At 55.1% G+C, this 56,492-nt stretch overlaps 5 protein-coding genes across 6 annotated transcripts; all 5 read left to right on the plus strand.

Moving 5' to 3' along the window:
* Positions 1–2,846: 2,846 nt before the first annotated feature.
* On the plus strand, positions 2,847–4,776 carry LOC136297834 (hemoglobin subunit pi). Its single transcript, XM_066198100.1, has 3 exons — positions 2,847–2,941; positions 3,888–4,092; positions 4,648–4,776. Exons 1-3 carry the CDS (start codon positions 2,847–2,849, stop codon positions 4,774–4,776), a joined length of 429 nt encoding a protein of 142 aa, XP_066054197.1.
* Positions 4,777–7,194: 2,418 nt separating this feature from the next.
* LOC136298022 (hemoglobin subunit alpha-D) lies at positions 7,195–8,051 on the plus strand. Its single transcript, XM_066198457.1, has 3 exons — positions 7,195–7,329; positions 7,443–7,647; positions 7,875–8,051. The coding sequence occupies exons 1-3, from the start codon at positions 7,238–7,240 to the stop codon at positions 8,001–8,003; spliced, it is 426 nt and encodes a 141-aa protein (XP_066054554.1). The 5' UTR covers positions 7,195–7,237; the 3' UTR covers positions 8,004–8,051.
* Positions 8,052–10,301: 2,250 nt separating this feature from the next.
* On the plus strand, positions 10,302–11,124 carry LOC136298021 (hemoglobin subunit alpha-A). Its single transcript, XM_066198456.1, has 3 exons — positions 10,302–10,443; positions 10,589–10,793; positions 10,896–11,124. The coding sequence occupies exons 1-3, from the start codon at positions 10,349–10,351 to the stop codon at positions 11,022–11,024; spliced, it is 429 nt and encodes a 142-aa protein (XP_066054553.1). The 5' UTR covers positions 10,302–10,348; the 3' UTR covers positions 11,025–11,124.
* A 7,695-nt stretch (positions 11,125–18,819) lies between these two features.
* Positions 18,820–36,001, plus strand: PGAP6 (post-GPI attachment to proteins 6). Of its 2 annotated transcripts, XM_066198288.1 has the most exons (13): positions 18,820–18,916; positions 23,047–23,224; positions 24,714–24,921; positions 25,000–25,133; positions 25,493–25,758; positions 26,927–27,246; positions 27,980–28,073; positions 28,650–28,773; positions 29,439–29,575; positions 31,448–31,626; positions 32,440–32,586; positions 32,961–33,077; positions 33,533–36,001. In XM_066198288.1, the coding sequence occupies exons 1-13, from the start codon at positions 18,820–18,822 to the stop codon at positions 33,827–33,829; spliced, it is 2,298 nt and encodes a 765-aa protein (XP_066054385.1). In that variant the 3' UTR covers positions 33,830–36,001. The 2 variants fall into 2 exon arrangements, with proteins under 2 accessions (XP_066054385.1, XP_066054386.1); XM_066198289.1 differs by lacking the exon at positions 18,820–18,916 and having other exon boundaries at positions 23,145–23,228.
* Positions 36,002–36,662: 661 nt separating this feature from the next.
* On the plus strand, positions 36,663–39,525 carry MRPL28 (mitochondrial ribosomal protein L28). Its single transcript, XM_066198345.1, has 5 exons — positions 36,663–37,016; positions 37,121–37,273; positions 37,915–38,049; positions 38,658–38,744; positions 39,143–39,525. The coding sequence occupies exons 1-5, from the start codon at positions 36,729–36,731 to the stop codon at positions 39,224–39,226; spliced, it is 747 nt and encodes a 248-aa protein (XP_066054442.1). The 5' UTR covers positions 36,663–36,728; the 3' UTR covers positions 39,227–39,525.
* The last annotated feature ends 16,967 nt before the right edge of the window (positions 39,526–56,492 follow it).

Genomic DNA, 56,492 nt, shown 5'->3' on the forward strand with positions numbered 1-56,492 from the left:
CCCTGATCCTGAGCGAGCAATGAGCTCCTTCTAGCAAACCACTGTCACTTTTTGGCTGCTCTGGCTTGTGTGGTAGTGCAGGAGTAACTCTCAGAAAAGGAATTCAAATTCCATTATGATTTCAGTGATGATGAATCCTCCTGTGCAGACATCACTCTGTGTGCATACAAATCTTAATCCTGCAGTCACAGAGGAGCAATGCCCAGGTTACACAGAATAGGAAGGAATCCTGATGGTCTGTGCCTTATCCCTGTGTTTATCTGGGTCACAGCTTGGTTGAATAACCCCTGATTAAAAGCACTCTCACTGTGGAGATCTTGGAGCACTGCCATGAAACACATCACCCAAGAGGCAGCACTTTGGGGAGGAGACAAAAACATTATGTAAATGCGTATTTCACTACAGCATCTATATTTTCAAAGTAAATTTTCTACGGCAAAAGTGCAAGTTTTGGAAATGTGTGTAGCAAGGATGATGAATACAGCCTCTCTTGGTACTGCCATCCATTTAAGTTGCATAAACTGAATGCCACGTTGTCCATGCCCTGGCTCTGCCTATGCTGTCAGTGGCACTTTGAACAGGAGACTGCACTGCTCTGCATCTGTGTAGCCAGAGTGAGCTCTGGGTTTTCAGGGGATCTGTATGGCACTATCAAAGGGAAGGTATACAAAGAGCCCTCTGATAATACTCCCTATGGAAAAGCAATTGTCCTTCTTGGGTCTCAGATGAGTCCGCTTTTATATCCTCTCTTAAAGTGAGTGAATTACCCAGCCCATGGTCAGGAGGACTGAGGAGGAGCTGTGGCACTGAACACAATCTGAAATTTAATCTTAGAGGAGTTGTTGGCCTCCACAGAGGGGATGATAATTCAAGGTCCCCAAACCCAGCCAAGCCTGCAGACTCAGAGGCCTCAAGTGCTTTGAGTCTGCCTTTTGGGAAAGCCTAAGGTTTATTCTAATTTGTGTGACAGATGGTATGCAGAGAAGCTTAAATAAGAGCCCAGTGCAGAGCCCAAGGGGTGGGTCAGTGCCCTTCTGCAAGGGCCACTTGCCCCAGCAAAGTGGGGACACCTGAGGATACAGAAGTTGCTGTCCGACCCCATCCCTGTTTCCAACCCTACCGCTGGTTCATTCCCACCTGAGCCCAGGATGCAGTGGCAGAGGCACAGCCCCAGGAAAGTGGTGTCTCTTTGTAGTGTATGGATCAACTCCTCCAGGCTCTGGAGTCTACCCAGAGAGGAGAGACCTATCCCCATGTGACAGCACAGAAGAGATCCCTGCCATATGCACACACACACGGGTGCCACCTCAAACCCAGCACCTTTCCAGCAGCACAGCACAGCTCCCTGTGGCTCCTGAGGGGCTCCAAGGCCAGTGCATACTCCTGTGTGACATCTGCTCCAGTACAGGTGTCCATAGGCTGCACATGCCCCGGTCCATGCACAACCCAAGGATCATTTCATCCCTGGAAAGACTTTCCCTTTAGCAGGGTGACCATGGCTGGGGAACACCCTCTGTGGCAGTGCGTAGTGCTGCAGTCAAATGCAGACACATCTCTGGCCAAGGCACAACAATCTCCTCCACACCAGTGTGCAGGGCTGCTTGGGCAGAGAACATTATCTGACCCCTCTGAGTGTACCAGCCAGTCCTCTGTGCACAGCTGCCAGCTCTCAGTGGTGATGTCTGAGGCCACTGTAGTTTATCATCATGGCAAAGAGATTTACCTCTGCTTTATGTGCTGGCAGGATATTTACTCCCAGAGGCTCTGCAACAACCATCTCCAGTCAGGTATTTCTTTGACACTTTGCCCACATATCTGTGATGACAGACCTGTGCTGGTCTTCTTTTTGCTTGTTCAGTCCTTCACCCATCCAGGGCTCGTGCCCTGATGGTACCAGCCATCTGTTGTGGGACCAGGAGCTCCTGTGCATGTCCAGCACATAGCACAACACAGCCAGCACTAACTGGAGTGCTGAGGGCTATTTTACAGTGCAGGGGACAATTAACAGTAAGATCACACAGAAATCAAAGGTGTGCAGTCTGAGGATTACAAAAAAGAAATCTGACTGGGCTTTCTCCCACACACACTTCTTTCTAGCACCATACTCAATATCACAAGCTCTCTGTTCCTGTATCCAAAGTCATCCTTACTACCAATACTGCTACAGGCAGCAACTGTAAAGTGAGTCCCTAATTCTTTGCAAGAGTCTGGCATAGTGAAGTCCTGAAGCAAATGGCAAAATCTGCACTTACTCTTAAAAAATCAGTATTTCATTTCTCCTCTGAACTACACTACCAATCTCCTAGCCTGTCCCTACCACTACCTACAAAGCATTTTATCTGAAATGTTGCACCTGGTGCAGCCACATATACTGGAATCGCTGGGTCAGAAAGGCCCAGAGTCTTGTGTTCACATCTGTGAACCAAGGGAGGAAATCAGATTCCTCTCCAGGCTCCTTACTATGCTGGAGTCCACATGGTCCTCAGTTTAAAGATGTGTCCTAAAGCTTCATCAATGGAATTTTGCAGCATTTTCTCTCTGTTCATGTATCAATACGTGTCCAGACAATTTCTCTGGACCACACAGCTGTTAGGTTAAGAAGCAAGAAGATGATAAGGCTGGCAGGCTAGGAGGGCAGTGTGCTGACCCTTTCCAAAGTAGCCCTTGCTTCTCCGGAGATAAGCGTCCTCCACTCCATGAGCGGGCCTCTGGAGTGACCAATGAGTGTGGACAGGCACCAGGGTCCTCTCCCCCCTTCCCCTTTATAACCAGGGCTGCCAGGATGGTGAGACCAAACCCGCTCCAAGCGGTCACTGCAAGGGGACAGAGCCAGCACCTCCTGCACAATGACGCTGACCCAAGCCGAGAAAGCCGCCGTGGTCACCATCTGGGCCAAGGTGGCCGCCCAAGCTGAGCCCATTGGGGCAGAATCACTGGAGAGGTAAGGCCCCAGCAGGCCTCCAAAGAGGGCTTTGCTGTCGGGATGCATCTCATGTAGAACTTGGATGAGTTTTGAGAGCAGGCTGGGACCAGGGAGACTTGATGAAGGCTTGTGCTCTTTGATATGTAATCTTCAGGAGTTGTATCTGTGCTACTAAATGCTTCACAATCTAGCAGTAAACTGATTTTTAAAAACAATTTAATAGGGTTTTTTTCTCCGTATAGCCATACAGAAGAATTCATAGCCAGAAGCACTGGTGAGGAATTCAAAGTCATTCATACTCAGTGTCCTAAACACCATTATCCCTGTGAGGGGATAAACTTAAAGTGGTTTATTGTACAAGTGACGCACTTTCTCTTACAATTTTTATGCATTAAGAGAATAGCTGTCCACTAAATTCACTGGATGCTCAGGTTTCATTGTTCCAGTTGGTAAGTTACAAACTGTTAGGAAACAAAACAGCTGGACCCCCTGCATGAAGCATGGCATGGTAATTCAAAGTCCATACCAATTAAGCAAGCTGGCATAAAAGGGTGTGGAAATTATCAGAAATTCTTATGTTGTTCGAAGTGATTTAAAGGCTATCTACAGCCCAGTATAAAGTATTGTGTATAAATCCTCCTTTGAGGATTCTGAGTACCATTCATAACAACTCTGGTTTGTTCATTTTAGTTTGAAGGTCCTGGAAACTTGGTTATAATATAATACAGGAAACTGGGTGACAAATTGGGGGTTTCATTTATTAAAAACAAAACAAAAAAAAACCAAATGCAAAACTACATGAAGTTTTAAATATTTTTTAACACTTAATTCTTCTCTATTACATACAGATAAACCTGCTGTCTAATCTGCACGTGCTGCAGAAGGTTTACACTCCACTTGTTCTGAGGTTTTACCCCCTCATTCCGTTTCTGTTGCTGACCCTCTTCCTCATGTTCTCCTCCAGGCTTTTCTTCAGCTACCCCCCGACAAAAACCTACTTCCCTCACTTTGATCTGAGCCCAGGCTCAGCGCAGCTCCGTGGCCACGGCTTCAAGGTCATGAATGCCATCGGGGAAGCTGTGAAGAACATTGATAACATCCGAGGGGCTTTGGCCAAGCTCAGCGAGCTGCATGCTTACATCCTCAGGGTGGACCCCGTGAACTTCAAGGTGAGTGAGCACAGCGACTTTCAGGGGTGGAAGCTGCCATCACAAAATTAGAGACCACAGGTCATGTGTACTAATGGCCGCTTGATCCTTGACTGTGCTGTACAGTTTCTCATATGATTTTTAACCTCAGACTGGGTCTTTTCATGGAGGTTCTGGTCCAATGCAGGCAAAGAACTACTCAGGGGGCTCCTGTGGTGGTTTGTGTTAGACAAACTCGAATCTCTGCTGGTTTTGCTGTAATTCATGAATCTGCCTCACACATCAAGCTACATCACCTGCCTTGAACAAAGTTTTAATAAATTATAAACAGTACCACTTTGTTGCACTTGAGGGAGGGAGGAAGGGGCACACGGAAGAAGAAGAGGGATGAAGCAGTGCTTTTTGCCCTATACAAAAGACAGCCTGTGCTTCTGCACTCCCATTTCAGGCAGCAGCACTGCCTGGTTGGGACACATAGTTGTCATCTCTGAGCACACTGGGCCCAAGGTCCACTGCAGACCCTACACTGGTATCTGGCACTCACTGTGATGGATTTCATGCTGCTTTCCCTTACAGCTGCTCTCCCACTGTATCCTGTGCTCCGTGGCTGCCCGCTATCCCAGTGACTTCACCCCAGAAGTTCATGCTGCGTGGGACAAGTTCCTGTCCAGTATTTCCTCTGTTCTGACAGAGAAGTACAGATAAATGACCTCAACAGAGGGTGAAGGAGGCCCATCCACAGCCCAGCCCTGCTGCCAGGCCCTGGGGTATTACCCCTTCCTGGGCAGCTCTTTAAATCCCCACTGCAGGGGCTCAGTCATCTGCAAAACCCAATAAATAATTCAAATGTGAACTATGGTCTCTGTGCTTTCATCGCGATGTGTTCTGCCCACACCTGACTGTTCAGGCAGGGCTGTTCTGAAATGTCAACACAATATGGAGGGGGAAACACTAAACTTTATAAACTCATGTACAAATTCATACACTAATGAACTCGAACTAATTCATGTGCCAGTTCAGTGGGGATAACATAACATTCAGTGGTAGCAACATAGCATTGAACAGAAGCCCAGAACAGGCTGGAGCCCTGTGGCTGCAGCTGCTCACCAAGGTGTATCCACCACAGTCTGTTTCCAGGCTGACCAGGAATGAGTCTTTTACCCTGCTAGGACATTGAATGGACCCAGGCTTTTTGCTTGACCTATCCAAAATCCATCCCAGCCTGTTGGAAACCAAACCTGCATTGCAATGCAGGGCATTGTCCTCTCGTGCCTCTCTCTATGGGGTACGGATGTGGTGTCTGATGTGTTTCTCCTGTGAGCTAACCCCACTGTGCAGCCACTGCACCCCAACTTCCCACTCACCTCCCTCCCACAATGGCATGAAGTGGAGGGCAAAGGAAGATGTAAAAAAGGAAAATTGGGGGTCAAGATCAAACAAACAAAAGTAATTGTTTAGTAAGTGAAGACTAAGTGAAAGCACAGGGAAGAAAACAAAAGAGGGGATGCAAAGACAATCACTCACCGCATCCCATGGGTAGGCTGATGTTCAGCCAGTTCATGAACAAAAACCATGGATAACCCCCTCCCCCAAAATTCCCTCAAACCCCTTCTTTTCCCTTTGATTGCTGAACATGGTGTCATATGGTATGAAATAACTTTGATTAGTTGGGCCTATCTGCCTGGCTGTGTCCTCTCCCAGCCCTCTCCCTCTCAAAATCAATTCCCTGGGTGGTGGCAGAGTGAAAAGCAAAGACAGTCTTGATGCTGTGCAAATGCTGCTCAACAAAATCTGGAGCATCAGCCTGTAATCGGGGCCAGTTTGGCCAAAAACGTGAAGCACAGCACCATGTCAGCACCTGTGTCAGAGACTTCTGGCACGAAACAGTGGGTGCAAAGCCTTCAGCCTGCTCTGATGGCCAGCCTGAGCCAGCACTGCAAGTGGCAGTCCTCATTTCATCCACGAAATTTAGGGACTCTGTTTGGACAAGGGGGAGAAAGGTGATGTGGAAGCTCTCAGGCCACCAATTAGCTCTAACCATGTCACCACAGGAGCTTTTAAAGTATTCTGCATCCAAAGACGTCAGGTAACCTGGAGGTTTTAATCCATGAGTTACGTGCTAGGTCAGCATCTGGTGTGTCCCTTACCCCGTGTTTGCACCAACTCCTTCCTGCAGAGGCTGAGAGAAGGATGTGAGAGTCAGAGGAAGTTGTGCCAGGAGAAGCTTAGTTTGGATATTAGGAAATATTTCTCCACTGAAAGCATTGTCAGGCACTGGCACAGGCTGTCCAGGGCAGTGGTGGAGTCCCTGACCCTGCAGGGATTTAACAGATACGTAGATGTGGCTCCTGGGCACCTGGTTTAGTGTTGGCCTTGGCAGTACTGAGGGAATCGTTGGGCTCAATGATCCTAGACACCTTTTCCAACATTAATAATTCTATTATTCTGAAATTCTGAAATTGTATGACCAGCCACCACATGCTCTACAGGATTTCCCGGCATTTATGGGGAGAGGAGGCAGGAGCACACATTGGTGTGGGAAGAAGGGAAGGAGTCCAGGACTGACAAGCATCACAGGATGCACTATGGGAGGACCATGAACCCAAAGAGGAGGGTTGTTCCCTGCCTGGGTTTCTCTGAGAGGGCTTGTCCATGGCTCCTACTCAGAGGCCATGGGCTCTTGGGGCAGAGAAGGGTTGGATGTGCCAAAGTCTGGAGGGGACATGGGACACTTGTGGGACCTATCTCAACACCCTCAGAGCCAAGGAGGACCCTGGCCCATCTGTGGGAAATGATGGATCACAACAGGAGGTTTGAGGACATGCCAGCCAGGGTGGACAAGGCTGTGGCACCTGTGAGACATGCCCAGGGCTGCTGCTGTCCGTGGGGCAGCCTGGTAAGGTGCTGCCCCCTGCCCCATTCTGGTGTTGGGCTGGTGTGGTGGGGCAGGACAGGCAGCCGGGCCCCCCAGGGGCCTCCTTAGGGCAGGGCTCCCCCCGAGGCCTCCGGGGCCCCCCAGGGCAGTGCTGCAGCTGCTCCCAGGGCCGGCCATCCCCTGGCCCCTCAGTGTGATAAGATAAGGCTGGGTGGAGGTGCCAGCAGCTATAAGAAGCGTCCCTGCAGCTGCTGCTGTCACCAACCCCTGCCCACTCTTCCAGCCGCCACCATGCTGACCGCCGAGGACAAGAAGCTGGTCCAGCAGATCTGGGGAAAGCTGAGCGGCGCCGAGGAGGATGTTGGAGCCGAGGCCCTGTGGAGGTACAGCCTGGGGACCGCATGGGAGAGGGGGACATGGGGGTGGGAGTTCCACGGAGGGGCCAGCGTGGTGGGTCTGGCTGCGGTCAGCACCACTGACCGTCCCACTTCCCCAGGATGTTCCACGCCTATACCTCGACCAAGACCTACTTCCCCCACTTCGACCTGTCACAAGGCTCTGACCAGATCCGTGGCCATGGCAAGAAAGTGGTGGCTGCCCTGAGCACTGCCATCAAGAACATAGACAACCTCAGCCAGGCTCTGTCTGAGCTCAGCAACCTGCACGCCTACAACCTGCGTGTGGACCCCGTCAACTTCAAGGTAGGCGAGGCATGGGGAATGGGGATGGAGTTTGGGGACAGGGATCAGAATGGGGGTACAGGGGACAGGGGAATGGAGACTGAGGGACAGGGAATGGGGGGCAGAGGTCAGGATGGGAGCTGGGGGATGGAGGACAGGGAATGAGGGAAGGAGATCAGGGTGGGGAGCAGGGGGTGGTGGGACATGGGGGCTGTAGTGGCAGTGCTAATGCCCGTTTTTCCTTGCAGTTCCTGGCGCAGTGCTTGCAGGTGGTGCTGGCTACCCGCCTGGGTAAGGAGTACAGCCCCGAGGTGCACTCCGCCGTCGACAAGTTCATGTCAGCCGTGGCCAGCGTGCTGGCTGAGAAGTACAGATGAGCTGTCAGCCGTGCCTGTGTGCCATCAATAAAAAAGACTTTTGCTGCAGCAATGCGTCTGTTCGTGCTGGGGCTGGGGTGGGCCGGAGTGTGGCAGTGTTCCTGCTGGAGGGAGGGGGTTCAGGTGTGACAGATGTGGCAGGGGAAGGGCAGCGCGAGCCCTGCACTCCCTGCATGTTCCCCAGGGCCCTGTTTGCTTCCAAGCCTCCCCAGCACAGGATGAGGCTGATAGCAGGACCCAGCGAATGAAGCTGTGCCTGCATCCCTCCAGGGAGCAGGGCAAAGGCTGTGCCAAGACAAATGTGATCCTTGCATTCCCTTGAAGGATTCCTGGGGAGTGATGGGGCTGTAGGGTAAACCCTGCCTATCTCCATCTATCGAGATGGCTTTTTAGGACTTTATTAGGAGTGCTGTGGGAGCCAAGTGCTTGCATGAACTCCAGAAGCAGTCTGAGAATTCATGGAGTGAAAAAAGTCCACCGCAGACCATTAAGCACAGAGACTGTTCTGGGATTCAAGCTCCTGAGCCACAAATCCCAGTCAGCTGGCAGGAAAGAACCTCCACACCTGCCCAAGCTGTCTGCTCTTCCTCTGGGACCTGGGCAGGGTAGGGATGGGATGGGCAAATCTGCAGTCCAGTATAGAGACACTGGTTTCAGGACTCTGGAGCTTGAATTTTTAAAAAATCACAGGTGATCACAGGGAGCGAGCTATGAGATACCAAACTAGCCCTGGGTTTGCTCTGTGCTGTGACACGAGAGGGAGGAGATGAGATCCTGCAGGAGAGAGGTGTCTGAGTGCCCAGGTGTGGGCAGGAGGCAGGTGGGGACATACAGGGACCCTGCCTGCTCACAAACAGGCCTGGCAGTCCCTGACCACGGCAGCCTCTGCTCCTGCAGGTGAACCCACAGTGCCTATGCTCCATCCTCAAACACATCCCAGTCCACATCCCAGCGTGCTCACGTGCATTTATGCCCATTTGTTTTTGTGCCACCAGTTTGAAGGGCTCTGCTGCCTTGGCAGCTCCCCCCGTGCACATACATGTGGCAGACACTGCCCTGCTACTGCGTTGCAGAAAATCAGCCCCCCCGGCCCTCCCTCCCCACTCTGAAACGGTGCCAGACTGAGCTAATCTCCCCCAAACACAAATGATAAGAACCTCAGCCACGGAGGAAACTGTCACTGCTGCTCTGCGCCACCTGCTGAACCTACCGTGAGCTCTGCAAGCCCCCTCACCCTCCTCGTCTTCCTCACCACCCTCATCTTCCTTGCCCTTGCTACATTCCTCACCTTCATCTCATCATTTGGAGCATACAGAGCTCACCATAGACCAGCTGTGGTCCCTCATGTTTTCCCAAAGTGCTTGCAGCAGTGGCCAGTGCTGATCCTGCGGCTCTGCCCAGAAGTCAGGGTCCCCCAGTGCCCCACAGCACCAGGGCCAGCACAGACAGTGCAGGAGAGGGGCCTGGGGCAGGGGAGCTCCGGGCTCTGTCAGCAAACAGACGTGACTGTGGTTCAAGGAGCAGGGGCTGAAGAGGACACACACTGTGGGGTGGTGTGGGGTACCCTGGTGTGGGGTGTCCGGGCGAGCAAGTGCAGTAGGGCAGCTGCAGGACTGTGTTGGATGGCAGAGGGCTGTACAGGGACAGCACATGTGTGTGCAAGGACGTGGAGGTGTCAGCTGGCAGTGAGTGCAGGGGCAGTGTGTGTCCTGGGGCAGCTCGGGGTGGGGCAGGTGTGTGTGCAGGATTTTTGGGTGGTCAGTCTGTACATGCAGGTACACACGGGGCTGTGTGGGGCTATGGGGCACAGACCCCCCCACGCTGCTGTCCCAACACCTGGCCAGAACCCATCCAGGCTGTGCTGGGAGCACCCAGCCAGTGTCCCACCCCATGCCAGGGGACACACACGGGCTCCTATGCCAGGTCAGACCCTATCGACAACCCGTGCCAGCCCAGGCACTACACCTAAACTTAAACCTCATCCTAACCCCAAGCCTAACTCTGCCGTCATGTCAGCATGTGTCCGTGGGGCAGAGCCCAGCCACCCGCTCTGGAAGAAGCCCTGGCCGTGACCCCGAGCCCACCCCGCGGCGCCGAGGCAGAGCCCCCGCCGGTGCCGGTGCCGGTGCCGGTGCCGGTGCCGGTGCCGGTGCCGGTGCCGGTGCCGGTGCCGGTGCCGGTGCCCGGGAGGAGCGGGCGGGGGAGGACGGGCGGCGGCCCCGCCTGGCCGGGCTCCAACACCCCCGGGCCGGGACCGCGGCGGGCGGAGCCCCAGCACCGCATATAAGGGCGGCGGCGGACGGCGGGGACACCCGTGCTGGGGCTGACGACTCGCAGGTGACATCATGGTGCTGTCCGCCGGCGACAAGGCCAACGTCAAGGCCGCTTTCGGCAAAATCGGCGGCCAGGCCGAGGAGTATGGCGCCGAGGCCCTGGAGAGGTACTGTGGCTGTCCCCGGTGTGACCCTCTCTCCTCTCCAGCCCCGACTCCCTCACACCTGCCTCCTCTTCTCCCCACCCGCGGCTGTCTGTCCTTTGGCACCCTGTCCCTGACTCACCTGTCTCTGAACCCCTCTGTTCTCCAGGATGTTCGCCACCTACCCCCAGACCAAGACCTACTTCCCCCACTTCGACCTAGGAAAGGGCTCTGCTCAGGTCAAGGGCCACGGCAAGAAGGTGGCGGCTGCACTGGTCGAAGCTGCCAACCACGTTGATGACATTGCTGGCGCCCTCTCCAAGCTCAGCGACCTCCACGCCCAAAAACTCCGCGTGGACCCTGTCAACTTCAAAGTGAGTGTCTGCAAAGGAGTGACCAGCCCAACTTCCCTCCTGCACCTCTTGGCTTCCCCCTTGCCTCATTCCCTTGGCTCACCACATCGTTTTGCCTTTCAGCTGCTGGGTCAGTGCTTCCTGGTGGTGGTGGCCTGCCACAACCCCTCTCTGCTGACCCCAGAGGTCCACGCTTCCCTGGACAAGTTCCTGTGCGCCGTGGGCACTGTGCTGACTGCCAAGTACCGTTAAGACGTGTACCGGACACCAGAGCTGGAGCCAACACACCGCCAGCCCTCCGACAGCGAGCAGTCAAATGTTCTGAAATAAAATCTCTTGCATTTGTGCTCCAGCTCTGGTGTCCTGCTCTGTGTGCTGCCTGCGGGAAGGGAGTGGGAGGGATGTGCTCTGGGGGTCTGAACTGCAGGTCTCCCCACCAGGTGGGTACTTGGAGGAAATGGGCTCTGGATTTGCTGTCGCTGAGAGGAGTCAGCATCTGGGAGATGGTGTCCAGCAGGCAGACACTGCTTGGCTGCCGTGGGGCTCTGGGAGCAAACAGCATTTCTAGGCACCAGTGGAGAGGAGAGACTCATGGAAGACCTGGGGCTCCCTGCAGCCCGAGGCTGTCCCACCAGAATTCCACGCTGGGATCCCCTCCTGCACCATGGGCCCCATGCACCCTTGTTCAGGACAGTGTCAGAGGGCATCTCCTCCTGGAAAGGTTTGCAGGGGGTCCTGGCACCTGTGACCATCTGCCTGGTAGCAGAGTGAGAACAGCCTGAGGATCTCCCTGTGCCAGGACATCTTTCTCTGCACACCCAGCACACAGGGCTGTGCAGTGGTGTAAGACTTCTTCTGTCTTCACCTAATGGCCCATTGCTGGGGTGTCACTGCGGAGGGGTCCTGGGGTGCTGCAAGGGGAGCAGATGGGGCTCAGCTCCAGATCCAGCAGTGTGGGGCAGTGTCAGGGCACGAGAAGGAGCCCAGGAGTTGTGCTGGTGTCTGCACCCTCCAGCCCTTATCACAACCTGCAGCAGGGTGGCCCTGCTGGGGGGCTGATAAAGGAAAGTGTGGGCTCTCCTCCAGCTCTGGGTGTGGTGGGAGACTGGGCAACAGATAGGCCCAGGAGGCTGAAACCTGCCAGGTGCTGAGTAAGGGCTTGGGAGGTTCTTAGTGAAGGGGGGGAAGGTTCAAGGAAGCTGCAGAGTGGCTCACAAAGTCAGCCAAGGTTGCCACAGGCTCCTTTGATCCTTGGCACTGGCAAGGAGGGACTCTTCCCTAGTCCCATGGCCTCCAGGCACTGTCAGTGAATGCACCGAGACAGGAGAAACTCCAATAACTACAAAGAGATATGGAGGCCCTTCAGGGTCTGTTCTACAAAGCACCACAGGCATCATGATCCCACCTACCCACTGTTCCTGGGCACAGTGAGGAAGGGAGGAGAAAGCCAGTCAGGGCATCACTGGCCAGTGTGATCTACCTTTGTACGGAGCAGGTGTTGGAGCAGGTTCCACTTCTCAAGCCAGGAACATCACCCAGGCAGAGCTGTAGGCACAGCTTCCTGGGGATCTTGTGGAAAAGCAGGATATGGTGGGGACTCAGGGCGCACAGGTGTGCAAGGAGGTGTGAAGTGGTGTGGAAAACATTGGGAAGAGCCAGCATCAAATCCAGCATGGACTTGGACTCCTCCAAACCCAGCCACTAAGGGCCCTCATGGTCCCAAGCACGGTGGTCACATGGGACAAGTTGTAAGAGCAATGTGAGGACACTGTGTATGTGAGGGGTGAAAGTTGTCCCCAACTCGCTGTAGCTTCTGAGTGCTCCCAAGCCGTGCTGTGACCTCAGGCATGACATCCCGGGTGGCAGCGGGCGGTGTCCTGCCTCTGCAGCTCTTTGCCAGCGTTCTGCCCGGCCGGAGCTCGTGTTGTCCCAGCCGTTTGTCCCAGCTGCCACAAGATGGGGACCTCAAGCCGCGGTGCTTTATCGGGGCCGGGCAGAGGGTGCGAGGGTTGGGAGGAGCAGGGCGGCTGCGCGGGGGCTTCCAGCCAGCCCCAGATCCCGAGGGCTTTGGGGACACCGGTGCCAACTCGGAGGGGGTGCAGACCCGGTGCTGAGAGTTCCGGCCCCGAGCCCCCCGTGCCTCCTGGCTCACAGCACAGGGGCTCCCTTCACTGGGCATCCCTTGGCGGCCACGGCTTCGTGTGTCCCAGGACGCAGCCTGCCCCGCGGGACAGACACGCTGGCCACAGCTCGGCACTCCCTGAGCTGACATCCCTGCCCAGCTGCCTTGGGACCCACCAGCACCACAGCAGCCACGCTTTGGAGCAGAGCAGGTCAAATATTTGCTCTGGTGCTGGCCCAGGCTGGTTTTGCAGCTGGCATTGCTGCGGCTCCGGTGCTGAGGAGAGAGTCGGAGGCAACTTCTGCATTGCCACAGCAACAGCAGCCTGAAACAGCCCCAGGTGATGCTGAGGAGGTGGGTTTGGACACAGAGCCCCCTGATCCAGGCCATGGCAGCACCCAGGAGGCCGAATCACACCATGCAGCTTCAGCAGAAGAAAGAAGATTAATATCTCCAGGTCATGCCTGTTTTGATGTCTCCACTCTGCAGGACTTTCTCAGCTCTCCTTTATTCTTGATGGACAAAGCACCCGGGGTTCAAAGATACCCCCAGAACAGCACAGTGTTCTGTTCTGTGGTGTCACCGAGGCAAGTGGCATCTCAGAGCTCATTTTTATTGAAGGAAGCGTTAAACGACATCAGGAAATGAGCTTGATGGTAATGACTTACATGATCACAGGACTTTCACCAGTCTCTTGAGGAGCTGCAAACAGCATTGAACAGACAGCTTGGATTCTAACTTGCTATGTTTGCTCCATAGTCATGTCACTGGAGAGTGTGTTCTGGAAAGGAACACAGAAACATGTACTTCTAGAGGAGGTCAAGCATCCTAGGGGAGTTTAACAGGAATTCTCCATGAATCTTCCAAGTAGCAAGGGGGGGTTAGCAAACAAGCAATGAGAAGATAGAGAATTAATTCCTCACTGGAAGCTGATCTTAGGAGACCAGTTGACAGATCCTCTTGCTGGAATGAGGAGGGAAAACATCGTGTATTTTACAAACTGTTCTTGTTTTTACATCCCATATTGGAATTCAATTTGGCAATAGTGTAACCCATGAGTCGTGTAGCCAATGGGTCTTCTGCTTCTTTGGCGTGTTTGGTAAGCCACTCTTTCCTAAATGTCAGATTTTTCCTGCTGAAATGATCTCCCTGGTTTGTCTGGATCCTTTTGAATTTTAAGCCAGTGCTTGCAGCCCCTCCATCTCAGGAGCCTCTGAGAACTTAATAAGGAAATTCTCCACTACAGCACAAGTTACTGATGACAGAACAGTAAATAATAATGGTAAACAAAGAACTGGAATCTGTCACGGAAGGAAAACAGGTTCATCTGAAAGGATTCATTCTTGGCAATGGCCATGATTATTACTCCTCTCTTTCTTTGATTGAAAGCTCCACTGTTTGTTGGTTTGTTTTGTTTTTTTTTTTTTTTTTTACTTGAAGCCAACTGGTTTGTAGTTCCTTCGTTTCCTCCTTTTACCCTGCTAATGATAACAGTCATGATGGTCTCCTTTCTGTGACCCTGTCCCCCTCCCTCTTTTCCAGAGATTTTGGATGTTTGGAGGTGGCTTCCATCAGTTTTTGAAGTGAAGAGGATTTTTTTTCAGGCAAGCAGTCTGAAAATAAGGAATGATTGAAATATACTTTAATTCAAACTTTTTGGAATCCTCCCACCTCCTCCGCTGGCTGTTTTGCCAGTGGAAAAAGGAAAAGTGGTAGAAGACAGAAAATGAGCATTGATTAGATTTTCACTACAAAGATGAACATTGAATAGAAATGCAAAATCTTTCTTCCTGCTGGTTTCCCTGTCTTCCTACCACACAGCAAGCACCTGGGAGATCTGATTTTGCTTGGAGCTGAGATGATAGGCAATGCTCTGCTGGTGACATCAGTGCTTCCTCTCTTCCCATGTTGTTTTTCTGTATTTTTCAGCAGCAGGAGATGCCATCTGGGGAGGGCACAGCTTTGGTTGTGTTCCTCCAGCTCCTACACAAGCAATAGTAGCAATTCCAGAGGCTACATTCCTGCCTGTTGCTTTCAGCATCTGTCTGTTGACCTGCTGCTGCTCATGAATTTGCTCTACCTTTTATAAACCTGCTGATCCTATTTGTTTCCACGACCTCCTGTGGCAGTGAGTTCCAGAAGTTCATTCTCCCACCTGCTCCAAATAAAGTCCCTTTTTATCCATTTTAAATCAATCTACCAGACTGATCGACGGACTCTAACTCTCATCATGCACCAGGTCCACGATCTCTTTATGATTTTGTAGGGCTGGCATGTTTTGCTCCCCCTTCTCCAGAGAAAAATCCCAGCCTCCCCTCGTATTGCAGCTACCCTATGCCCTTGATCTCAGTTGCCCTGCTCAGGGCTCTAAGTCCACAATGTTCTTACATCCTAAGATGTCCTGTTGTGATAGGACAAGGAGAGATGGTTTCCAGCTAAGAGGTTTGATTTAGATTAGGTATAAGGAAGTAGTTTATCACAATGATGGTGGTAAAACATTGACACTCAGAGAGGTTGGGATGCCCCATCCCTGGAAACTTTCAAGACCAAGTTGGATGGGGCTCTGAGCAACCTGACCTTGTGGGAGCCATCCCTGCCCATGGCAGAGGGGATGAACTAGACAACCTTTAAAAGTCCCTTCCAACCCAAATTATTCCATGATTATAGGATTCTATGATCAGAGGCCAGACCTGCTTAGATGTGGGTGCACCAAGCTGTTACACAACAGGCAGGAGATGCTCTCTTTGTTATTTTGCAAGCCCAAGCCCTTCCTGATGACATCACTGTATTTTGTTAGCTTTTTTATTTTTATTTTTTTCCTGCACATCAAGGCTACAATTTTGGCAAACCATCAGTGAGGACTCCAGCATCTTTTTCCTGAGCTGTAATAACCAGTTGAAGTTCAGCCTCATCTGTTTTAGATCATATTTTCCTATCCAGGTCACCCTCTTTATCTACATTGAAAAGATTGACCTTCTGTTTTTCCATTTGTGAATAACACTGGGAGCTGCACAGAGCAAAGTTCCACAGAGTACATCAAATATCCTTTCAGCAGTCTCCTGCAGTGATGGATCATCATCTGACTTTTCTGTCAAAAGCTGAAACGGTGCAACTCTAACAGCAGAGTTTTGGTCCCTAATCCTGGAGTACAGTTCTTCATTATACTCTTCCTTCCCCTGTCACAGTGACTTCAAGTCAGGCTGGTGGATGGACACAATTCAATGAAGATCTAGCTGAAGATAGTTAAAACAGAGAGTTTTCCATTCAGTGCCACTTTTTTACTCCTTGCACTAGGATCCAACAGAGATAGGGGAGCAGACTGTGCCAGCTCTGCACTCTCCAGAGACTTTTGCACATGGCCAGGAGGATCCCAGCTATGGATTTATGGAAAGCAATACAGCAAAATGTACATTGCAGCTGCTCATCCAGAAAGCTTTTAGACATCCCTCAATAGCCGAGCAGCTCAGTGCCTTTATTAATAGTAGAAATGTATTTATCAAAATTCATGGGTCAGCACTATTAAAGCTCCATAAATCCAATTTGCACAGGCCACCATTATTTATTTTTCCAGGTTATTGCCTCAAAGAGAGATACTTCCAGTATGTAAACCTGACTTCTCCACAGGCCTGTTTGAAACGCTGTAGGAAAGAGACTCTGCAGAACAGAGTCTTCCTCTTTTGTCTGACTTCCTGACAAAGGGCTGTGTTCAGCACTCATGGACCAAAGAGCAAGAAGCAGAAGTGGTCAGCCCTAACCATCACAGGGACACCGACACCACATTCAGACTGTCACTGACTCAGGCAGAAGCCCTGGCCCCAGCACTGCCATGGTCCCTCAGGGTTCAGCACAGACAGAAACCCCATGTGGTTTTCTGAATCCTGTGAGTTCTTGATGCCACGCAGGATGAGGCAGATGCCGCTGCAGCTGTATCTTCTGCCCAGCTGCAGGTGTTTTTTGATCCACCTGCAGCACTGCCTGGGCAAGTGGAGGAAGCTTCAGCTTCTCCAGCTCCAGCTTCAGCCCCAACTCCAGCCCTGCAGCCAAAAGGAGACCCTCCCTGGCCCAAACTCACCCATTCTGAGGCTGCAAGGCTGCTTAGCCAAAGGGAAAAGGAGCAACCCAGACAGTCACTAAGCCAATGACAACATTTTCATGTCCCCATGTGTTTGGAGCAGCTGTCAGTCTGGGGGTGGCATTGCCTACATCATCCATCCACAATTACAGTGAACACTGGAATGCTTTTCTTGGGAACAAGCAACTCCAAGGGACCCAAGCTGTGAAAAAAAATAGTATTGTAACACATTCTGGATCCGACTCTGTGTTGTCTTAGATAAGCTTAATTTATGCTCCGGGCTTTGCCACTGAATGTCCTTTTTTCTCTCTCTTTTAAGAGGAAAATGACTAGAAGCAGCATTTCAGGAAAGTAATTCGTAAGGGCTGATTGGAGATGGGCTGATATCTTTAAAAATGGAGTTGAAGGCTAAACTAATGTAAAATGGGGACAGAAGGGTCTATTGGTTTTCCTCTGAGAAGGAGAGCTCTGAAAATCCAAGGATAGTATCACACGAGGACAAATAGAAATGAACAAGCAGTGAACAAATTGAAGTTGGAAATTAGCAGAATAGTCCTTCCCCATCCCTTGAGCTTTATGTGCTCAAGCTTCTGGGCTGACTTAAGGGAAGCCTTCTCCTAAATCAGATGAGGGGCTCAAATTGCCAGCTTTGAGCACACAGCCTGCTCTGACTGGGATTTTGGTGATGTCAGTGTTCCTAGAAAATGACAGCCACTTCCCCAGGGGATTTTCTTCTCATGGCCTGGGAATTTATTACAAAGAGTAACATCTTGTGAGAGCAAGCAGCAAAGATTTTGAGCTCCAGAAGTAGAAACTCCACCACCAGGGAGCTTGTGGTTGACTGGAAACAGGTCTGAAGTCCTCAACTAAGCTGACTGGTAAGGGAGTGGTGGGATTTTTGCCTGAGCAAGGACTCTGAAACTGTCCTCAAGCTGCATCATTTCAGCTGCAGAACACATCAGAGGGTATCCCAAGGAAAAAGAAAATCCTTGACTCTTTTGAAATCAGCTGGAAAATCAGAGAATGAGTTGACCATGCCTATGAAAGCCACATCTCCCGTGAGTCCTATGAACGTGGCAGATACGTGAGAGCAGAGAAAGCAATCGGACTTTCCGCGAGCGAGCATTAAATCACTCATCAGCTGAAGGGCTGAGCCTCCCCTGGGATTTCCCGTCTGAGCGGGGACACGGTGGTGTCCAGTTATGGCCGAGGCATGTGAATGGCTGTGATTCCAGCTTAAACTGATCTCAAATCACCACCTTCCTCGGCCTTCACGGCGCTGAGAAGCACACCCAGGAGCACCACCGGCACCACCGCAGGGCTCTCTGCCCCGTGCCCGGGATGTCAGGCAGCAACTGACAGAATGAGCGGACACAGTCTTAAGCTGCGCCAAGGGAAATACAGGCTGGATATCAGGAAAAAGTTTTTTGCAGAGAGGGTAATAAAGCATTGGAATGGTCTGCCTGGGGAGGTGGTGGATTCACCATCTGTGGATGTGTTTAAGAAAAGACTGGATGTGGCGCTTGGCGCCATGGTTTAGTTGAGGTTAGGGTTGGGTTGGACTTGACGGTCTCAGAGGTCTCTTCCAGCCTGCTCATTCTGATTCGGATGCTCCGACTCGCCAGGCGCATCCCGTGGGCTCGCGGGATGGAGCGGGGCGGTGCGCTCGGGTGGGACCAGCAGCCGCGTCCGTCCCTCCCGGTCCGTCGCTCCCGGTTCGTCGCTCCCGGTGCGGCGGGGGGCGGGCCGGGGGCCGGGCCGGGCCGGGCCGGGGCGGGGCGGGCGGCGGAAGCGGCGGCGGCGGCGGCGGCGCTGCGGGGCGGGCGGCGGGGCCGGGGCAGCGGCGGGCGGCCATGGCCGGGGCAGCCGGGCCGCCCCAGCCGCGGCTGCTGCTGCTGCTGCTGCAGCTCCTGGCGCTGCCCGCCGGCCGCGCCAACCGCACCGGCCCCGGTGAGTGCCGGCGGCGCCGGAGAGGGGCGATCCGCGGGGCCGGGGCACGGCGGGGGGCGGCCGGCGGGGTCTCGGGGGGCAGAGGCGGCGGGGGGAAAGCGGAGGGTGATGTTGACGGGAGCCCCGGGAGCCGGCCCGGGTGTCGCGGCTGCCGGCGGGGTGGATCTGCAGTGACTTTGGGATGGCTTCGTGCTTTCCCGGGGGAGTCGGGGGCTCTGGAGCATCCACGAGGAGCAGCGCTTGTGCCGGCCCTGCGGAGCCGTGCGAGGTCAGGCCACTCGCAGAGGGTTCTGCTGTGTTGGCAGCGGTTGTTTTCCTTGGGTTTGCCTTGTTTTCAGGTTACTTTACTTGCAGTGCATGCAGACGGGTGGATGGATGGGATGGGAGCGGGGCTTTGGGGAGAGCGGTGGGTCTGGGGTCCCGCGGGGACTGTGCCCCCCCTCTGGAGCTGCTGTGGCGGTGGAGAGCTCTGGGGAGGTGAGGTGGTTCACCTGCTCCTCCCGTCCCGGAGGTGGGCTCGTTCTGCCCGTGGATATCTTGTTGATGGTGGTTATCGCTTCCTCGCAGTCCGCAGAGCGTGAGGTTCTCGGGGAGCCACGGGTGAGATGGCCCCGTGCCCCAGGCCCACCCTGCTCTGGCATCCTGCTCGCTGGGTTCCCAGCCCTGGAGAGCTCCCCTGCGCCTCAGGTGTGGTGCTGGGTTTGTCCCGGCGCCGTCCCGCCGGCTGCGGGAATGCCTCTGTAGGGAATGCCTCCGTAGGGAATGCCTCTGTAGGGTCACATCTGGGCGCTGGCAAAGGTCAGCTGCTCCCCAGGGGAGCGAGGGGTCCTTGTTCTGCAACATTTGTAGGTTTATTTTAGACCCGGGATAAAGGAACGGGATTTCTGTTACATTGTAAGTGGGAAAACATCCTGCAACATAGCCCAGTCTTTCCTTGAGTCAGGCTCATCAACTCTGTAGCTTTAGACAGTGTCTGCTTTGAAATGAGGGCTTCATCCCTTTGATGGGGTGCCCTGTGAAACCCGCAGTCAAAACTACCATGAGATCATCTTTGGACAAACAAACCCAAGCTGCAGCAGGTGACTCTTTACTCTGAAATTGAAATAATGTGTCTCTGTGCATCAGGGATTCTGCCGCGTTCTGTTCCTTGTCTTAAAACACTTGTTTTTTGCACAATACGTTTGAAATCTGCTTGTGCAAAATCTGTATGGAAGAGGATGGAAAACACCATCCACTGGATGTGTCTCTTTCTCAGTTTAAAGCTTGTTTCACATCATGAAACAGTCAAATGGGACTTTCCAGGTGTTGCTATGCTGGTGGGGAACAGACTGAATAGATGGGGATGGCCATCAGAGCAGAGCACATGCCAGAGAACTCTCTCTTGACGCAAATGGGCTGCCAGAGCACACGCTCCGGCTGCAGTGACCTGTCTTTCAGGCTTTTCCGAGCTGATGTTCCGCTTATCTGTGGTATTTCCTTGTCAGCCTGGGCGGAGGGAGCCATATACCAGATTGCTGGCGCAGCTCTGGGTGCCCAGCACAACTGTGAGCAGGGGCTCAGCCCTTGTCACCAGAAGGAGCCCTTTGTCTTCTTTGTCAGTGGACTTTCTCCTCAGCCCCAGATGGTGCTTACCTGGTGACAGGCAGTGCGTGGGCAGGGCAGGTCTGCCTGCTCTGACCTGGAAATGCTCTTGAGCTCGCTCCACATAATTGACCAGTCCTTAATAAAGAGCACTGCTGATTGCTGGAGTTTTTAATTTAGCAGTTGGCCTGCCCTCTCTTCCCCCAAACCCACACAAATGGAGCCTTGGCTTCGTGAGGACGTGCAGGATTGGTGGTAGCCCAGCTGACAGCTGGTGGGGTTGGGGCAGGTTGTAGGTTGTCTGATGGGACCTGTTGTGTGGACAAGGACTGGGGCTCTCCCAGCTCTGTTCACACTTTGTGTCCATGCCTACCCTCATCCTGTGCCCAAATGTCCCCATGGACTGCCAGAAACGAGCGTGCCAAGTGCGTGGGGAGTGTGCTGGGGCTACAGACACCACTGATGAAAGCCTGCTCCTTTCCATAGCCCCGGTGTGGGAAATGTCCCTGGCCTTTCAGGGATTACAGTCAGCTCTTATCCACAGTACCCACGCACTGCGCTGGCGTTTCAGCCAGGGAGCATCGGTTTGAAAAGCCCCTTTTGTGGTCTCTGCTCCTTGCTGGCCTGGAGAGCAGGGTGACCCCGGCCTGGGGACTGCACTGGGACAGCTCTGCCCAGGGGCTGTGGCCTCTTGGCTGTCCTGCTCAGGGCTCACTTTTCCCCCGGCCTTTCCTGGCTCAGTGCACGGAGGTGCTGCGAGCTCTGCTCCCTTGGCTGCCCCCGTGGGTGCGGGGCCGGGGCAGCCCCTCCGGCAAGGTCAGGCAGCCACACTCTTCCTCCAGGAGCAAATCCTCCAGCTGCCCTGTGTGGCTGGTATTTCTCGCTTTCCTGTTTCCTCCTTTCCTTTCCCCTCTGGGCTTGCAGGACGCCCGAAGGCTTTGGCTTGGAAAGTTGCCAAGGAGTTAAACCCACGATTACCGTTCCTGTCCCCTCGCAGTGCCGGTGCCGGCCGGGCCGGCCAGCGTCCTCCTTTGGGCATGAATCGTAGCTCCTGCTAGGATTAGATTCCTCCCAGCAGGAAGTTTGTTCCTAGGATCTGGTCCTGCCTGAGGATTGTTTTCCTCTCTCTGTGCCGTCTGTGTTACACACAGTTGGGTCCTCTGTGTTTCCAGCACGACCCTGTGCAGCCTTGAGGGAAGGCAAGTTAACTGAGCCTCACTGCCATTCTCTGATAGAAATGAGGAATCAGCCTCTGAAAGGTGCCACACTTTCTCCCCGCTCTGGGGATTCTAGAGTGGGAAAGGAGCATCAGGAAGCACTCCACAGACATGTGAAGACAAAAGCTTCTACCTTCTTGCTGAGTGTTGCAAACCTTGGTTTTGGATGGCCTTGTCTCTGCTGTCTCTGTGCAGTTTATCCCTTTCTCTACTGGTGAGCTGCTTCTTTTTCAGCCCTGAGCTGCAGTCTGGCTGGTTTGGGTAATGTATAATTTTGCTGAGGGTGATCTGTAGGTGTATAGCTGGGCAGAGGGATCTAGTTCGTCCTGATGGCACTTTGACTGAGTAGCTGTTGTCCTCTTACACACCCTTTCAGCCTACCCTGGGGCTGTTCTCACTATCCCAGCAGCCTTTCTTCCAGCTAGGAAAATCATTAGGCTTTAGTAGGTATGTCTGAAAGAGTTACACTGGCAGCACATGAATTTTCATAGTGTTGTGTGTCACAGGATGTGACATTGGCAGCACATGAATTTTCATAGTGTTGTGTGTCACAGGAAGGCAGTGCCTGTGTCCTGAGCTGGGTAAATGCATAACCACAGAATGGTTTGGGTTGGAAGGGGCCTTTAAAGATCATCTCATGGGCAGGGACACCTTCCACCAGACCAGGCTGATCCAAGCTCTATCCAACCTGGCCTTGGACTCTTCCAGGGATGGGGCAGCCACAGCTTCTCTGGGCAGCCTGTGCCTCACCACCCCCACAGGGGAGAATTTCCTCCTAACACCCAATCTAAATCTGCCCTCCTTCAGTTTAAAATCATCCCCCCTTGTCCCTTGACTCTCTGCCCATGTAAAACATCGGCCCATGTGCTCAGCAGAAGACAAGGGCACAGCTCTTGCCTCTTTCACCATAAACTGCTGCTGGGGCACAGGGCACCCCTGTGCTGCCTGCACCCATCTGCTGTGCCCCAGGGCTTCCTGCTGCCTCTTCCATCACCCTTCCTTCTGCCATCAACCTTTCCTCCTGACCTTTTTGTCCGCCTTAGTGTCTCTGGTGATCTCTTATCTTCAGGGCACGTTTCTCAGAGTGTAGTTTAGGCATCTGTTTGTTCATCCCTGGTTCAGGGTAATGGTTTTATAGCGGGCATGTGGGTGGTTCCGGCTGGAGGTGCACGAATCACCGCGTGTCTAATGGGACTGGAATGAGAAATCAGGGACACAAAGTGCACTTTTCTAAGAAGCGTTAAGCCTCCTGTGTGCTTCTGTGGGTGGATAAAGCCCTGCAGCTTGCCCCCAGCAGCTCCTCCACCAACTGCTGTGCTCTCTCCCTTCCAGACTCCCTGTATGTCTCCGAGTACTTCTCTCAGAGTGCACAGAAGCTGTCCTTCTACAGCTGGTATGGGAATGCCAAGCTCTTCCACTTCCACGTGCCAGAGGACACCGTGCTGCTGCGCTGGCTCCTGCAGGCATCCCGGGGGAAAGGCCCCGAGTGCACCAGCATGGAGATCACTGTGTATGTATGTGCCAGGGCTTGTCCTTGTGGCCTTCTTGTCTCCTTGTCCTGGTCACTCAGGGTGGCTGGGGTTGGTTGGTTGTGGAGGCTGGGCAGTTCCTCAGCTGCAGGAGCTGTAGTTTCTTCTTCTTCTTGTAGTGTCAGGATTGGATCTGTGTTCAAACCTATAGGAGTGTTTTGTGTTAATGTTAGCAGTGGATCTGGGGCTGCCTGTCAGGTGTGGTGTCCAAGAGACCCCTTAGGACACTGGAGAGAGCTTCACAGTGAGGCAGATGTGCTGCTCAGAGGTGTTCCTGGCCTGGCAGAACCTGCACATGGTGCCAAAGGATGTGGCAGGACTACAAGGGACTCGAGCAGACCCGAACTGGTTGGAGATGGGCAAACTGCCCAGTGCAGAAGAACTGAGGAGATTTGGGGGCACTTTGTGAGGAGCGTGGAGCAGAGACAGGAGAGGAATGTGGTGTCATGTGGATACAGGAGCATGAGAAGGCTGCAAACTCAATGCCAGTGAAAGAAATGCTGGTTAAAACAGTACTTGACTTGCTGAAGGATTTTAGGTCCAAAACTTGCCAGATTTTGAGCTTTATCTTTGGGGGACACCCAGCTTCCTCAGCAACTTGTGCCTATGGAGCCACATGGGTCTCTGCCACCCCTTCCACAGAGATCTCAGAGTGACTGAAGCTGGTTGGCTTGTGCTTCCCTGGTCTGTGCTGAGGAGTCTGGCACTCCTAGTTGTTCCTGAGCAGCCTGGCACAGATTATCTTCCTGCTTTCTGCTTGCCAGAAAGGTTTCCAGTAGTTTGGGGTCATGAAGAACAAGGCAGCAGCTAAACAATAATCCAAGAAGTGATGGCTAAACCAGATAAGCCCCAAGGAGTAATAACATATCACCTGTCATGTCTACTTGCTGGACCTGTTGCAGTGCAGTCCAAAAGCAATCGAATTAAATGCCAAATTGACTGAATAAATATCTCCCACATTCCTCAGCTCTGTGTGTTTCTGCTACTTCAAATGCTTATCTGGAAAGCAGAAGAGCTGCTGTACTGAAGTCTGTAACATGGGCCTTCCTTGGAAAGTGTCTTTTCAGTCGGTCTATTTGCCTTCCTTAAAAGAGGAAATGGGAAGATGCAGATCTTAGCTAGAAAATTTAAGTTCTTTGTGGAAGATTTTCCCTATATGGGGAATTTGCTCATGGTTATAAAGCAGTAGTCTGTGGGTGGGGCTTAGCCTTATCAAGTGTTGGAAATTTGTTTCCAGGCTTGACGGAGCTCTGTAAATCTTAATAAGCTGCCAAGTTAAACCAATCTCTAAATAAATCCCAGATGAGCCAATAGCAGCCAATCCTCACCAAATGAAAATGATGACTCCACTTGAAAATGTGGGGTTTTCCAGCCTGTTCCTTTTCCAGTCCCAGGCCAGTTTGTATCCCAGTTTATCCTGCCAGTGTCTGTACATCCCTGAGTTTGCTCTCGCTGTGGTTTCCCTGTCAGGCACTTTCGGCACGGAGCCCCTCCCGTCATCAACCCGCTGGGCACTCGCTTTCCTGCCAACGCCACCGTCCGTCCCTCCTACAACATCAGCATCAGCCTGAGCAGGGCTGTGCAGAACACCACCTTTGTCAACGTCACCACCCCCGCTGCTGGGGACTGGTTCATCGCCGCCCACCTGCCCCAGGCCGCGGGCAGGATCGAGGTGAAGGTGAGGGTCCTGCCCAGTGCCCTGCCCCGGGTGTCTCATCACGACCACACCTGACCCCTGTGCTCTCCCCTCCTGCAGGGTTTCTCCACTCCATGCCCCTATATGTTCCAGGCAGATATGTTTGTGCTCAGACTCACTGATATGCCTGTCCTGGAGCCTGGTGTCCCCATGCCACACACCGTTGTCTCGCCTGCTAAGCCACTGCATGTCAAGTGAGTGGGAACAGCGGGTGGGCAACTGAGGGCATGGTGGGGTGGGATTTCCCACGAGCTGCCATGGGGAAGTCAGTGTTGTTCCCACGTGGGGCTGGAGCTGGGGGGTCTCTGAGCCTGTTGCTGAGCTCCCTGCAGCAGTGGTAGGGTCTGCACGGGGAGCACACGAGCACCCTTCTCTGACTCTTCCCAGGTGGTCATAGATTCAACTGCAGGAATTTTAGTTCTTCCAGATGTTTGCCTTGGGAAGGATTTTCACAGCACCAACCAGGGCAGTCTAGGTTTTGTCACAAAGCCCTGGGGGCCTGGCTTGTGTTGGGAGTAGAAGCTCTGCCAACTGCTGCTCCCTGTCCCCGCAGGGTCTTCGTTCCCAAACACGCTGCAGGGATGCGGTTCCAGCTGAGCAGCTGCGTCACCAGCGAGCAGAGAGCCTGCGCCGTGCGGGTGCTGCTGGGCTCCATCACCCTGCCCCAGTCCTTCCAGAGGAGCCTCACCTGCACGGGGAGCATCAACTGCAGCCTGGCCCTGGATTCTCCCCCCTGGGAGAAGTGGCTGCAGATCATGGTGGAGAGCCTCGGCACTGCCAACGCCAGCGTGTCGGTGGAGATGCTGGCTTCTTTCACAGGTGGGATTCCATGTCCTTTAGCTGTGAGGGAAAGACCAGAGGGAGCTCTGTGTGTGCTGTGTCCCCGCTGGGTCTTTGGGTGCCTGGCTGTGATGGTCTATGCGCCCCATCAGGCTGCTTGCCTCTTCTTGGACTCCTTAGTTTTTGCTTTGGGGATAAAATTGAAAACTCTGGTGTTCACCCCAGAGAGGCTTTTCCTAGAGCTGCCTGTTTGGAAACACCTGAAAAGTTCAGTGTTATTTTTCTAAAGGTTGTTTGGGAAGCAGTGGCTTAAAATTTGGTGGGGAAATAGTTTTCTGCGGTACACCAGACTGAGGCTGTGTTGACTACTAATTGGCCAAGAGCAGGCTAGAGACAGGAAATCACCTCAGAGAGGTTTACTTGGGGAAATGTCTGGGGTTGTAGTAAGGGGATGTCACCACTTCCAGTGGCACTGTGTGGCTCAGGTGGTCACAAGGTCTTTGTGGCTGTGAAAAGCACGTTTGCACCTATTACATAATCATAATCCCTGTTTGACTGCTGGAAGCTCACCAACTAGGTACATTTTTGAAGTTTTCTTCTGCCACCTCCTCTTCAAAGCAGAGCCTCATCCTGTGTGCTGGACGACCTGCCACTGGCAGCAGAGGTGTTAGAAGGTAGTACTGGAGTCTCTGGGAGCAATGGACAGTCTCCAGCAGTGGGACTCCAAGTGTCCCATCCAGCTCCATCTGCCACAGGGCGATGGCCTGTGCCCGTAGCTCCACTGGGTTGGCTTCTCCCTCCTGCTCAGCTTTGTTTGCTCACATATGGGGAGCTGGGAGAGACTTTGGTGCAGCCTGTGGCTGTGGGACAGCTGAGTGCTGAGCTCTGCTGCTGGCGAGTGAGCGCTCCCTGGGCACCTTGATGGTGCTGTGTTATCCCTTCTTCTCTTCCCCCTTCCCTGCAGCTCTAGGGTGCTTCCACCCACTGTACCACTGTCTGGCTCCCAGCAGTGTCCCAGCTTGTGGGTGCTCCTCCTGCAAAGATGGCTTCTCAGGGACAGTTCATGCAGGGCATGAACCACCTGAAACCCCCCAGTTTGTGCTGTCCCTTGGACACTGTGTTGTCCTTTGTCACTGGACCTGCTGGGGTCCTGCCTGGGTGAGGTGCCAGACCTGGCTGTGCCGATTCCTCTCCTTTTTTGCTCTAGTTTGCAGACCGGGAAGCGCCAGTTCCTTCCTTAACTTCATCAGCCTAAACCAGAGCCAGGCTGGTGCCAGACCAGGAGCAGCAGGCAGCTCTGCTCCAGCTGCAGGAGAGGCTCCACGCAACGCGTCCGGCCCACGGAGCTCCTGCCTGCAGAGCCAGCCTGTGGTGAGGGAGGACCTGGATGTGGTGTCCGTGCGCTACCGGCTCCTGAACGGCCCCAGTGTGCCCGTGAGCTCCCTGTCCCCCACCCTGCTCCTGCTCAACCTCAACACGGGCATGGACAGCGGGGGATCCCTGGTGCTCAATCTGCTGCTCAACAAGGTGCGCAGGCTGATGGGGCGGGTTTGTGTCCCCTGGGCAGGGATTGTGTCGCCTGGGCAGGGATTATCCCTGCTCCTGCATACCCTGGAGGTTGTAGGTGCCGTGGGACTGTTTCTCTTTTTTTGTTGTTACAAAATACTCTGAGCCTTTTTTAGCTGCTTCCAGCATGTCCCACCTGCCAGCTCCAATTCAAATGCCACAAGCCTGCGGCATGTGGCAGCAGTGACGCAGAGGAGACAAAATGGAAAGCAGCTGCAATGCCATCTTCTCCATGGGAGCCTGGCACCTTGCCACCAGGAGAGGAGGCTGAGCAGGAGAACTCAGGGATGTTCCTGTCCAAGTCACTGATTCCCAGGCTCCTTCAGTGACACCCCACCACAACCAAAATCAGCCCCCTGAAACCCCATGAAACTTCTTGAGGGCTGGACCAGGGCTCAGCCCAGATGTTCTGCAGACTCTGGCTTGTGTCTCCCCTGTGCTGGTGCTGAAATGATGTGTGGATATCCCAGCTTTGGGGCAGTTCCCCTGACAGGATCCCCCAAGAGAGTGTCTCGCCTCTCAGCCATGACACAACACAGTGGTAGCACAAAGTCCAGTGAAACAGAAACCTGAATTGATGGGTGACTTGACCTGAAAGATTTAGGATTTATTGTCCCATGGGCACTAGGAGAGGAATGGTGCAGGGGCATGGCATGGAGACACTCTAACGTGGGACACTGCTCTGTTTGCACAGACATCTGTGAGCCTGGCCAATGCCACCGTGGCAGCCTGCGTGAGTGCTGCTTCACCAGTGCTGTCCCTCAACGCCACACAGAACTGCAGCACAGGTAGGAGGGATGATGGCACTGCCACCAGCTCAGCTGTGTCATCCCTGGGCTCTGCTTTTAGACCTGGCAAGTTGTTAACTGACTCAGGACTTCATGGTGTGTCCCAAAGAAACTGGTTTTTGCACAAACCCTCATGAGGTCTTTGTGCTGGCACATTCCCAGGGTGCTGGGGTGCAGCTGGTGGTCTTGGCACCACGAGCCTCCACCAAAGGAAGGTCTGGTTACCATCTGGGGCTCTTCCAGCCTTGTTGGCAGGAGGTTTGGGGATGGTGAAAGAACTGCTGGTATGCAAAGCAGCTAAGCTGTGCACTGGAGGACCAGCCAAGAAAACCGGCTATTCTAGGTGCCCTGTGCTGCCCAGTTACATACCAGGAACTGAGATGAAAGAAAATATTGAGATCTCAAGAAAAAGGGTCTTGAGAGCAGGGGTCCTGTCCATGCCCCTGGTGCCTCCTGAGCATGGGAGCAAGGAGCCACAGGAGGCAGCTGTTTCCTGTGTGGTCAGTCTCAGCCTGGGATTGCTGTGGGCCCTTCTCCTCAAGCTCTGGCATGTCACAGCACCCTCTTTTCTTTCAGCTTTTTCCCAGGGCTACCCTCTGAGTGTGAGCACGTCCTCTGCGGAAGCGATGCTGATTGTCCTGTACCCACAGACAGATGACTGGTTCCTGTCCCTGCAGCTCCTCTGCCCCAAGGGACAGGGGTGAGTCTGGATATCCTCCCACTACATCCCACCGCCCTTGGCTTGTGTGACCAAACCTGACTCCCTGTCCTCTTGTTTGGGCTGTGGGCTCCTCTCACCTGGTGACAGTTGAACTGTGGCTGCAGAGGGACAAGGAGGTGGCTGGCCCTGCTCACTTGCTCCCTTGTGAGCACCCAAGCAGCTTGTTTGATGCTGAGCTGGCACAGCTCATGTAGATAGCAGATAGCAGAGCCTGCCTAGGTGAGCTTCCCCTTCCCCAGGTGGATTCAGCAGTGATAAATTGGGAAATAATTGCTCTTACCCTTCTGGGAGGTCTCTAAGGTGCAGGCAGCTGTGCCTGAATGCCTGCAGTTTGCGTTCTTGCTGACTTCTTGTGTAAGGAGCCAAGTGCATGATGCAAAACAGCACTGGTGACACTGATCCTGAGGACAGTCACGGGCACTGGGGTCTGCCATGGGGGTCTGCGGAGAGCTGACACCCACCTGGACATCAGTTTGGCAGCCCCAGTGGTGAGGGAGCAGGCTCTGCTCCTGGCTCTTGGGAGGGATGGAGCAGATCCCAAAACACCGGGGAGCTTGCGGGCAGGAGCGTGGCCTGGCCATTGGGAGCAGGGCCCAGGGCTGCCCCCAGGGCTGTGGCACCACGGGGACGTGCTGTCCTTGCAGGGAATGCTGCAGTGCCGAAGCCAAAGTGACGGTGTTCGCGTACCTCACCCCCTGCTTCAACGACTGCGGCCCCTACGGGCAGTGCAGCCTCCTGCGCAGACACGGATACCTCTATGCTGGCTGCAGCTGCAAGGCTGGTGAGTGCCTCCTCCTGGGGAGCTTTGCCATCCTCCCCGAGGGGACCACACAATTTAACATGCTGGTGTTTGAGTGGGGGAGCCTGGGGTCTGCTATGGCTGGCGGTGTCACAGTGCCTGGGGAAGCAAAGTTCTGGGAAGCAGCCCAGAGGTGTTGGGGGATTGGGATGAGGGCGGCTTGGAGTTCCCCCAGGGCTTGGAGAAGTGCTTCTGAGCATCCCCAGAGAGATCAGGGTGCCTGAAGATGCCTGTGTCAGAGCCTGTGCCTGTCAGGGGAGGTTTGTTGTGTAGGTTCCTGGTACGAGATGCGATGGGGCCAGGCTGCGGTCCCTGTGTGTCTCCTGCCAAGAGCCTCAGACTCAGAGGTGCCCCTGGAGGAGGAATATCTGTGTCAGCTCCTAATTATCTTAATGGCCTGGGAAGTCTGTGGTGTAGGGAAGATGAGCTCTGCTGTGCTTGGGTGGGTCTGTGCACCTGTTCTCAGCAGAAGGACAAGGCAAAACGTGGCTCCTGGTGCTCTGGGCCTGAGCCAGGACCTGCCTGCTGCAGTGCTGATGATGGGTGAGGAGCGAGATGGAGAGCATCATCCCAATTTCCCTGAGGGCTGCCAGGTTCTGGGAAGCACAGAGCACCTTAAGGGAACTGGGGAATCAGGCTGAGGACAGCTTTCCGCTGAATCACTGCAAGCAAAATGCCCCATCTGCATATTCGTGACCCAGAAATAAACCAGAGAAAGCAGGTTCCCTGGGCTCTGCCTGGCAGGGAGCCAGCACAGGGCAGAGCTGCTGCTGTGGGTTCCAGTGACTCTGGAATGGGATCGATGCTGCTGTTAACTCTGCTTCTTGACCATGGAGTTCCTGCACATACCCCAGCTGCTCTGTGGCTGACCTCCTTTTTTTCAAAAGGAGGGAATGGGCATCCTAATCTTTAATTAAAATAATTTAAATAATTTTAAAAAATAAGAGGCAGATTTGTGTTTGTAGAGATTGCCTCAGTTCAGTCCTTGGTATCCAGTCAGAGGGTGAGAATTGTGGTTTGTGTCAGGCACTGTCCTTTAGGATATTTTCACTCCCAGTCTCCTGTGCAGCCCTGGATGTCACCATGGGCTGAGGCAGTGGGTTTGTTCAGCCTGTGGAAGAGGAGCTGGAGTGGGACCAATCACACTTTCTGCTGCCCACAGAGGGGACCCTGGAGCCAGCTATGCAGGGTGAGCACAAGGAAAGGGCAAGAGGCCACACACACTGGCTGCAGAAAGGAAATTTTCACCTAAATTGAAGAAGACACACTTTTCCCCCCTTCAGAGCTGTTTGTTTTGGCACAGGTTCCAGGTCTCCATCCTTGGAGATCTTCAAAAGTCAGCTGGGGAAGATCCAGAGCACCCTGACCCGGTTTTGGGTCTGCCTTGCTATGACAGCTGGTAGGAGAGGAGCCCAGTGGCTTCCTCAGTGCTGGGGATCATCCTCCACCTGATTCCCGGGATCTGCAGGGATCTTGCACCCAACTTACACCATCACATGAAGCATCTGAACCTTGAGTGCTTGGTGTTCCATCAGCAAGTAGCATGTGTGCTGAGTTACTGCAGGGATGTAAAGTACCAGTCTGGATGTAGGATGGTCTCTGCTACATGAGGACAACCTGGGGAATGTCCTCAGGGCAGCCACAGGGCTCTGCTGGGGTTCCCCATCTTCCCACAGCAGCGTGACGAGTAATGAGACCACCCTGAGAGCAGGAGCGTGAGAGGCTGATGGAGAAGAGGCTCAGGGACAGTCTGGGTGTGGGATTGCTCCTTCTCAGGCATGCCAGGCTCCTGCTGGTTGCTGGGGAAGGACAAGGCAGGGCCTTTGAGATCCACAGAAGCCTGTCTGTCCGCAGGTTGGGGCGGCTGGAGCTGCACAGATGACACCAAGGCCCAGAGCGTGGGCACACAGAACTTGGCCACGCTCCTGCTCACCCTGAGCAACCTCATGTTCCTGCCTGCCATTGCAGTCGCTGTCTATCGCTTCTACCTGGTGGAGGCCTCTGTCTACACCTACACCATGTTCTTCTCCACGGTAGGGACTGCCTTGTGTCCCCTGACACCTCCCCCTGAGCTCGGGGAATGCTGCGCCAGAATCAAGTCCTTGATGGAGCAGCCCATCCTGGAGCTCCACAAGGAGCTTCTGGGTTCACTGGACAAGCACCTCCATGGGCACATTGTAGTATCCAGGAATGTTAAAGAGTTGGAATGGACCTTATAAATCACCTAGTTCCATGGACAGGGACACCTCCCACTAGACCTGGTTGCTCACGGCCTTATCCAAACCTGGCTTTGATATGCTTCCAGGGCTGGGGCATCAACAACCGCCCTGGGGAACCTGTTTCAGTGTCTCGCCATGCTCACAGAAAAATTTCTCCTAATACCTAACCTGAATTTCCCCTCTTTCAATTTGGACCCATTAGTCCTTGTCCCATCACTCCAGTTCCTGAGAAGAATCCCTCTCCAGTTTCCCTGTAGCCCCCTTCAGATGCTGGAAGGTGCTATGAGCTCTCCATGCAACCTTCTCCAGGGTGAACAGCCCCAACTTTCTCAGCCCATCTTCATAGAGCAGGTGCTTCAGTCCCCGTATCAACTCCATGTCCCTCCTCTGGACTCGCTCCAGCACTCTGTCCTGCCCTTTCAGAGCTGCTGGGACAGTGCAGGGTGCCTGCTTTCCATAAATGTCTCACCTGCTTTCCATAATGCCACAGTGGTTTGGTGGAGCTTCCTGGAGCCACTGCAGGAGGGACCCTGCCTGTGGGCTGAGCCTTCTCCTGCCTCCCCTTCCCAGAGAGCCATGTGGTGCTGCTGGCCTCACGCTGACCTTTGCTTTTGTCCCCGGCCGCAGTTCTACCACGCGTGCGACCAGCCGGGCGTGGCCGTGATGTGCATCATGGACTACGACACCCTGCAGTACTGCGACTTCCTGGGCTCCGTGGTGTCCATCTGGGTCACCATCCTCTGCATGGCCCGCCTCAAGAAGATCCTGAAATATGTGAGTGTCACCTGACCCCACGTGGCCCAGCCAGACCAAGCCACGAGTGGCCACGCTGAGCCCTCTCACCGCTGTGTTGTAATGACACGGCTGGGTGACAAAGCCTGTTTGTCACCCAATGCCACCCTGGGTTGTTTTGTCCCAGCAGTTTGGCTCGTGAGCCTGCGTGCTTGTAGGGGCTGGGCCTAAAGATTTCCCCTGAGATTTGGGGTAAAGGTTCATGGGTTCAGTGGCTTCTCTTCCTTGAAGGTGTTCTTCCTGACTCTTGTGTGGATGCGGAGCTGGGAGGCCAGAAGAAGAGGTTGTCCTTGCCTCTGGCATGTACTCTCTCAACAGATGAGCTCCTGACAGTAGTGGTGGTGTCTCTTTTCCAGGTCCTTTTCGTCTTGGGGACCCTCTTAATTGCCATGTCCCTGCAGCTGGACCGCAGAGGGGTGTGGAACATGATGGGTCCCTGCCTCTTCGCCCTCGTCATCATGGTTACAGCGTGGGTAAGTGAGGGCAGCCAGGCAGGACCTGCTGCCCTTTGCTCCCCATGAGGAATAGTGCTGGTAGAGCAGGCCCAAGGCTCCAGCCCATCCACAGGCATGGCTTGAAACCCTGAAACACCCAGGTGGAGGGAGCAGGGTAAGGGATTCACCTTCCAGCCCTGCAGTAGCTGAGAAATCCCCTGGTTCTGGGTCTCAGACCTGGAGCTCTGGTGCTGTCCCAAAACATGGGCTGTGGCTTGGCCCAGGGCAGGAGCTGTAGCACCTGTGCTGGGCTCTGGTGCCTCAGCTCTTGGGGGGCTTTTGCACAGCAGAGATGGGCCCAAGCAGCGGGGGAGCTGAATTCCTCAGGGACAGCAATTCCTCCCGGGAGGTCAGCAGATGCTCTGGGGTCTAGTTCCCCCCCCTGCCCCAGCCTCTGCTTGGCTGCTTAACCCCCGTGTGCTCTGATCCCCCAGGTTCACCACGGAGCAAAGCGCAGGCACTGCTACCCCTCCTCGTGGAAGCGCTGGGTTTTCTACCTCCTCCCAGGGATCACCTTGGCTTTCATTGCCATCTCAGTGTACGCTTTCATGGAAACCAATGAGAACTATTACTACACCCACAGCATCTGGCACGTGCTGGTGGCTTGCAGCGTCGCTTTCTTGCTCCCTCCTCGGGACAAGCATAAGAAGCCCTGGGCCTGGTCCCAGAAGCTCACGTGTCGCTATCAGATCTGCCAGAACGACCGTGAGGAGCTCTATGCTGTGACCTGACCTGTCCTGGTCGCAGGGGTGGAGGGATGGGGAAGCTGCTCTTGGCCGTGGCTGCCCCTCGCACGTCGTCAGTGCTCTCACGTGCTCGTTCCCTGGACAGGAGGGCGCAGCGTGGACTGGGTTTAAAGATGAAGATGGTCTGGGCTGGTCTTGTGGAGGCAAGTTTGAGGCCACCTCTGCTTTTCTGCTGGGGTGGGGCAGGCTCTTCATGGTTCAAGATCTTGTCCCCCACCTCCCCATAGCCCTGGGGGAAATCGCCAACCCTTCTTCCCCCGCTGCTGCATTCATAAGGCTTGAGCTTAGCCCACACTGAGCTGGAGCCAAGGCTTTGGCTGCTGGGCTCTTCTCTGCACCCCATCCTGGTAGAGGATGTGGGACAGGGACCTCCCCTGCCATCCTGCAGTCAGCACTTGGACCCAAGAGAAGAACACATTTCTTCTGTTCTGGGGAGCAAAGGCTGCTGAGTGCCCTTGGTGCTGGTGGGGAGGGAGGGAGCTGATCCCAACACGTGCTGGGTCCTTGGCTGCCATCTCCTTGCGGGTCTGGAGCCTCTCTCCCTCTGAAACAGGTGCTGCTGCTCTTACCTGGTCCTGATTTTGTGGGGAAGGAATGAGGCTGGGACTTGGGCCCTGGATTCAGGATCAGACCTGGCAGGAATGTGAAAAACCCCGTGTGGGGACATGCAGGAGGCAGCAGCAGCATCTTGGCCAGAGCCGTGAAACCCACAGCAGTGTGGGGTTTAGTCTGAGTTTAACTTCAGCTATGGAAGGAGCCAGGCTGATGGTGTTCAGGGATTCACTGTTTTCCTCTTTTCGGGGGGTTTGGCACGGGCAGGGCTCTCTCTGGGGCAGCGCAGGTGGTTCGGGGTGGTGCCTGAGCTGCTCCTCCAGCCTGCTGTACCTCGGAGCCTGGATGTGCTGCAGGGTCCTGAGGCCACAGCAGTGTCCCAGCCCAGCCAGGAGCATCACCAGGGGCTCCCCAGGTGGCCAGGGTCTCCTTTGCAGCGTGTCTCACCTTAGCCTTACTCTAGGGCACGCACAGAGCAAGGGCAGAACTTGGCAACCAGGGAAGTTGTCTTTGCCCATCCTTCTACAGATAAGGGCTCAACTACATCGTTCCAGCTGTGTCAGCCTGGTGTGTGCTGCTGGGAGCCCCTCCTCAGGTGGCTTTGAGGAGGAAAGAGCTTTAATGAAGGATCTGCCTCCTCGGGGTTCTTTCTTTGCTTTGAAGAGCACCCAGCTCAGCTCTGCACTTTATCCCTCTGCCCCCCCTTCCCCAGCAAAGTCCCCCTTTTTAAGCAGGCACAGGACAAGTGAAGGACACTTGTCCACGCCCAGCAGCGTCATCCCCCCGTCACCCGTGCCCCCTGCGTTTCCTTGTGCTGCTGCCACGCAGGGCAGCACGGCGGGAAGGGGGACATGGGGCCCTCAGGGCTTCCTCCAACTTTTACCACTTTTAGGCACTTTTTTTTCCCCATCTCGGTTTGCACAGCGGTGCCCAGGCCCCAGCACCGTGGCAGGCGACCGCCGCTCCTTCACAGCCGTGCCGTCCATGCCGGGCCCCGGGTGCCACCAGCCTGGCCTGGGTGCTGCCAGTGGGACCTGGGTGCCAGCAGTGTGACCTGAGTGCTGCCAGTGTGACTTGGGTGCCACTGGTGTAACCTGGGTACTGCCAAGGTGACCTGAGTGCTGCCAGTGTGACCCAGGTTGGTGTGACTCAGGTGCTGCCGCTGTGGCCCAGGTGGCCCCAGTGTGACCTGGGTGCTGCTAGTATGACCCAGGTGCCACCAGTGTGACCCTGGTGCCACTGATACGCCCAGGTATTGCTGGTTATCATTGAAAGCAATAATTCCTCATTGGGCCTTTCCCTTCAGGGATTTCCATGCTGGAAGCAGGAGAAGCTTTGGGGCAAGAAATCCCGCTGACATGATTGTTTATTTTGTGTTCAATTGTTAATTTTTTGCTTTGCTCCCTCCCTGCTGACCTGGCCTTGGTGCCTGCAGGAGGGAGGGTTAATTATTTTGGGTAAAATCTGGACAAATTCCTGTGTCTGGGGAAAAAAAGAAAAAAAGTTATTTTTTTTCTTTGCTGTTAATACCTGTGATTATTTTATATGGTAAGTTTTAAAGCTTACGGTTTTATAATTTAATAAAGGTGACGGTATTTGCGGGCAGACGCCTGGTGGCTGCAGTCACACAACCACAGGGCTTGAAGGGGACGCTGGAGATCATCTCATCCACTCCCCTGGCCCAGGCAGGATCACCTGGAGCAGGTGACACAGGAACGTGTCCAGGTGGGGTTTGGGATGTCCCCAGAGAGGGAGACCCCACGCCTTCCCTGGGCAGCTGTTCCAGGGCTCTGCCACCCTCGGTGTGAAGTTCTTTCGCACAGGATGACTGAATGTCCAGAGTGGGAAGGGACCCACAAGGATAATCCACTCCAATTCCCGGCCCTGCACAGACACCCCCAACAATCCCACCCCGAGCCTGAGCATTGTCCAAGTGCTCCTGGAGCTCTGGCAGCCTCGGGGCCGTGCCCATGCCCTGGGGAGCCTGGGCAGCGCCCAGCACCCTCTGGGGAAGAACCTTCCCCTCAGATCCAGCTGAGCCTGCCCTGGCGCAGCTCCAGCCGCTCCCCCGAGTCCATTGAGGCGGAATTCCAGCGGTTCACTCGTGCCCGTCCCTGCTCCTGTCCGGGCACCGCCGGGAGGAGCCGGCGCCACCCTCCAACACCCTCCGCGCTCGCCGGGGCCGAAACGCGGGCGCGGCGCGGCCCCTCCCGGCCGCCGTCGTGTCCCTTCCGCGCCAGCCAATGAGCGGCGGCGGCGGCCCCGTTAGCGGCCCGCGGGGCGGAAGCGGGAGCGGCCGTGCGGCCGGGGCGGGGGACGCGGGGCCGGGGCGATGCCGCTGCACCGCTTCCCGCCGCGGCTCTGGGCCGCCATGCGGCTGCGGGAGGGTATCTGCGCCCGCCTGCCGCAGCACTACCTGGCCTCGCTGCAGGACGACACGCCGCCCACCCCCGTGCACTGGGAGCCGCACGGCCTGCGCTACCGGCGGAACCCGCGCACCGGGGAGCGCGAGCGCGTGCAGGACGTGCCGGTGCCCGTGTACTTCCCCCCCGCCGCCGACCAGGGGCTCTGGGGCGGCGAGGGCTGGGTCCGCGGCTTCCGCTACGCGCGCAACGACAAGGTGAGCGCCGCGCCCCCCCCCCCCGAGCCCGCGCCGCCGGCACCGGGGCCTCCCCCGGCACCGGGGCCTCCCCCGGCAGCCGCTGACGGCCGCGCCGCGCCCAGCTCTCCACCAGGCTGCCCAAGACGTGGAAGCCGCAGCTGTTCGAGCGGCAGTTCTACAGCGAGATCCTGGACGCCACGCTGACCATCACCGTCACCATGCGCACGCTCGACCTCATCGACGCCGCCTTCGGCTTCGACTTCTACATCCTGAAGGTACCGCGGGCGGCGGGATCCCGGCGGGCAGGGCTGTGCCCGCGCTGCCCGCCCCCTGGGCTGGCCGGCACGGAGTCCTGGGATTCAGGCACAGATAATCCCAGGCGGGAATAGAACCACAGGGATCACCCAGTCCAGCTCCTGGCCCAGCACAGACACCCCAACAACCCCACCCTGGGCATCCCTGGCAGCGCTGTCCAAACGCTCCCGGAGCTCTGGCAGCCTCGGGGCTCTGCCCATTCCCTGGGGAGCCTGGCACCCTCTGGGGGAGAACCTTTCCCTGATGTACAGCCTGACCCTGCCCTGGCCCAGCTCCAGCTGTTCCCTGTCACAGAGAGCAGAGGTCGGAGCTGCCCCTCGGGAGGAGCTGCAGCCCCCACTGAGCTCTGCCCTCAGTCTCCTCTCCTCCAGGCTGAACAACTGCTGCTGTTAATGTTTTAGCACAGGTCTAATGCTCCCAGCCTTTAACACCCTCTTGACTGAAGCCTTTGATATTAAAACTCAGACCTGTGATCAAATTGTCCCCAGAACAAATCCAACAGACCTTTTCCCCTTTCACAACGTGTGTCCTGAGAGCCTGTGCTGTCAGTGTGCTGGGAGACCCCCTTGGTGCAGGCTGAGCCCAGGCTCCCTTCCTGCAGACCCCCAAGGCTGACCTGTGCTCCAAGCTGGGCATGGATCTGAAGAGGACGATGCTGCTGCGCCTGGCCCGGCGGGACCCCGAGCTGCACCCCGACGATCCAGCCAGGAGAGAGGCCATCTATGACAAGTACAAGGTGGGTTCCTGGCCTGCAGTCCCTGCCCTGCTGTCTGCTGCTTGCATGGGCACCCATCACTGCTGTTGGTGCTCCCGTGCTGGGGGACAAGGAAATATAAATATGAAATATAAACACCGTCAGGTTTTTTCTTGTCTCTCTGTGGCTTCTGGTTTTTGTGCTCGTCATTTAGGGACACTAAAAGCAGTGTTTTTGTTGTGACTGAGGTCACTGAGAGTCTGCAACGAAAACCAGTAAGAATTTGTGCTACCCCAGGAGGGAGGAGCCCAGAGTGGCCTTGTGCTGTTCAGTTTTGTGCAGCTGGTGGTGGTTGGCAGCATGGAAGCACCACCAGCACCCACAGTGAGTGGAGTTGTGCTGAGAAACAGCCCCAGAACTACATAAAGGAATTGCAGGAGCAGACACAGCTGATCAGAGAGCAGAACCCCTGCTAAGAAGAAAGGAGAGAAGGGAAGTAGGCTTTGGTTGTTAGAAATGAGGAAGCAGGCCTTTAAGATCTGTCCATAGTAGTGTTCCCACTGGGATCACGTGTCTGTGTCCCGGGCGTAGAGGATTTGCATCTTGGTCACCTGCAGAGACTGTGCTACCTTCCCCTTCGTTTATCACAGGAATTTGTGATCCCAGAAGAAGAAGCTGAATGGGTTGGCTTGAGTTTGGAAGAAGCCATAGAAAAACAGAGGCTCCTGGAAAAAAAGGTGAGTTCCTGAGGCAGTGCTCAGCACTGAGGTGTTGTGGCTGCACACCCAGCTTCTTCATGGGGTGTGCTCACCCACGTGCTCCAGGACACACTGATGGCAGCAATGTGAGGAAGAAAAGGAAGGGAGGGATGGATGGATCTTTGGGAGCTACTGATGATTCTCATCTGCTCTCAGAACTGGGGAAGCTGCTGAATGCCCACATAGGTGCCTGCCCTCTCTGGGGGAGGGTTACAGAGCTGAGCAGCAGCTGTGGCACAACAGGTTGCCTCGTTCAGCCCCTGAATAAAATCCAGTCACATCTTCCTCTGGTTTTAGCTGCCAGCACTTCCCTGGGCTCCCCTTGTTGCTGTTCAGGTTCATCCATTTCATGTGGTTTATCCTCTGCTTTGTTGCAGGACCCTGTGCCCCTCTTCAAGGTGTATGCTGAAGAGCTTGTCAGCCAGCTGAAAGAACAGCAGCAGGCAGTGCAGAAGGAGTAGAAGGAGAGAAACCTTGGGAGCAAAACCCCTGCTGCAGACAAAGCAGTGGGCTTTAGGGGCTCTGCTGCCTGAGCCACACCAGTGGGGAAGGGGCCATGTGAACACCACGTTCCTGAAGTGTCATGACAGCCTAAATTCAGTGAGGACCTGTTCCTGTGGGCTGAGGAAAGAGTTCCTGTGCTGTGGCTCTGAGAGTTCGTGTGAGACTGACTCTGTGTGGATCTTCTGCCTGCACAAGCCGTTGGCTTGAGAGCCCACTTGAGATACAAAATACACACTTTGATATTAATAGCAGTAAACTTCTCTGATACTTATTTCATTAGTGTGTTGTAGCAGGGACTGTGAGGCACAAGGTAACTTAGATCAATCCCCAGCTTCCTCCAGCCCACATGGTTGTGCCCCAAAAGTGTGACCCCCGAACCCCATAGCAGTTGGGGCTGAGCTCCCCAGCACAGCTCACTAACCCCAGGGTTACAGCCCTGTTTCTCTTGTAAGTTGGTGACTTTTAAATCTTACTTTGTAAAAATGTAGTTGAAGTGGGTGTTGAAGCCTTTGCTGCTGTCTGGCAACAAGGGACTGCAAAGCTCCTGCCATAATTACAGGCTGATGAACAGCACTGGGAGTCCCTGGTGTTGTCTGGAAGCTTTGTGGTGGTGCAGTGAGTTTCTGGGTGGATCAAAATCAGCCTCTGCCCTTTTCCCCTCAGCTCTGAGGTGAGGGACAAGCACAGAACCTGCAGGCTGAACCTTGTGTAGAACCTCTCTGGATCATTCCTTGCCACTGGAAGAGACTTTGCCTTACCCCCTGTTTTGGGCTTCCCCCTCTCTGGCACATCAGGGCAAGTGCACTGCCTTGGTTTGTGAGCCCCAGGACTGAGGAGAGAGAAACTGGGCTTGTAGAGCAGAGTGTGGCTCAGCCCCTCTGCACTGGAATGGAGTGAGAGCACGGGGGATTGGGGATTGCCAGTGCCCTGAAGATCTGGGGGAGAAGTGGTGCATAAGCAGTCACTGGGTGAGCACAGAGCCTCAGCAGGGCCGTGCTGGGGGTTGGCTGAGGGAAGTGGTAGAGATGAATGGGATCTAAACAACAGCATTTCACAAAAAGCAGACTTCTCTGCTGCTCTTTAGGACAGAGAAAGGGCTGGAGTCCTCCTAAGGGGTATTTGAGCCTGCAGAGGAGGCTGGCACAGGCTGTTAGGGCTGGCTGGGGCTGCCAGACAGGGCTGTGTTGTTCTTGCAGGGGCACAGGGGGAAGAGGCTCCGTGGCAGGAGCTGGGTTTTTTCCAGCCTGCCTGTGTGTTCCGTCCCCAGCAAGTGCAGGTTCTCAAGAGCAAACTGGCACAGAAGGTCATATTTGCCTAATTAATGATTGTGCAGCTAGGCCAGCACAATGACATTTGGTTATCTTCTCTCTCTGCTGCAACTGAGCTGAGTGGGAAGCTGCTGCCCAGCTCCTCGGGGACCCTGACACTCTGCCCTCGTTAGAGATAATTAGCTGGGACAAGCTCCTTGTTTGACAGCTCTGCTCATCATTAGGGCCAGCGCAGCTCATGCATTTTAATGCAGCTCCCAGCAAAGCTTCAGCCCGTGGCCCTGCCCCGGCCCCCCTGCACAGCTTTGCCGGAACGTGCCCGGCCTCCCGAGCCCGGCTGGCGCCTGCCCGGACCCCGCCGGGATCCTGCCCAGCCCCGGGGGGGTCCCCGGCCTCGGAGCTCCTCGGCGCTGAGGGAGCTCTTGGAAGGGCCTGAGGGGACAATGAGCAGTTGCTGCTCTGTCCCAGGGGTGGGAGGTTTTGGTTCTGTGGAACTGAGGCTCTGCTTGTGTGTCCTCCCACGGCTGAACCTCCCAGCCTGGACCCTGACCGTTCTCCAGAGCTGCTCATGGGGCATCTGCAGGATCTGCTGCCCCAGGAGGGCTTGGTGGGTGACGAGGGGTAGCAGGAGCTTTTGGGGGAGAGCTCCTGTCCTGCTGGGGGGTGAGGGTTCTGAGGGGGGCACTGCATGAGCACAGCTGAAGCTGCAGGAGGTTCTCTGGGGGAATCTATTTGGGACACGGTGAATCCTCACTTTCTGTCATCCTGACTTTGCAGAGCATCCTTCCCCTTGCTCCTCTCCTTATACCCAAGTTGGATGTGGCCCAGGAAGGCACTCCCATGGATTACTCTGCTGCCTTGAAGGAAGCTGCAGACTGTGGACCAGGGGTGCTGCAGCCTCAGGGGAAGCAGAGTTGGAGCACACAGGGCTGGCTGGGCACAGCAGCAAATGTCTCGAGGTGGGGGGGGAGCCCCTGTGCAGCATTTGGGGTAGTTTGGGCTACAACCCCCCCAGCCAGGTTACCTTGAGGAGGTGGAGGAACAGCTCAGGGCTCGGTGTTAGTCCTGTCCTGCTTTTACAGAGCTGGCTGCAGCTGGAGAGTTTGGTGCTGCTTGAGGGATGGTTTTTCCCTGTCTAGGTGGGCTCAGGCTGGCAAACAATGGCTCCTTTGCTGCCCTGACAGGGGGGATCAGAGGAACTGGTAGTTTGCCATGACAACATGCTCCCAGGAAGCCACAGATGGCACAAACCCACAGGTGCAAGTAGGGTGCTATCAGCTTGAAGTTGAAAATCCATCCCTGGACAGGAGAAGGGCCTGGCTGCCAAGCACAGCTCAGACCCCAGCACTGCCTCAGGCTTCTGCAAAGGTCACCAGCCTCTGCTCCTGGCCCAGAGCCAGGCACAGGCACGTGGAGCCTTGGGAGGATCCAACACTGGGCTGGCAGCTGGCAAGGACATGACAGCCCCCAACAAACTGCCAGAGAGCCCTGCCCAGGGTCACCTTGGATCTGGCAGCATTAGACCAGGCTGGGATAGCAGTGCTTGGAAAGGGGAATGGTGAAAAATTATCAAGACAGCAGTGAAAGGATGATGAATGAGAGGCTGGGAGAGGCACGTGTGCTGTTATCAACCAGCAGCACTGAGAAGTGAGATGGTCAATCCGGGACTGGGGGATTCCTGTTTAATTCATTCCTCAGGTATCAAAAACATGCCACTCTCTTTAAGAGTCCCAGAAAGCCACAAATACGAAACTGCCACTTGGAACATAAAATTTGGGCCCATGTTCCAGTTGTGGAGGAACAACTGTTAGGGAATCACCCCCAAACTCAACACTGCAAAGTATCTTGAAGCAATGTTTGAATTTTGCCTGTCTCACTTGTTATTCCCAGCAAGTCACAGTCACTGATCTAAAAACCAGCTTGAGATTAAGGCTCTGCTTCTCGACAAGCATTTTCTTACCTGTTTACCTTCATGAACTAAATAGATTTTCCTTGTAAATTCCCAACAAGCCCCTTTGCATTCAAACAAAAGGGGTATTTGGGGAGCATTAGCAAAAGCAGCATATCCTTTCCTGCTGTTCTCATAGGTAAGCCAGTCTTTCCCTCCTGGCTTGGAGGCTCTTGGTTTGGAATCGCTGTTGCAAAGGGATGTGACTTTTAGGAGTGCTGGGAATCAGCCCAAGTTTGGTGTCAGCACAGGTCAAAATGTAGCCTGAAAGTCATGCCCGATCCTATGGCATTAATCAAGGAGACATGAGATTTAGAAACTCACTTGGAGAATTCCAGCAAATCCTTTCAAGTATCACTGCAGTGTTTGTTTGCACATCCACAGGACTCAATTCCTTCCAGACAGTTGCTCTGGGATGCTCAGGCCGTTGGGGCTGGGAGAATGTGCTGTGCTCACCCCCACAGCTTTGCTCTCTCCCTGGAATTTGCTCTTGCTGCAAATGGCAGTAAATATCCTGGTGGCTCTGCCCGTGAGTGACAAATGATTCTGGATTTTGGGGATCAAGATGGAGCTCTTCTCCTTCCCTCGTTGCAGAGGGAAGGAGAAGAGACCACAGGTAGAGATGGAGGAACCACTGGTTGGACTTAAGGGAGAACTTCCACAGGAGGGTGGTGCAATCCTGGGACAGGGTCTGGAGAGGTGAAGATTTTCAGAAAGATGGGGTGAGGCCCTGAGTGAGCCACTGGAACCTTGCAGCCAGCCCTGCTCAGAGCAGGAGCCTGAGCTGAGACCTCCAGAGGTCCTCCCAAGCTCACTGTTCTGTGCTGCAGCTTCTGAGTTGCAGTTCCTCCCTGCAGAGCAGCCAGCGAGGAGGGGGTGAGTCGTGGTCTGAGGAAAAGCAGCTCCCAGGTGCTGGCAGGAGAGGAGGGAGTCCAGTAGCTCTGTTCCCTCCCTCCTCTGGGGTGTGGACAGCCACCCTATGGACTGAGCTCCTTCTGCAGCCAAAACTGTGCTCTCTCTTCACCCATCCGCCCAAGGAACTGTCCTGTGTACCAAACCATCACCTCCAGGACAGGTGGCTGCAGGCAGGGATGGCAGGATGGAGCCTTTGGCCACATGCTGGATCACCTAGAGCCCAGTGAAGTGGAGCAGCAAACAACCTGGCTCTGTGTGAGCTGCCCTGAGGCTGCCCTGGGGCTGTCAACCTCAGGTGCTGGCTGGCCGTGGGCAGCAGAAGGCCCTGGTGGCTCTCTGTGAGTGACCACTGGCTTTTCCAGCCCTGCTGGTTCCTGACACACTGCTCGTGCTGGCCAGCTGCCCCAGCCCTGGAGGGGACAAGGTGATGGGCGGTTGTGTCAGGGCAGAGATGGTGGCCTGATGGTGGCAGGGCTCTGGGGGGATTGTCTCTGGGGTGAGACCCAGGCAGGGTCTGATTGAGCCTGAGCAGAGGTGGAGAGGGACATGGGAGCTTAGTTGTTACAGGAAGAAAAAGAAAGAAAGAAAGAAAGAAAGAAAGAAAGAAAGAAAGAAAGAAAGAAAGAAAGAAAGAAAGAAAGAAAGAAAGAAAGAAAGAAAGAAAGAAAGAAAGAAAGAAAGAAAGAAAGAAAGAAAGAAAGAAAGAAAGAAAGAAAGAAAGAAAGAAAGAAAGAAAGAAAGAAAACCAACAAACAAACAGAAAAAAAACTAATAAAATCTACATATGCAAATGAATTACCAAAAGCTCCCTGCTGTGTTCCTGCCACCATCTCTCCTGCAGCTGTGGACTGAGCTGTCTGGAAACACTGGCCATGGGGAGATGGGCACACAGAGCAGGGGCAGGCAGGTGGAGTTCCCTCCATTCTCTGCTCCTGCCCCACGCTGTGGGCTCAGGTTGGGCTCCTTGGCTGCAGGACGAAGAGCTGAGAGGGGTGGCCATGCCAGCTCTGGACTGGCCACAGAGGCCTTTGCCTGGCTGGACTCTGCTGCTCTGTGCATCCAGTGCACACATTTCCCAGGCAGCCATTGCCATGGTAACATGGAAATGGTGCTGGTTCAGGCCAGCCAGAGCACTCAAACACAGAAAATGGCATTTCTGAGATGGGAGCGGGGCTCTGCTCACAGCATCTCTGGGTACCCAGGGATGTGGCTGCTCTGAGAAGGTCCTTGTGCCCTGGTGTCCCCAGGGATGTGTCCCCCACGCAGGGGTGAAATGGAGTGGAGGGAGCACACAGGATGGGACACACTGAGGAAAAAGAACCAGTGGGAAGGGGATTTCTCTGGCAGTGCTCCAGGCATGTATGGGGCCAGGATTTTTGTGCTTCAGCCAGGTATTTATTCCCATGGAGACTACTCACACATTCCAAGGCATTTTAATTTCCTTGACAGCCCTTTAAATTCCTTGACAGACCCTCCTGCGTGTGCTGTGAGACTCAGGTGGACTTTCCCAGACGACTCTCACCTGCCCAGCTCGATGTGAGGTGACTCTGCCCCCGCAGCCCACAACTGTGTATGACTGCTCATTTTATCCCTTAGGATGCAGTCCCTTGACTTTTGAGGCTGGTCAAGGACCTGAGCTTGGTTAAATCCTTCCCTCTAAAAGCCATGTATGGAGTTGGAACGTTTCAAGGGGTGGAAAGTCTTTACTCCTAACTTAAAGCTGCCTTGCTCCAGCTCTGGGAATGGAGCCTGGTCATGCTCTGCTCCCAGTGCAGGACTTTGCCATACGTGGGATTTTCTCCTCTTTCTCACACTTTATCCTCTCAGTCTATTGAGTTTCAAGTCTTGCCGCAAGGCTTTTCCTCTAGAAGTCATTAGCTGTGGCTTTTTGTTTTCACAGCAGCTCTCTACCACTGTTTTAAAGTGTGGAACCTGTGTGCCAGCACCAAAAATGGAGGGAAATCTCCTTGGATGCAGGCACTAGGCTAGTGGGTTTCCACCTGGCCAGGTGGTCCTGGGACGTACCGAGCTGAAAGTCCTGTGTAAATCACTCATATCCAGCCCCACTTGTCCTGCTGAGCTCCCTTCTCTTTTTTGAATGCTGTGTCACCTTTTATTGGGTTGTTTTCCCTGTCTTATGCACGATGTGCTGAAGAACAAGGTGAGTTAAGGCCTTTGTAGGGCTCTGGGAAAGATACTTTGTTGGAGGGGCTTGTGGAGCCACTCTCCGCAGTGGGGAGCGAGGCAGGGGCTCCTCTGTGGGGGGACCAGCCGGTCCCGCTGGCAGAAGGGGACGGCTCGTGGCAGGAGAGGGTGGAAGGTGACACGACAGTGGGTGTGTGTGGCTGGAGCCGTGATGGCGTGTGGCTAAAGCTGCAGGCTCGGAGCCCGGGAGTTACCATGGGAACTGCGGGAGGATGCTCGGAGGGCAGCGCGGGCTCTGCCGCCGCGGCCCCGGGCGCAGGTGGGAGCTCCCCTTGCTGGGGACCCGCAGGAACCCGGGAGATACCAACTCGTCCTCGGTGCCCAGGGAGCGATCCCCCTCAGCCAAACCCCAGAGCGCTTCACAGAGACGCTGCCTTTGGCTGACAGAGAAAGCACAAGCAGGAGAGCAGCCGCCGGCAGGACCAGAGCACGGCAGGACCCGGATCAGCCCCCGAGCTGTGCCCACAGTCCCATCCCTGAGTCCCAGACCCGCCCCACGTGCCCAGCAGAGCCCGGAGCAGCAGCTCCTGGCCCAGAGCACGGCTGGGGCTGTGACACCGTCCGTAGTGCGGCCGCGTGGTGTGCACTCACCCGCCGCGCTGGGGGATGCGGGGCCCGGCTGGAGCGGGGCTGGAATGTTTGTTTGAGCTGAGCCTTCCCGGCCACCCTGAGCCGGCTGCTGATGAGCGTGGGTGGGGAGAGCCCGCCCTTGGTGCCTCCCTTGGCTCGCCCTGGCCCCAGGAGGGCTCTTTGCCCAGCACTGGGACCAGCGGTGTCGGCAGCAGCTGCTCCAGGCAGCCCCCTCCCCTTCTCTGGAAGCTTTTGGTGACCACATGGTCGCCAGCCCTTTGCACGCCCCTGGGAGCTTTATTTTGGGCATCGTTCATTGCTGCTGCTCCCAGGAGACAGGCTTCCCTTTACAATCACCCCAGTTTCCCAGATGGAGGGTATTTACTCTGGTGCCCACAGAACCCATTTCCAGGAGTGTTTCTGCCAACTCATTGGTGCTGCTGTTGGGGTCAGTGACCTGCCCTTTCCAGACTCTCCCTGTGATAAGTGAAAAGGAAATTTATTATCACATCTGCCAGGCTCTGGACAACTCTTTCTGGCAGTGGGTAGGTAGGATTTGTCTTAGGATCAGCTGGTTCACCCTCAGCTCCTTCAGAAGCCCTGGACACGCCTGCTGCTCCATGGCTCCTTTCTGCTCTCTTCTCGGCTGGGCTCATGTTGACATCTGTGGTCACCTTTGTCTCCTCTCTGCTCCTCAGGGCAGGAATCCTCCAATTCTCCCAACAAAACAATGAGCTTGGGCAGAGTCTCCTGGTGCACCTCCTGCACTCTCTGGAGGCACAACTCCACTCTCTGGATTGCTTTGAGGAGGAAATGGGAAGATGACCTTGGCTTCCTTTCCCTCAAGCCCACGCTGTTCATCTCTTGCCTTGCTGTCCACTTTCTCTGAATTTCTTCAGCCTTTAGATTCTCCCTAAGACCCCTTTTTATCCCCACTTCCCTGGAACTGCTGTTTAGTGCCAGTAATGACCCATGAGAACAGAAGAACATTGCGGGTCCCATGTGAGTGTTCCAGCTAGCAGGGCTGGGCTGGGCTGTTTGCTGCTCTCTGGCTGCCACATCCATCCCTGGACCATGAGGATGGAGCCAGGACCACATTCCCACCTGCAGGACCCACTCAGCTGTGAGCATGAACCCATGTCCATATCACAGGACCAGTGTCCAGCTCTGTGCTCTGCCCATCATCAGTAACATCCTTCAGAGGAGTGGGGGGCTCTGGGCCTCGCAGATCTGGCTTGGAGCAGCTCAGCAGGAAGGCAGGAAGCATCCTAGGCTCCAGGGATGAGCATGGCCACAGGTACCACTTCCCCATTCTGGCCAGCACCATGAAGCCAGGGAAAGAGACGGCTGATCCAGGCAATGCCACTTCCCTGGTAGAAAACCCCAGTGCTGTGAAGAGGAATCACAAATTGCAGCAGTGGGGAATGAGGGAAGAGGTCATGGAGGATGGTTTGGCCCCATCCTGGTTCTTGGGATGAACCAGTGTGGAATCCCCATGGGAAACAGAAGAAATGGGTGGTAGGGCATCGTGTGTCTACACCCATCACTGCTCCTTGGAGGAGGAGGAAGATGAGGGTTGATGGTGTTGAGCCATGAGAGCCTTGGCACCGAGGCATTGTGCAGCGGGAACGATGGGAAGGGCTGGCCAAGGGAGGCACCGCTTTCTGCAACAGCCTTCAAAGAGTTTCCCTAAGTGTTGCTGCTCTTCAGGGCTTCCTCCTCCAAGAAAAAAAAAAAAAAAAGTAGGGAAAAAAGGAGACGAGGAACAGCAATCTCTAGGTGCGGGATGAAAGCGGCCTGTCTTGACTATTTACCCAGCAATTATAAGTAAATCGGTGGTGCCTAACGGGGCCGGTTGCCATAGTGACGATGGGATGGAAGGACCAGCATTTGGTCCTGGCTGCAGCCAATCAGGCTGGGAAGCCCAAGCTGCAATATAAAGTAAAGATTCCCATCTTCCAGCCACGCACTTGCCAAGAAAGGGAAATAGGTTCAAGAGTCTGGGGAAAAAAAGTGCTGCGGCCGGCGGCAAGCAGGGCGGCTGCTCCCGTCATGGCGGACTGCGAACGCCCGGGCAGGTGAGAATCCCAACTCTCCCCATCTCCCGCTCATTGTTCTCCCGCGCCGCGGCCCCTCCGCCGCCCCACCCCACCCACGCCGCCGCCCCGACCCCCTCGCCCCGGCACCCACAATGGAACCCCCCTTCGGGTGGGAGACAAAGAGAGGCGGGTGGAGAAATGCTCCACCATTCTCCCCAAATTGCCATCGTAGGCCTTTCAAATCAAATTTCGCAAAGCAGCTTCATCAAAGGCCCCCAGCTGAGAGGCACGAGCCCCATATTCCTGCCCCCCCGGCAGGTCTGGGGTGGTGCGGTGATCCCATACAAAGTCGGCACCGCTCCAGAAGTGTCTTTGCAAAAAAAAAAGAGAGGGGAAAAAAAAAAAAGGGGGGGGGATATGGAGATAAAAAACGCAAGCGAGAAAGAACGGCGCCTAAATTGCTCATCGTCTCCCCATCTCATTACTGGCGACTTCTGAGGACGGATATTTCCAAAGGCTGCAATGAAAGACTTGTGAATGGAGCCCCCCCGGATGAGATCAAAGCCCGAGGCTGGGACGCCAGGGTGTGCCGGAGGAGGGGGCGAGGGCCGGCGGCGCCGCAGGATGCTGGGGGGAGCCTTCCTCCCCTGCTGCTGCTGCCCTCCATGTTTCCCAGTGTCGCTGCCGCCGCTGCCTGACCCATCTTGCAATGGAGACCAGGGACAGTGGCCAGATCCCAACGGCTGGAACCGAGACGAGCAAACTCCGTTGGCTCACAGTTCGGCAACTCTCCCAAAATTCATGGTTAATAAAGGAGCTTATTCTGTCTGGGACCTCTCCAGACACCTCGAATTGCAGATGAGCGGGTGGCTTCCCCACCGCTGGAGCCCACTCCTTGGGTGTCTTCTCTCCTCACGCCGCGGCATCGCCAGCCTGGTGAGCCACCAGCAGAAGGGCCGAGGACAAAGGCAGGAGGACAGAAGTTGTGCCACTTTCCCTTCCCGCCGCCTCCCTTCAAACGCGAGCTGCTTTCTTCTGCTCAGCAATAAATTTGGCTCCGGGCGGCGTTCCCACCACCGGCACCACCGGCAGCCGGGCGCCCCATCAGCGGCACGGAGAGCAAACTCACAGATGGTAAAATAAGAGAGTCGTGTAGGGTTCAAAGAGACCTTCTATGTCAATTGTTATATTATTAGGTAAACTCCAAGAAGAAAATCTTTTAATCCACTGTGGCTAATCCAGTCCACTTTTGTTGGCCAGGACATATTCAGCATCAACAAAAGGCTCTGGCCGACGGACACCGGCATACATAATGTATTGATAACTGCGGGAGTCGGCTCGGCGGCAGAAAGAGACACTGCTCGGGCCGGCAGCGGGGGCCGGCAGGAGGATTTGCCCGACTTTTATCAGTTTTATTTTCATTTCAAAGAACGCGGCTGATATTTGCACTGCGCTGCTTACCGGGGGAGCACAAAGAGGGCAGGGATGTTCCCAGCTCCGGTCGGCCCTGAAACCTCGCCGGGATCCTGCCAGGACCTCAGTGGGAGCCTCACCCCTCACTGCCTCCCCAGGGCAGTGGTGGCACAGAGGGCTGCAAGGCCAGGTTGGTTCTGGGCCTGGTTTTGGGGTGGTGGTTCCCATGGGGAGTTGGCAGATGGGGTGGCTCCCCTTAAATTAGCCATGCCCTGGGATTTACCCTGGAACGGTGCTGTTGCCCTGGGACGGGGGAATCGCCTTACTCTAAGGACATGGGATACAACTGACATGGGAATAGAAGTGTCCATGCTGTGAAGAGCCGGCGCCGCTGGGGAGGAGAAGTGGAGATCTCACCTGGAGTCATCTTGTCTTCCCAACACGGCACAGCAGAGACCAGAGCCAAAGAACGTGGAAAGGAAATAAAACCAGCGGCAGCAAAGGGCAGGTGGGACATGAGTGGGGACCACGTGGCCACAGCCTGGCTGATGTGGGTGTTTGGGCAGGAGGACGTGGGAGCTGGTGGGAAGGAGCCGAGAGGGGTTGAGGTGGCAGCTGTGGATGCTGCAGGTGAGCAGGGCACACCAGCCACCCACCCCCTCCAGGCACTGGGCACGGCCTGTCCTGAGCAATTTGCTCCCCTGGGGCAGTTCTGGGTGAGGGTCCACACCTGGTCGACAGCAGGGCAGGAGGGCATGGATGGCCAGGCTGGGCCCACAGTGTTTGAAAACAGCTGTGAGCTACATGGCTGGACAGGCATTGGTGGCCGTGGGATGGGGATGGGGCTGAGCCAGCAGGGAACTCTGCACAGCAAGGAACTGGGGTCTCTGGTGCATGTGACCTCACTGAGGAGCCCATGGCACTCCCAGGATGCCACTGAGTCCAAAATGTTCTTATTCCTGCTGCGGGTAGCTCAGCACCATCTGAGGCCAGTGGCTCATGTGTAGCCATGGGGATCTTCAGTAAGAACATGGAAAGGAAACAGCAACAGGGAAACCAAAAGGACGCACTTCAAAGGGCCCAGAGGGCTTGCCCAGGGTTTTGTCCTCATGGCAAGGGACGGCAAAGGAGTCCCTCTCCTGAGGGTGGGGGGCTCATGGCACCCCCAGACGCTCTCTGAGGTGGGCACAGGCATTCATCCATTGGGATAGTGCTTACAAGGCACTGACAGGCACAAGTGACCCAGGGAGGAAACAGCCTCACAAGGATTTGGTTGTTACAGCAAGCCCCGGGTCAAGCTGTTCTGCTCTTGCTGCCCTCACAGATACTGGGAATCCTCCAGAACTACAGTCCCTCTCCAGTGGGGTTAAAATGGCCAGTCCCAGAAGCTTCTGGAGGGAATGGATGCACAGTGATTAGGTAGAAAGCTGTGAGTCACCAGCCCTGGACAGTCCATCCTGAGATCCACCGAGGGATCCAAGGGACAGGAGTCAGGGATGTGGATGCCACCCTGAAGCAGAGGTTCATTGGAAGGCTGAAGCGCAGTGGAGGCTCACTGTGCCTCACTGCCCAACCCAGACAGTTGATCTGATCATCACCAAGGCATTCCCAAAACTCCCAGCTCCTCTACATGGTCCATCCAGAGGTCTGCCCAGCACAGAAGCTGCCAGGCCACACTGACACATGAGGAGCACAAACCACCTGGGAGACAGAGGATGAGAATTCAGGCTGAATCATTCATTTCCATCAGGCAGAATTTTTATGGCAGGGGTCTCTGCACAGCTGTTGAAAGCAAGACTAAGATAAATAGGCTGAGCTAAAGATGTTCAGCTTTGGAGACCTGAAAATACCCCTTTGTTGGGAGGAGGGAGACATGGACCTCCTGGGCAGACACCTCGGCTCCATGTCCCACTGCAGGCCAAAGCTCAGGTGGGCTGGGATGACTTCTGGCATTGACTGGTGTCTCGTAGGACACTGCCCACAAGGTGGTTACCCAAGACCACAGGCACTCACCTCACAGCCCTGGGAGAGTCACAGAAGTGTGGGAAGAGGAACCAAAGTCCATGTCAGGCTCCTCTGTGACACATGTTCTCCATGACATGGCCTTGGCACACTGGGGAAGATGCTGCCAATAGGAAGAGTCTAAGTCCAAGATCTGGACAAGATTTGGAGTTGCACATCTGCTTCCAGATGTGTTTTCTCCTGTTTTGAGCCTCTGTAACTATAAAGAATCAGAAAGAAATACAACACAAGGTTGGATTTGCTCACATTTGCCAGCCATGGGTTCTCTGCAGGCTGGTCACTGTGCCAGCCAGCATGTGTCCATGGAAGGACTTCTGACAGGAGGTGCACTGGTAAAAGAATGCCCAGCAGGACAATCAAAGTGGGAATCTATCCTCTGGAAGAACACCAGGACAGCCCTGAGGTGAGAGAGCCAAGGCTGCAGGGGTCTGGCTGCTGTCAGCTCCCACTGTAGGGGAGAGGAGCTGCACAGGCTGAGGGACACAGCATGAGCACAAGGGCTGTGAGGTGCTTGGACATGGGATGCTTGGACACGACATGGTTGGAAACCACATGGTGCCTCCGGTCCTGCAGAGCAAGGCAGTGGCAGGAGCCTCTGTGTCCTGATAAGGACAGGGGACAAAGGGCTGGGAAGTAGCTTCTGTGGGAGACAGCCCAAGGGTTGGCTTTTGGAGGATATGGGGCACTCAAAGCTGCCTGGCCTGATGCTCAAATCTCCAAGGAGAAGCTCTTGTAATCTCTTCCCCAGGGAAGTGGGATGCCACGGGATGCTCATGATCACAATTCCATGACTCCCCCTGCTCCCAGACATTCTGTCCTGGAGAGGATTTGGCCCTGCTGTGGTTCACCTGCCTGGCACAGGAAGGAGAGAATTTAGGAGAGAAGCAGCCAGGCAGAGAGTTGCCAAGTGGTGAGCATGGGTGACAGGCTCAGAAGCACTGGCAGAAGGGGACAGGGATTCCCAAGGCTGACATCCAGTGCCAGTTTGCCTTGGCTGTGGAGCAGCCCTCGGATCCCTCCAAATACAGAGACACCCCACTTCTCTGAGCTTCCTCCCACAGTAAATGATTTCGTGAGCAATTTCTCCAGTTTTCTGTCAGGATAAGACCAACACTTTCCATATCTGCTCACCTCATGCTGGAAAGCCTTGAGATGAGTCAATCCCAGGATGACCTCCTGGGCTGGGCTTGTGCTAGGGCAGTTTAAGCAGCAGAAGAGTTTGGAGACTTCCCCCTCAATGTGTGGAGAAATGGCACGCCCAGCTCATCAGCCAGGACTGTTCCCTGCAGGAGGAAGCAGGTCAGGCCCAGGCACTGCTGGGCTGTGTACAGCATTTTGGCTGCTCAGGACCTCAGCTGCTGTCCACCAGGGCTGAGCCTTTCCTGGCACTGTCCCACTCATTCCCACCATGGAGGAGGAACCCTCCAGTGACCCTCAGGCAGGTCAGTGAGGGTGGAGGGGCTCCAGGGGCTGTCCGTGCTGAGCCCTGGCCACCTTCACTGGGTGCTGGTGACACACCAGTGCAGGGGTCCCAGCTCCCAGCTCAGCCAGGAGGGGTGGCCCTTGCTGGGGAGGTGGCACAGGATGGTTGCTCCAAGGAAAGACCACCTCAGAGGGAAGATGGCCAAGGAGGGCAAACCCACCTGCAGCTGGGGATTTTCAAGGGAAGCAGGAGGTTGGGAAAGGGGTGATGGAGGCTGCAGACTCCATGTGGGTTGAGAGAGATCCCAGAGGGTCTGTGGCTATACTACCAGACAGCTAAAAGGACAGAGGCTCCCAAAAGTGTTCTGCCAGGACTGAGGGTCCCCTGGCTGGGTCTGGCCAGTCCCCATGGCCTGGGACACCTGGTCCTGCAGCACACGGAGCATGTTGTGCCACAGAAGGGCCCAGCGAGGGCTCTGGCTGGCAGACTGTGTCCTCCCGCCAGCACAGCTGTCCTGCCTGACACGGGAAGCCACCAGGAGCCCACTGCTTGCAATTAGCTGCCCATGGCAATTAGATTCTGGCTGCTGGGCTGCCTGGGCACCCAGAGCCAACAATTCCCCAGGGCACAGGATCACTCAGAGGAGCGTTTGGGGTATCTAATGCCCTGTCTGAGGAGCTCGAGGCTGAGAAAATCATTCTGCAGGAGAATTAAGGGGTGGAAATGCTGTGGGGCTTCCCTCAGCAGTGCCCGGTGTGATCACAGGGACCCTTTGCCCAGGGCTGGCTGGAGTTTGGACCTCAGCAAACCAGCCACAACCTCAGCTGCTGTTGTCACTTCATGGGCTCAGAGCTCTCCTGGTGAAGGACAACGGTGCGTTGGGACCTAAACTGTACCTGTCAGGCACAGTGCAGTGGTAAAATTATTTCTAGAGCTTGCCCTGGATGCATGAGCGTTTCTGAGATGTCCTCACAAGCCTTCCTGCACACAGCGAAGCCGACCATAAACCCGTGGGCCACTAGGTGGACTCACAACAAACCAAAATTGCGGGATAGAGAGCCTCATCTCCGGGGAGAGCCTCGTCAAAGCAGAGACACAGTCAGCGAGAGTCGTCCCAGGAGAGAACGGAGAAACAGCAGTATATGTCCAGCTGGCCACCAGAGGTGGAAAATTAGCCAAAACTTGGTCACCAGGCCTTATTTGTCACGAAAATTTTGCCAGCTCCCTGGGAGAGCTGACTGTCCAGGAGGAGTGAGCCAGGAATGTGGGGACAGCTCTCCAAGCTGCACTGCTGATGGAGATCGTATCCAAAGGGTCACACTGGAAATCTTGGGGCTGCAGGACATTGAGACACTACCGAGCACTGAGGTGACTCTCGACAGCCGAGCTGATGATCACAGTTAAGCCAGAAGATCTTGCCCAGCGTTACAAAACAGGTCTGTGAGAGCGGAGCAGCTGATATTTCCGCACTGACCAGCCTTCCCTCACCTTCCAGCAGCCCAGGTCACAGTCACTGACGGCTGGGTAAAGGAAACCCATCTTTCCCGGCAGAATTCCCGGCAGAATCCAGCAGGTTGAATTATCACAGGCTGCTCTAGGATAACCCTGCTGCAGGAACCAGCTGTTTCCATGCAGCTGTTCCTCATGTTGTTCTCATCCCATCCCACTGTGGGGACACTGGAGCAGAGGGCAAGCAATGCCCTGGGCAGGTGGGTGGGCCCTGGCTCTGCAGTGGGGCTTGGGAACCAGGGACAGGGTTGTCCCCTGACACTGCTGCTCCCTCCTGCCCCAGCTCTGTAGGCTGGGACCATTTCAGCAGGGATAACCACTCCAGAGGCCCCGTGCTCAAGACAGAGCACACCCTGCTCCAGACATCTCCCTCTCACAGAGAGGCAAGCTGTGAAGTGTGTCCTTCAGGACTGTGGGACCAGGTTCCACTCCTGTGAGTGAGGAGCACAGAGCTGTCCAGCTCCCCTGGAAACATCTCCTGGGTAGGGTGGTCCCAGCAGGGCCGAGCTGACATCTCTTCTCTCTGCAGAGCGGCACTTCTGGGATGCATGTGGACGGCATCCCAGCCCTGGCACCCCAAGAGGAGCAGCGAGCCTGGTGGTCTGGAGCATGGAGAGGCAGGAGTGCAGGGCACAGGCCCGGGCTGGACCCCAAAGGTGGGTGCAGGAAGGTGTGTGGGGTGTCCCAGGGGGGTGCTCACCTTCACTGGCTGGGGATGAAGAGCACTGGGCATTGGTGGTGCTGGGTGGGCTCCTGGGCCATTGCTTTGGCAAAGAAGGTTGATCAAAACCAGGGGAGCTGTAGGGTCTGGGATGTGGCAGGGATCTGTCAGGGTCTTGGATGTGGCAGGGTCTCAGATCTAGCAGGGGTCTTTGAGGGTCTCTTTGCTCTGCCAGATATGGGAACCTTTCCCCAAAAGCAGCATAGCAGCCAGGTGGGGAGGGCTGGGGGGACACACCAAGTGCCTAGCACCCCTATCAGTTCATACATTTCTACACCACAGCCCTGAGCTGGATAGGAGCCCAGGGCTTATCTGGGGTGGGACAGGAGTGAGAAGAGAAGCCCATGTGAACAAACTGGGCTTTGCCCAGCCAGGGCAGAGGAACAGCAGCTGATTATAGTCACTGGCTGTTACTGGGGTTATGAAAGGTGCAAACCAAGCAGAGGAGAGTGGCCATGAGCTGCTGTGACTCCCCCTGGGCTGGATGGAATGGAGGAGGAGGAGTATGGGCAAAGTTTTGACCAAAACTCCGGTCCTGAGCCCAAAATATGAGGCTAGAGGTGGCTGACAGTCAGAAAGGAGCTGGGGTGGTCTGAGGGCTGGTGGTAGGAGGGTCACAGAAGTGTGGGAAGACAAATAAAAGTCCATGTCAAGCTCCTCTCTGAGGAGGGTGCTGGGTGAGCAGCACATCCAGAGCAGCCTCCCAAGGCATGGCATGAGCATGTCTGCGATCTTTTTTGGGGGAAATGTCAGGTTTGGGGGCTCTCTAATCCAGCGGGAAGGGCAAAGCAGAGCTGGGGGAAACAGGCTGATGCCAGGGCAGGCACAAAGAGAAACACCTGGAGGTGAAGGCAGAGCAAAGCCCTGGGAGAACAGGCCAGGGTGCTGGGACACTGCAGGGGCTCAGGGTTATCTACTGGGGCTTCCATCTGCCATTTGAGCATCTGCACCACTATGGGCAAGCACTGGCAGCTGCAAAACTCAGTTCAGACAGCTCCCTTAGCTGGTCCAGGCCCTCCTCCCCTCACATGTCTGGAAGAAGGTCATCTTGGCTACGATTTTTGTTATTTTTGATGTGAGCAGTAAAGCTTTTGCCCCATCCACCTTCTCCAGGCCTGTACCCCAGCATAAACAGGGGACTTGCAAGCAAGCACCCATGTGGGAACAGGAGTGAACAGGGAAACTGGGAA

Source organism: Chamaea fasciata, unplaced genomic scaffold (assembly GCF_029207755.1).
Source record: "Chamaea fasciata isolate MVZ Bird 193981 ecotype frontalis unplaced genomic scaffold, bChaFas1.0.hap1 SCAF_16, whole genome shotgun sequence".
In the NCBI taxonomy this organism is placed as follows: Eukaryota; Metazoa; Chordata; class Aves; order Passeriformes; family Sylviidae; genus Chamaea; species Chamaea fasciata.

Coding starts and splice junctions, on each gene's coding strand:
- MRPL28 (XM_066198345.1), top strand. CDS start 36,729: ATGCCGCTGCACCGCTTCCCGCCGCGGCTCTGGGCCGCCATGCGGCTG. Junction 37,274..37,914: donor TCGACTTCTACATCCTGAAG/GTACCGCGGGCG, acceptor CCCTTCCTGCAG/ACCCCCAAGGCTGACCTGTG. Junction 38,050..38,657: donor CCATCTATGACAAGTACAAG/GTGGGTTCCTGG, acceptor CGTTTATCACAG/GAATTTGTGATCCCAGAAGA.
- PGAP6 (XM_066198288.1), top strand. CDS start 18,820: ATGGCCGGGGCAGCCGGGCCGCCCCAGCCGCGGCTGCTGCTGCTGCTG. Junction 18,917..23,046: donor CGCCAACCGCACCGGCCCCG/GTGAGTGCCGGC, acceptor TCTCCCTTCCAG/ACTCCCTGTATGTCTCCGAG. Junction 28,774..29,438: donor CTCTGCCCCAAGGGACAGGG/GTGAGTCTGGAT, acceptor CTGTCCTTGCAG/GGAATGCTGCAGTGCCGAAG.
- LOC136298022 (XM_066198457.1), top strand. CDS start 7,238: ATGCTGACCGCCGAGGACAAGAAGCTGGTCCAGCAGATCTGGGGAAAG. Junction 7,330..7,442: donor GGAGCCGAGGCCCTGTGGAG/GTACAGCCTGGG, acceptor CCACTTCCCCAG/GATGTTCCACGCCTATACCT. Junction 7,648..7,874: donor TGGACCCCGTCAACTTCAAG/GTAGGCGAGGCA, acceptor TTTTCCTTGCAG/TTCCTGGCGCAGTGCTTGCA.
- LOC136297834 (XM_066198100.1), top strand. CDS start 2,847: ATGACGCTGACCCAAGCCGAGAAAGCCGCCGTGGTCACCATCTGGGCC. Junction 2,942..3,887: donor GGGGCAGAATCACTGGAGAG/GTAAGGCCCCAG, acceptor GTTCTCCTCCAG/GCTTTTCTTCAGCTACCCCC. Junction 4,093..4,647: donor TGGACCCCGTGAACTTCAAG/GTGAGTGAGCAC, acceptor TTTCCCTTACAG/CTGCTCTCCCACTGTATCCT.
- LOC136298021 (XM_066198456.1), top strand. CDS start 10,349: ATGGTGCTGTCCGCCGGCGACAAGGCCAACGTCAAGGCCGCTTTCGGC. Junction 10,444..10,588: donor GGCGCCGAGGCCCTGGAGAG/GTACTGTGGCTG, acceptor TCTGTTCTCCAG/GATGTTCGCCACCTACCCCC. Junction 10,794..10,895: donor TGGACCCTGTCAACTTCAAA/GTGAGTGTCTGC, acceptor TTTGCCTTTCAG/CTGCTGGGTCAGTGCTTCCT.